Source organism: Neoarius graeffei, chromosome 18, assembly GCF_027579695.1.
Source record: "Neoarius graeffei isolate fNeoGra1 chromosome 18, fNeoGra1.pri, whole genome shotgun sequence".
Classification (NCBI taxonomy): Eukaryota; Metazoa; Chordata; class Actinopteri; order Siluriformes; family Ariidae; genus Neoarius; species Neoarius graeffei.
This window is the reverse complement of record NC_083586.1, coordinates 14,172,927-14,245,015: the sequence shown is the minus strand read 5'-3', so window position 1 is coordinate 14,245,015 and position 72,089 is coordinate 14,172,927. Positions and strand designations below refer to the sequence as shown.

At 42.9% G+C, this 72,089-nt stretch overlaps 1 protein-coding gene across 1 annotated transcript; it reads right to left on the bottom strand.

Annotated features, from left to right (window-relative positions):
- Window positions 1-46,596: 46,596 nt before the first annotated feature.
- On the bottom strand, window positions 46,597-67,844 carry LOC132865712 (uncharacterized). The gene is made up of 6 exons (XM_060898245.1): window positions 67,802-67,844; window positions 66,221-66,247; window positions 63,821-64,025; window positions 63,628-63,733; window positions 63,425-63,522; window positions 46,597-46,865 (listed from the first exon to the last, which is right to left on the bottom strand). Exons 3-6 carry the CDS (start codon window positions 64,023-64,025, stop codon window positions 46,597-46,599), a joined length of 678 nt encoding a protein of 225 aa, XP_060754228.1. The 5' UTR covers window positions 66,221-66,247; window positions 67,802-67,844.
- Window positions 67,845-72,089: the final 4,245 nt, after the last annotated feature.

The following is a 72,089-nucleotide window of genomic DNA, read 5'->3' as shown; positions in this document are numbered from 1 at the left end:
GCAGTCCCTAATCTGTAAACACCACACACACACACCTGTCCTTTATTCAAATAAGTTCCATCTAAAATATATATTTAGAAAACCCTTTTGTTACCTTTTATTTCTTGGAAATAATGACTACAGGGCGGCATGGTGGTGTAGTGGTTAGCGCTGTTGCCTCACAGCAAGAAGGTCTGGGTTCGAGCCCCGTGGCCGGCGAGGGCCTTTCTGTGTGGAGTTTGCATGTTCTCCCCGTGTCCGCGTGGGTTTCCTCCGGGTGCTCCGGTTTCCCCCACATCCAAAGACATGCAGGTTAGGTTAACTGGTGACTCTAAATTGACCGTAGGTGTGAATGTGAGTGTGAATGGTTCGTTGTCTGTGTCTATGTGTCAGCCCTGCGATGACTTGGCAACTTGTCCAGGGTGTACCCCACCTTTCGCCCATAGTCAGCTGGGATAGGCTCCAGCTTGCCTGCGACCTTGTAGAACAGGATAAAGCAGTTAGAGATAATGAGATGAGATAATGATTACATCACTGCCAAAGCACAACTCTGACAAACAGCAGATACGGAGATAATATCTGTTTCTAGGGAAATATGCAAAGGGCTAACACAGAATAGAATGTTTTTATAGGAGGCTGTCTCCCAAAAAATGTATAAGGGAGACTTTAAAGTGCATATGAAGTGATTTTTTTTCCATTTTTATCTACTCTGCAATAAGCAAATAAACACTTTACAGAGAAAATCTGAAAAAAAAGAAAACTCTATTAAACCATAGTCACAAATCCCAGCTATATCTAAACAAATGTGTCTGGAGGACTAGGCTGGGTTTTATGTGGGACACACTTTGATGACCTCACATTGTTTGCTCAGTGCTTGTTTTTCATGAAGTTTTGTTTACGGTAGTCTGTAGAATGTACACTCTCAACCTTTTAATAACTATTAAAAAGATGTCTTGTGATTCTGGGTGGAGTGACTCACCAGTCTCTAGCACTCAAGGTAGGTCACCAAATGAAGCAGACTGCAACACTTAACAGCCAGTGTTGGGATGATGATTTTCCATTTCAGAAAATTGCCAATTCCATTTTGTGATTTTGCCAATTCTGTTTTTTTTCTTGTTTTCTGGAAGAAGAGATGGGAAAAGTTTCCATATACAGACGATACAGTTTTGGAGTTCTGAAATCCTTAAAAACAAAATTTGAGCAATAATTTTTTATTCAGTTTCTATATAATTATAGATTTTAAGGTTAAAATTGGGAGAGAGAGAGAGAAAGAAAAGTTGAAGAAATGTACGGAATCACCTCCGCTGAAAGACATCAAAATGAAATAAAAGACATCATGTCAGGGCTCGACATTCACTTTTTAATCCATTTGTCCAGTCGGACAAGCAGCAAGATTTTTCACTTGTCCTGACTATAACCTTGATATTACAATGGATTTATGAGTTCAGTGAAAGGAAAGTGATGAACAAAGTTTATCAAAAAGCAGGTATAGTTATGATAATTATGCTTTATTGATTAATAATTTTTCAATAAAACTCAAACTTTAACTGTAGCAATAAACAGAAACTATCCAAAGCTCCATGATGGTGTGTGTGTGTTGTTATAACCCATTACCTGATCTGCAGTTTTAAGAGTCAGATGCATCCAAATGCAAAGCTTCTGGAGGAAATAAAGTTAAAACTTGATTAATCCAGGAAAACTTGATGGATAAATTAATTTAAAGAAATGAATGAAAAAGGAAATGAGTTGGACATGATAAGGGGAACAGAATCACGCTGTGAATGAAAACAAACTGTGAGTTCAGCACTGTCGTAAAATTCCCCCAAAATATTTTACAACATTTCTGATGATCAATGTGAACCATACAAAAGAAAAATACAGTGAATATTGAAATGAAATGAAGATTCCCCACAGATATTTTTTATTGAGGTCTTTGATTCCCATTTCTCTGATTTTGATAAACTCAAAGTTTAATAATCTATAATTTGATGTTAGGATGTAGCTGTTTTTACACACACACCTGCTGTAATGTCGAACCCTGCATGTGCATGATGAAATGTCACCATAAATTCACAAAAGACTCAAGTGACAGAAATAGCAATGAACATGAACTGATAACTGATGAAGAAACAGACGGGAGACCACTTCAGCAGGATTCACCCAAACCGAGCCTCAATACCACCACTGAACATCAGTATTGTGAGCCGCTTTGTATTTTCCGTGTCATTTACAACATGGTTGATAGTTTGCTGACAACCTAGTTTACACCAAAATTCAATTTCTTTTTGCCAAAAAACCCCCAAAACCTCACCGTATAGCTGCGTGGATCAAATTCCTCAGGTTTTGAAATGGGATGCTGACAAAAACCCATTTTCTGTTTCAGAATGGCTGTTCCATTTCAGACGAGGGATTCTGCGATTTCCATGTTTTTTCTGTAATTGTGGAAAATCATCATCCCTACCAGTACACACCATACTAAGGTGAACCACTCGTGATGAGCAAGACCAACACAACAATATGGATGAACAAGCTGATATTGATGGTCTTAGTCTAACAGTATTAGAAGCACATTATGAAAAAATGGGAGTAATTGAGGCTTGGTAAGTTTTAAACTACATTATTTGCATAAAATGATTCCTTGAAGAAAAGGAAAACGACCCTCTCATTCACTGGGGAGAACTCTGATGTTAGCGTGCCAAACTGGGGGGCTACCAATAGCCCCACCCCTGCCCGGCACTGCTCACCCTTGGCAACTCCAGCATAGAAGAGAGTCCAACCCCTCTCCAGGAAATTGGTTCCAGAGCCCAAGCTATGCATTGAGGTGAGCCCAACTATATCTAGTCGGTACCGCTCAACCTCACACACAAGCTCAGGCTCCTTTCCCACCAGAGAGGTGACATTCCATGTCCCAAAAGCCAGTTTTGTCAGCCGGGGATCAGTACACCAGGGCCTCCGCCTTTGGCTGCCACCTGATCCACAGTGCACCGGACCCTTACAGCACCTCCTGTGGGTGGTGGGTCCGCAGGAGAGTGGTTCCATGTTGCTCATTTGGGCTGGACCCGGCCAGGCCCCACAGATATAGGCCTGACCACCAGGCGTTCACCGATGAGCCCCTCCCCCAGGCCTGGCTCCAGGGTGGGGCCCCAGTATCCCTGGTTCGGGCGAGGGTACTCGGATACCTGTTTTTTCCTTCATAAGGGTCCTTTTTGAACCGTTCTTCATCTGACCTCTCATCTAGGACCTGATGCCTTGGGAGACCCTACCAGGGGCATTTGCCCCGACAACATAGCTCACAGAGGACTTCCGGTGGTGCCATGTTGTAGACGGCAGCGGGAAAAGTAGCTCTACAGAAAACCAATTAAAACTAGCTATTAACTAAAGCAAAAATGGCAGTAAGTATGGAAATCTGGAAAATATGTCGACAAACAAAGTTGATGGAAAAAATTATGGTTAAGATGGGGAAGACTGGACAGGGGGACGGTGCAAAGGGAAGTTGTACCGAGTCTGCAGAGGGAGTGAGTCCAGAGATGGAGCGGCTAGGGTCAGCTAGCAGTGAACATGATGCGGTCATATTAATTGAGCTACGCAAATTAAGACAGGAGCATGCCGAAGCAGCAAGTGACAACAAGAGAGCAATGGCTAGACTTGAAACGAACATGAAAGAGCTTATGGAAAGAATGGCATCTCTCAAGCAAAGATCGGGGCACATGGAGGAACGAATTGGAAATACAGAGGACAGGGCGACGTGACTGGAGCGCTCCGCGGCCTTCTTACTGCAGCAAACGGCCAAACTATCTGTTAAGTGCGATGACTTGGAGTCAAGAATGAAACGCAACAATATACGGATACACGGCATCCCAGAGGGCGCAGGGAAGAATGATACCATAGACTTCATTACGGGACTTATTAAGTCCAAAATCCAAATCACAGGTGACATGGAAATGCGCATTGAGAGGGCGCACCGGTCACTGGTGGCTAAACCCAGGGGCGGTGCGGCCCCACCGAGAGCAATCATTGTGCGCTTTTTGGATTACAAAGTTAAGGAATATGTGATACGGCAAGCCTGGAAACAGGAGACAACATACGAGGGACAAACCATCTACTTTAATCAAGACTACACGACGGAGGTTTAAAAGAAGAGGAAACAGGTGAGGGATGTCATCAGAAAGTTGAAGGAGAAAAATGTGAAGGCACAGTCCCCCTACCCAGCCCAGCTTAAAGTGTTTTTGGACTCCCAGACAAAGACATTTGCCACACTAATGGAAGCGGCACCTATGTTAAAAGACATGGGGATTATTGTGGACGAAGACAGGATGGAGAGGCTGCAGAGAGTGATGATGCAGAGCAGCTGGAACACAGCGACAGGACAGAGAGGGAGGCAGAGACAGCCCCACATCACAGAAGCAGACGTACAGGCCCTCATGGAGTAAACTCAACACCTCTACTGATATAGTAAGGACAAAAAAAAAGTGAAGTGTAATAAGGATGTAGAAGTCAGAGTGGGTGGGTGGAGCACAGAAGTACGGCAGGCCAGAACTGAGTTCCAAAAACTCTTTTATTTTAGCTTTTCAGCTTTGACTTTTCACACACTCCCAGTCACACACGCACGCACACACACAAGTCATCTGGTGCGGGAGAGAGCTCCCTTCCTCTGCCCTCTCTCTCCTTATATAGGGCGTGGTTGCTGGGAAGACACACAAACACAGGTTAATTCACATCAGGTGTAGTGATTCTGCCACTTACCTTCCCTGACTCTGCCCTCCGGTCACAGACCGACGCTTGGCCACGCCCCCACTGCCACAAAGGAATAGTTAAAAATAGAAAATTATTTTTATATTTGCCTTCAGGACAAGGACTGGTGAAATACGAGAGAAGCTAGTTTAGGCAATACTTGTTAAACTGACAGAAATATTGGTTTTATTAAGAGTGAATTTAAAACTTTGAGTTTTTAACAACCTTAGAGAATAGGTTGTGGATGCACATAGTGCTTTTTCCCCAGAGAGAAAACGCCACGACTCTCTGATGATGGGATTTTTGGAAGACATACGTTCATGTTCCTGTTATACATTTTGTTCTGATGAAGATGTACATTTTTTGTTTTCTTTATTGTGCAAGGTTTTATGCAATTTCTTACTTTTGTGTGAGGTGTAGAGCTTGTGGGTCTCATTTGAAAATAATATGAAGCTTAATCTTGTCATACAATGTACATGGTCTGAATCATTCCATTAAGAGGAAGAAGATACTGAGCCAACTGAAAAAATTACAATGTTCAATAGCTTTACTACAAGAGACACATTTAGCCTAGGTCACAATCGGAAGTATGATTTTTTTGGTCGTGCGATTTTTGGCGTTTCCCAAATCGCTGCGGTTTTTTTTTTTTTTTTTTTTGTTCGTGGAGAAAGATGCACGTTGGCCGTAAGTTTGTCTTGCAACCTGAAAAAAACGTAAGCGCCCATAGAGTTTGTTAGACATGACAAAGAACCTCTGCGGCCGGTCTGCAGCCAGTCTACGGCTCGAAAATCAGCACGTCACACATGCGCCCTCCGTGCGTTTCACGCGCGCCCTCCATGCGTTTCTTGCGTTTTTTGCATGTAGACCGGCTGTAGGAGCACGTACGGCCGGTTGTGACCGAGGCTTTAGATGGACACTGAACATAGAAAATTAAAAAGGGAATGGGTGAATCAGGTATTTTATGCCTCATATGGCAAAAGGAGAGGGGTAGCTATTTTAATTGGTAAAGGTACACCAATTAAGGTTGAAAAGGAGATTAAGGATAACGCTGGACGATATGTAATGATTGTGGGATCTATAGGAGACATGATTGTTTCAGTACTAAATGTGTATGCCCCAAATGAGGAGAAAGAGACATTCTTTAAACAGATAGTTAAAGTAATATCCAGTGAAGCAAATGGGGATGGTACTGATGGGGGAAGATTTTAACATATAATACAAAATGGCAGATTAGACAGGTTTTCTCCAGACCAGGGACTAAGCACAAAAAAATCTACAGTATTGAATAACATGACTAAACAGCTCGGTCTTACTGATCCATGGAGGGATAACAGTCCAAAGAGGAGAGATTATACATTTTATTCAAACCCGCATAGTAGCTATTCAAGAATCGATTTTTTTCAATGTATCACAACAACATATACACAAAGTATTGAACTGTGGAATAGAAAATATAACTATAAGTGACCATGCACCCATTACCCTAACCATAGACCTAGGTAATGAGCCCCTTTTCAGATATTGGAGAGGATGAATGTATCTATTTTGTCGAGTGAAAGTGTAGTAAAAGAAATAAAGCAGAATTTAAAGGAATACTTCCAAATAAATGATAATGGTGAGGTAACACCATCAGTATTATGGGAAGGAGGGAAAGCAGTGATACGACGGAAAATAATAGAAATATCATCTCGACTGAAGAAAGCTCGACTAAAAAAAACAAAGAGAATTGGAGAACAGAATTAAAGAATTGGAGACGGAACATAAAAGAACATCAGATAAATCCATTTTTTGTGATTTAAAAACAATCAGAGGCAAATTAGATGATCTCTTAACATTTAAAGCAGAAGGGTCCCTACGTTTTACAAGCCAGAGATACTACGAAATGGGTAATAGAGCCAGTCGCTTATTAGCACTTCAACTTAGAAAGGCCCAAACAAATAGAATAATATCAAAAATAAAACACCCCACATCTAAACAAACTATATTAAAACCTAAAGAAATTGCAGAGGCTTTTGCGGAGTATTATAAAGGCTTATATGATGACTCTGAATCTGACAAGCCTTTAAACATAATAATAATAAATTTACCAACCCTGTCAAGGGAAGATGCATCCGAAATGATTTGGCCAGTTTCTACACAGGAAATATTGGATACTATAAAAACTCTCAAAAATAATAAATCACATGGGACTGATGGGTTCCCAGGAGAGTTTTACAAAAGTTTTAGAGAGGAGATAACACCTGTGCTATATGAAGTATTTAATTATGCTCTATCATCTGGGGACCCACCCAAGTCATGGTCAGAAGCCATCATATCAGTCCTACATAAAGAAGGAAAAGATCCAACTCTATATGAAGGATACAGACCTGTGAGTCTACTCTGCAATGACTTAAAGATTCTTACAAGCATAATGGCAAAATGAATGCAAAAATGCATAACTAAATTAATTAACATAGATCAAACTGGATTCATTCCCGGTAGGCAGGGAGCAAACAACATTAGGAGAATAATAAATATTATTTCAAGTTCAAAATACAAATCTCGGGCTTCAATGATGCTTAGTCTTGATGCCCAGAAGGCTTTTGATAGGGTGAAATGGAGCTTCTTGTACCAGACATTATCAGCTTTTGGATTCCCCCAGAATTATATAGAATGGGTAAAAATAATCTACAAAGACCCCAAATCACGGATCAGAACTAACGGATGTTGCTCAGATTTCTTCTGCCTCAAAAGAGGAGTCAGACAAGGTGATTGTTTGAGTCCACTGTTGTTCGCTATAAGTATTGAACCATTGGCCGAATCAATAAGACAAAACAATCAAATATTGGGAATAAGGGATGAAGGTGGGGTGGAACATAAAATATCACTGTTTGCAGATGATTTGCTTATACTTTTAAATGACCCATCCCTATCGATACCAGCCCTGTGGAGAATCTTAGAGAATACAGGAAAATTTCAGGGTATCTGACCAATGAAAGCAAATCAATTGCTATGATGATCTCAGGTAAATGTCCAGCAGAGTTAAAAGAAAAGGTTGGGTTTAAATGGACCAACAAAGGGTTTAGATATCTGGGTGTTATTATTACTCCTAATGTTTCACAGTTATATGATGCGAATTATGGAAAATTGATAAAGGAAATTAAAAAAGACTTGGATAGATGGACGATTTTACCTCTGACTCTCATTGGGAGGGTAGAAACTATGAGAATGAATATCTTGCCAAGACTATTGTTCCTGTTTCAATCACTTCCAGTTATGGTTTCTGGTTCCACCTTTAAAATGCTGGACAAAAGTCTGTCAAGATTTTTATGGCAAAACAAAAAAGCAAGAATTAAATATAAGACACTTTTAGCCCCCCAAAATAAGGGAGGGCTAGCTAAATTTGCCAAATCTAAGGAACTATTACTGGGCTGCTCAACTTAGAGCTCTTATATTATGGATAACAAAAGACAAAGATGCAATCTGGGTGGAGATGGAGCAAAGGGCCTGCCCTACTATGTCTTTGGAGTCACTCCCATTTGTAACCAGGCCGGTGCAAAGGAAGCTTAAAATTTAAAATTATCTGATGATAGAAACAATTAAAATATGGTCGACAATACAAAAGAAATTAAATATACCAAGCTCTGTAAGTAAAGCTACAAAAATAGCCAAAAACCCAGACTTTGTACCATGTACTATGGATGCAGGATTTGAGAAATGGACTAATAAAGGGTTAATATATATCTCATCTCATTATCTCTAGCTGCTTTATCCTGCTCTACAGGGTCACAGGCCAGCTGGAGCCTATCCCAGCTGACTACGGGTGAAAGGCGGGGTACACCTGTTAATATATACACACAGATTTTTACAGGGCAAATTTTGAAATCATTTGAACAACTCAAACAGGAATTTAATTTACCAAATAATGATTTTTATAAATATTTGCAATTGAGACACTACCTCCAGAAACACAATGAATGGGAAAGAATAAGCAAAGAACCAATCAAGGTCAAAGAGCTGCTCATGTAATTTACAGAAGAACAGTAAAAAAAAAAAAGGGGCTGATTTCAAAAATGTATAAAGCACTACAATATAATAATATGGATGTTAAAGAAAGAGATGGGAATTGGAAGCAAATGTAATAATAACAAATGATGATTGGAAAGAAACATTCAGATCTGGACATAAATTAACTAACAGTCCAACATGGAAGGAGTTTGAATGGAAAGTAAAGATGCGTTACTTTAACACCCCATCTGCCACCGCAAAATATAGTAAAACATCAGATTTATGTTGGAGGAACTGTGGCATGGTGGGTGACTTCACTCATATATTTTGGGATTGTCCAAAGATCATAGATTTTTGGAAATGTGTGAAAACAAAAATAAAAAGAATTCTGGGTCTTGACCTGCATCTTGACTCAACCCAGTATATACTTGGAATACTACCTGAGGATCTGATGGACAGAGATTGCAGCTACTTATTAGGGCCCGAGCCCTATGGGCGAAGGCCCTATTGTTCTTGTAAGAGTTCACTATTATTAGGGCCCGAGCCCTATGGGCGAAGGCCCTATTGTTCTTGTAAGAGTTCACTATTATTATTCTTCCGTCTTCTTCTTCTTCTTCTTCTTCCGTCTTCTTCTTCTTCTTTATTTTTCTCCGCTGTTGGGCCATTTTCGGGGCGCTTGCCATGGGCGAAAACGCACGAAATTTGGCACCAGTTCCGAGAATTGCCACCGCTACTCAGAACCAGAAGCCCAAACTTGGCCGGGGCTCAGGGCCTCCATAGCGCCCCCTAAGTCGTTGTGATTTTGGCCTCCCGCATTAAGGTGCCTGGTTGCCTTATAGTTTGTAGTATTGGCATGCAATTTGGTACGCATATGTATCTCACTAAGCCGGACAAAAATGTAATGCCAATGCATTAGCCACGCCCAACAGGAAGTGAGGTAATTTCACTTTTGTGTGAAATGCATGGCCACGAAGATGGCGCAACTCCTCCTAGACCGTTCATAGGAATGTCACCAAAATTGATACACATCATCTACAGACATGGCTGACAAAAGTTACTAAATACGTTTCACGTACGATTAACCGTTCAGAAGTTATACGTCAATCAATTTTCGATGCAAAATTTTACATGCTTAAAAATTCATAACAAATCTTCTGATTGCTCAAAACTGCTCATACTTCACATGCAAATCACTCATTGGGCTTCTGACATGTTACCCAGTTTCTGTGATATTTCGCCACTGGGGGCGCTATTTTTGGGCAAAAATTCCAATCTTTCCTCAATTTTGGTCAAACTTCACGGCCACCCTCTTACTACCTCCCATGTCATGTATACCACGTTTTGGAAATTTTCGTCCATGGGGGGCGCTCTTTTTGGCCGACGCAATTGCTCCAAAACGGGTTTTTGGTAAATAATTCCATAATGCTTTTCCTTCACACCACTTCCTTGTGATAGTACGTTGCTGTTGTAGACACTTATTTTTCCAACTCATAATCGCTCATGTACAGCATAGCGCCACCTACTGACATGGGAAAAACCAAAAAATTTATTCTTCAAAAATCTATATCTCATCTTCTATTTAATCAATTGTCATCAAACTTCATACGCAAACTCTTCATAGCTCACCTGACATCTACGCCAAATTTTGTGCACTTTCGCCCCTGGGGGTGCTGGTTATGGCAAAAATGATATTGCTGCTTCTGATTTGTCAAACTTGGCAAGCAAACTCTTTACAAGACCCTTATTGGGGCGCTTGCCATGGTCGACAACACACGAAATTTGGCTCCTTTTTCTTAGACTGCCACCGCTACTGAGAACCAGAAGCCCAGATCCAGGCGGGCCTCAGGGCCTCTATAGCGCCCCCTAACTCGTTGTGATTTTGGCCTCCCGCATTAAGGTGCCTGGTTGCCATGTAGTTTGTACTAGTGGCATGCAATTTGGTACGCATATGTATCTCACTAAGCCGGACAAAAATGTACTGCCAATGCATTAGCCACGCCCAACAGGAAGTGAGGTAATTTCACTTTTGTGCGAAATGCATGGCCACGAAGGCGGCGCAACTCCTCCTAGACCGTTCATAGGAATGTCACCAAAATTGATACACATCATCTACAGACATGGCTGACAAAAGTTACTACATAGGTTTCACGTAGCATAAACTGTTCAGAAGTTTTACGTCAATCAATTTTCAATGCAACATTTTACATGCTTAAAAATTCATAACAAATCTTCTACTTGCTCAAAACTGCTCATACTTCACACGCAGATCACTCATTGGGCTTCTGACATGTTACCCACTTTCTGTGATATTTCGCCACTGGGGGCGCTATTTTTGGGCAAAAATTCCAGTCTTTCCTCAAATTTGGTCAAACTTCACGGCCACCCTCTTCCTACCTCCCATGTCATGTATACCACATTTTGGGAATTTTCGTCCTTGGGGGGCGCTGTTTTTGGCCGATGCAATTGCTCCAAAACGGGTTTTTGGTAAATAATTCCATAATGCTTTTCCTTCACACCACTACCTTGTGATAGTGCGTTGCTGTTGTAGACACTTATTTTGCCAACTCATAATCGCTCATGTACAGCATAGCGCCACCTACTGACATGGGAAAAACCAAAAATTTTATTCTTCAAAAATCTATATCTCATCTTCTATTTACTCAATTGTCATCAAACTTCATACGCAAACTCTTCATAGCTCACCTGACATGTACGCCTAATTTTGTGCACTTTCGCCCCTGGGGGTGCTGGTTATGGCAAAAATGATATTGCAGCTTCTGATTTGTCAAACTTGGCTAGCAAACTCTTTACAAGACCCTTATTCGGGCGCTATTATTATTAGGGCCCGAGCACCGTACAGTGCGAGACCCTATCGTTGCCATGTGTCCAATTCTGTTCTTTGTCGCCATTGCGGGAGTAATGTCTCTTGCCGAAGAAGCTGTGGAAGGTATTTCGCGGGGACGCATGCCCCCGCCCCCCTTGGCCGCTGGCGCGAGGGCCCGTCGAGGCTGCTTGCGGCTTTAATTATTATTCTTCTTCCGTCTTCTTCTTCTTCTTCTTCTTCTTCCGTCTTCTTCTTCTTCTTTATTTTTCTCCGCTGTTGGGCCATTTTCGGGGCGCTTGCCATGGGCGAAAACGCGCGAAATTTGGCACCAGTTCCGAGAATTGCCACCGCTACTCAGAACCAGAAGCCCAAACTTGGCCGGGGCTCCGGGCCTCTATAGCGCCCCCTAAGTCGTTGTGATTTTGGCCTCCCGCATTAAGGTGCCTGGGTGCCATGTAGTTTGTAGTAGTGGCATGCCATTTGGTACGCATATGTATCTCACTAAGCCAGACAAAAATGTAATGCCATTGCATTAGCCACGCCCAACAGGAAGTGAGGTAATTTCACTTTTTTGCGAAATGCATGGCCACGAAGACGGCGCAACTCCTCCTAGACCGTTCATAGGAATGTCACCAAAATTGATACACATCATCTACAGACATGGCTGACAAAAGTTACTAAATACATTTCACATAGGATAAACCGTTCAGAAGTTATACGTCAATCAATTTTCGATGCAAAATTTTACATGCTTAAAAATTCATAACAAATCTTCTGATTGCTCAAAACTGCTCATACTTCACACGCAAATCAGTCATTGGGCTTCTGACATGTTACCCAATTTCTGTGATATTTCGCCACTGGGGGCGCTATTTTTGGGCAAAAAATCCAATCTTTCCTCAAATTTGGTCAAACTTCACGGCCACCCTCTTTCTACCTCCCATGTCATGTATACCACATTTTGGAAATTTTCGTCCATGGGGGGCACTGTTTTTGGCCGACGCAATTGCTCCAAAACGGGTTTTTGGTAAATAATTCCATAATGCTTTTCCTTCACACCACTACCTTGTGATAGTACGTTGCTGTTGTAGACACTTATTTTTCCAACTCATAATCGCTCATGTACAGCATAGCGCCACCTACTGACATGGGAAAAACCAAAAAATTTATTCTTCAAAAATCTATATCTCATCTATTTACTCAATTGTCATCAAACTTCATACGCAAACTCTTCATAGCTCATCTGACATCTACACCAAATTTTGTGCACTTTCGCCCCTGGGGGTGCTGGTTATGGCAAAAATGATATTGCAGCTTCTGATCTGTCAAACTTGCCAAGCAAACTCTTTACAGGACCCTTATTGGGGCGCTTGCCATGGTCGACAATGCACGAAATTTGGCGCCTTTTTCTTAGACTGCCACCGCTACTGAGAACCAGAAGCCCAGATCCAGGCGGGCCTCAGGGCCTCTATAGCGCCCCCTCACTCGTTGTGATTTTGGCCTCCCGCATTAAGGTGCCTGGTTGCCATGTAGTTTGTAGTAGTGGCATGCCATTTGGTACGCATATGTATCTCACTAAGCCAGACAAAAATGTAATGCCAATGCATTAGCCACGCCCAACAGGAAGTGAGGTAATTTCACTTTTGTGCGAAATGCATGGCCACGAACACGGCGCAACTCCTCCTAGACCGTTCAGAGGAATGTCACCAAAATTGATACACATGATCTACAGACATGGCTGACAAAAGTTTCTAAATACGTTTCACGTAGCATAAACCGTTCAGAAGTTATACGTCAATCAATTTTCACTGCAAAATTTTACATCCTTAAAAATTCATAACAATTCTTCTAATTGCTCAAAACTGCTCATACTTCACAGGCAAATCACTCATTGGGCTTCTGACATGTTACCCAATTTCTGTGATATTTCGCCACTGGGGGCACTATTTTTGGGCAAAAAATCCAGTCTTTCCTCAAATTTGGTCAAACTTCACGGCCACCCTCTTACTACCTCCCATGTCATGTATACCACATTTTGGGAATTTTCGTCCATGGGGGGCGCTGTTTTTGGCCGACGCAATTGCTCCAACACGGGTTTTTGGTAAATAATTCCATAATGCTTTTCCTTCACACCACTACCTTGTGGTAATGTCTCTTGCCGAAGAAGCTGTGGAAGGTATTTCGCGGGGACGCATGCCCCCGCCCCCCTTGGCCGCTGGCGCGAGGGCCCGTCGAGGCCGCTTGCGGCTTTAATTGAAAGTCCTGCTTTTGATAGCAAAGAAAATGATCACAATCAGTTGGTTGAAGCCACATCCCCCCAACATAATGCAATGGACAGACAAAGTAAAAAAGGTTTTTATAATGGAAAAAACTACGGGAAGATTACAAATGAAACTAGAAAAATTTGAGAGAAGATGGAAACCAATCATTCAAGTGATACAAGAGCTCTAAATACCTCTTCTTTTTTATTTTTATTACTATTTATTTATTTATTTATTTATTTATTTATTTTATTTATTTTTTGCTCAGTAGTACCTGTTTAGGTTTTGCAAATACACTTATCTGTACTGGTGGAATACTAGAAGTCAGAATTAAAGAGTGTGGTAGGTGACTCATATTTGACTTGACGATGATGATGATGACAGTTTATTTTGAACATGTAAACAAACAATGAATAAATAAGCGGATAACAAGAAAAGCGGGCGGCACAGTGGTGTAGTGGTTAGCGCTGTCACCTCACAGCAAGAAGGTCTGGGTTCGAGCCCCGTGGCCAGCGAGGGCCTTTCTGTGCGGAGTTTGCATGTTCTCCCTGTGTCCGCGTGGGTTTCCTCCGGGTGCTCCGGTTTCCCCCACAGTCCAAAGACATGCAGGTTAGGTTAACTGGTGACTCTAAATTGAGCGTAGGTGTGAATGTGAGTGTGAATGGTTGTCTGTGTCTATGTGTCAGCCCTGTGATGACCTGGCGACTTGTCCAGGGTGTACCCTGCCTTTCGCCCGTAGTCAGCTGGGATAGGCTCCAGCTTGCCTGCGACCCTGTAGAACAGGATAAAGCGGCTAGAGATGATGAGATGAGATGAGACAAGAAAAGCAAAACAGCATTTGCAACAAGAACACGTAAAAAGCCACTAAATTAGAAAATAAACCTTAAATAATATAAGTAATAATAATATATCAAAATCAAAACAGGGGCGGCACGGTGGTGTAGTGGTTAGCGCTGTCGCCTCACAGCAAGAAGGTCCTGGGTTCGAGCCCCGGGGCCGGCGAGGGCCTTTCTGTGTGGAGTTTGCATGTTCTCCCCGTGTCCGCGTGGGTTTCCTCCGGGTGCTCCGGTTTCCCCCACAATCCAAAGACATGCAGGTTAGGTTAACTGGTGGCTCTAAATTGACCGTAGGTGTGAATGTGAGTGTGAATGGTTGTCTGTGTCTATGTGTCAGCCCTGTGATGACCTGGCGACTTGTCCAGGGTGTACCCCGCCTTTCGCCCACAGTCAGCTGGGATAGGCTCCAGCTTGCCTGCGACCCTGTAGAAGGATAAAGGGGCTAGAGATGATGAGAATGGGATGAAATGAGAAAATCAAAACAAAAGAAAACAAGACAAAAATACAAACAAGGACACACTAAGCAGTTTTGAGTTTACATGTCCGAAAAGGAGTGGGCTGAAGTAAAAACTTATTTAATCCCACCCCTCTACTTTAGTCAATATAAATCGATTATCTAGCTTCCTTATATATATATATATATATATATATATATATATATATAATCATCTCTAGCCACTTTATCCTGTTTTACAGGGTCGCAGGCAAGCTAGAGCCTATCCCAGCTGACTACGGGTGAAAGGCGGGGTACACCCTGGACAAGTCGCCAGGTCATCACAGGGCTGACACATAGACACAGACAACCATTCACACCTACGGTCAATTTAGAGTCACCAGTTAACCTAACCTGCATGTCTTTGGACTGTGGGGGAAACCGGAGCACCTGGAGGAAACCCACGCGGACAACATGCAAACTCCACACAGAAAGGCCCTCGTCGGCCATGGGGCTCGAACCCAGGACCTTCTTGCTGTGAGGCGACAGTGCTAACCACTACACCACCGTGTCGCCTCCTTATTTATATATATATATATATATATATATATATTACTTATTACTTCAACTATTCAGATACCAATTCTCTACTGTATGACGATATCATATAATTAATTAATTATATATGTATATCTATATGTCTACACAAGTTTACAACAAATACCACGCTCACAATGGAGAACAAATAAAAGCAAAACAAATAGACGAAGACTCAAAAAAGAAAAAATACACAATAAACAGCCTAGTTATGATTAATACCCTTCATCCTTATACCTTGTGAAAATCAAATTTTTGTACATCTTTTTAAACCGCTTCATGTCTGGACATCCCTTGAGCTCCTCATTTAAACTGTTCCACCGCTTTACCTCACAAACAGAAATACAAAAACTTTTCTTGGTTGTGTGCACCCTATAATTTTTAAGTTTAAATAAACCCCTTAGATTATAACTCCCATCTCTTTCAGTGAACAGTTTTTGAATATTATGTGGTAGTTGATTATTGTTTGCTTTGAATAATATTTGTGCTGTTTGATAGTCCACCAGATCTGCAAATGTCAGTATTTCTAACTGTAAGAATAATGTATTCGTATGATCCCGATAACCAGCCTTGTGTATAATCCTTATTGCTCTTTTTTGGAGAAGGAATAATGAATGTATTGTATTTTTGTAATTATTGCCCCATACCTCTGCACAGTAACTTAAATAAGGTGAAACCAGGGAGCAGTAAAGAATCCGGAGTGAATTGTGATCTAGAAACTGTTTGACTTTGTTTAATATTGCAATACTTCTTGATACTTTGGATTGTATGTTTTTTATACATATGTGGTTTCCAAATGAGTTCTTCATCAATAGTTGTTCCAAGAAATTTGATTTCCTTAACTCTTTCTATAATAACCCCATCTATTTGAATATTTGTGTGTTTTTGTTATTACCAAATAATATTACTTTGGATTTGTTCAAGTTTAATGATGTTATTGTTGAACCATGTTATTAATTTACTTATTTCTCTTGTGATCTCCTGCAATAGTTCCATTAAATTATCACCAGAAAAGAGGATATTTGTATCGTCAGCAAACAAGACAAGCTTCATTACTTTAGATACACTACATATGTCGTTGATATATAGTATAAAAAAACTTTGGTCCTAACACTGGCCCCTGGGGAACACCACAAGTTATGTCCAAACATGAGGAAGAACAATCTCCCAGCTTCACAAACTGTCTCCTGTTACTTAAGTAGCTTTTAACCCAGTTTAAAACCATACCCCTGATGCCATATCGTTCCAGTTTTTTTATTAATATGTCATGATTTATTGCATCAAATGCTTTCTTTAAATCAATGAATATTCCAACTGCATGTTTTTTCTGCTCTATGGAATAGATTTCTTCAACTAATTCTATTAAAGCCAGTGATGTTGATTTATATGCTCTAAATCCATATTGACTGTCACTAAGTAGTTTGTTTGTCAATAAATTTATCCAATCGGTTATTGAAAAGTTTTTCGAGAATTTTGGAGAATTGCGGAAGTAGTGAGACAGGTCTGTAGTTTGTGAAGTGGTGTTTGCTCCCAGTTTTGTACAGAGGAATGACTTTTGCTATTTTCATTCTGTTTGGAAATCTACCAGTTAGAAATGACAAATTGCATATATATGTGAATGGTTTGGATATTCCATCAATAACATTTTTCAATATCATCATGTCAATGTCATCACAGTCGTTAGATATTTTGTTCATACATTTCCCAACAATATCAATAATTTCTTTTTCTTCCACTGCTGTAAGGAACATTGAAAAAGAATTATTATCTATTAAATTGCCCAGATTTTCAACAGATGTTCCTGGATCCGGGATTTGTTCTGCTAAGATTGGTCCTACATTTACAAAGTAATGGTGGAAACTATTAACTACCACATCCATATTATATTCATCTTTGTCATTATTAAGAAAATACCTTGGATAATTTATATATCTTGACCCATTTTTTTATAATACTGTTCAAAGTGCTCCAAATTACTTGGATACTATTTCTGTTATTATTTAATAATTTCTTATAATATTCTTTCTTAGCAGCCCTTATAATATTAGTTTATTTTTATATTTTTTATATCTATCCTCTGCCTCTTTAGTTTTTTGCTTTATGAACTCTCTATACAATGTATTTTTCTTTTTACAGGCTGTGGCAGCGGGGGCGTGGTCAAGCGTCGGTCTGTGACCGGAGGGCAGAGTCAGGGAAGGTAAGTGGCAGAATCACTGCACCTGATGCCAGTTAACCTGTGTTTGTGTGTATTCCCCAGTGACCGGGCCCTATAGAAGGAGAGAGAGAGCAGAGGAAGGGAGCTCTCTCCCCAACCAGACGACTGATGTGTGTGCGCGTGTCTGTGTGGCTGGGAGATTGTGATAGCACTGAAAAGTGTCAAAATAAAGAGTTTTGGAAACTCAGTTCTGGCCTGCCGTACTTCTGTGCTCCACCCACCCGCTCAAAGCGTTACAGTGGTGCCGAAACCCGGGAAGGAGCACAGAGAAGAACAGCCCCATGGAGTCCTCCCCCTTCGTGGACCTGATCCACGCCCTCGCCACGGCCCAACAGAGCCAGCACCAGGCGCTGGTCGCCCTCCGAAAGGAGCAAGAGCAAAGGTTCGAGACCCTGGTGCTGGCGCAACAGGAAGATCGTCAGGAGTTCCGGCACCTCCTCGCGTCGGTGGGGTCCACCACCTCCGCTGCGGGCCCTCCCCACCTCACCCTAACGAAGATGGGCCCGCATGATGACCCCGAGGCCTTCCTAGCGCTCTTTGAGCAAGCAGCAGAGGCCTGGCGCTGGCCGGTGGAACAGCGCACGGTGCACCTCCTCCCCCTGCTAACGGGCGAGGCACAGCTGGCCGCGCTACAGCTCCCCGCCGACAGCTGGCTGGTCTACGCAGACCTGCGCCGGACCATCCTCCAGCGTGTGGGGCGCACCCCAGAACAACAATGCCAGCGCTTCCGCGCTCTACGACTAGAGGAGGTCGGCCGGCCGTTTGCGTTTGGCCAGCAACTCCGGGTCACATGCCGGCGGTGGCTGAGGGCTGACAACCACGATGCAGACGGAATCGTCGATCTGGTGATACTGGAGCAGTTCATCGCCCGACTGCCCGAAGGGACCGCGAAGTGGGTCCAGTGCCATCGCCCGGCATCGCTGGATCAGGCCATTGAGCTGGCGGAGGACCATTTGGCAGCTGTTCTAACGGCAGGACAGCATATCTCCTCTTCTCCTCTCCTCTCTCTCTCCCCCTCCCCTTCTGTTCCTCGTCCTCACCCCATTCCCCCACCGCGCAGGCGGGGGCCAGCTCCACCCCAGCTGGCCCGCTGCACCTGCGGTGCCTTCCCATTTCCCACTTCCGTGTCTGCCCCCCAGGTGAGTGAGCCCCAGAGCGCCGGTGCAAAGAGAGAGCCCGGGCCGGTTTGCTGGCACTGTGGGGAGCCGGGGCACCTCCAGCATCAGTGCTCGGCAATGGAGGTGGGCACGGTGGTCTGGATCCCCGAAGTGCCAGGAACCGCCCTCGATCGGGCCGGAGCGTATCGCATACTGGTGAGTGTCCAAGGGGATACGTATCAGGCTTTGGTGGACTCCGGCTGTAATCAGACCTCAATCCACCAAAGCCTGGTGCAAGATGAGGCATTGGGGGGAGCACAATTGGTGAAGGTGTTGTGTGTGCACGGGGATGTTCATAACTACCCTTTAGTGTCGGTTCACATTCTATTTCAAGGGGAGAAATCTAGTGTAAAGGCAGCAGGTAATCCTCGCCTTACCCACTCGATAATTTTGGGGACTGATTGGCCCGGATTTCGGGAGTTAATGACTCATTTAGTGAAGAGTGGGTCCTGACGCAGTTCAGCAGGGGGAGGTCCCGGTGTGGCATTGGCGGGAGCAGCTGTCACAGAGCCGTCTACATCATCACCGCGTCAGAGTGAGGAGCAGCAGGCTCCTCCTCCCTCTCTCGGGGAATCCCTCGTGGATTTCCCGTTAGAGCAGTCATGAGACGAGACTCTGTGGCATGCGTTTGACCAAGTGAGAGTAATCAATGGTCAAACACTCCAGCCAAATGCCACCCCATCCTTCCCCTATATCTCCATTATGAAGGATAGATTATACCGAGTGATGCAGGACACTCAGACTAAGGAGCTGATTACACAACTTTTGATCCCAAAGAGCCTCCGGGAATTGGTATTCCAGGCGGCTCACTTTAATCCCAGGGCTGGACACTTGGGGCAGGATAAGACACTAGCCCGAATAATGGCCCGGTTCTATTGGCCAGGGATTCGCGGCGATGTCTGTAGGTGGTTTACGGCATGTCGCGAATGCCAGTTAGTAAATCCAGCAGCCATTCCAAAAGCGCCTTTGCGCCCTCTATCATTAATTGAGACCCTGTTTGAAAAAGTTGGGATGAATCTCGTCGGGCCATTAGATCGGTCAACATGAGGGTATCGCTTTATTTTAGTTCTGGTGGACTATGCAACGCGATACCCGGAAGCAGTGCCTCTGTACAATATCTCAGCACGTGGTATTGCGGAAGCACTCTTCCACATCATCTCCCGAGTCGGAATCCCCAAAGAGATTCTGACTGATCAAGGCACTTTGTTTATGTCACGCACACTGCGCGAACTGTATGGGTTACTGGGAATTCAACCGATCCGCACCAGCGTTTATCACCCACAAACGGACGGTTTAGTCAAATGGTTCAATCGCACCCTCAAGAATATAATTAAAAAGTTTGTACGCAAGGACGCATGCAATTGGGATAAATGGCTCGAACCCCTGTTATTCGCAGTGCGAGAGGTCCCACAAGCCTCCACGGGGTTCTCCCCGTTCGAATTATTATATGGGCGTAAGCCACATGGCATCCTAGATGTACTGTGGGAAAATTGGGAGGAGGGACCTTCATCAAGCAAAAATGAAATTCAATACGTTATCGACCTGCGCGCAAAACTCCACACACACACCTAACCCAGGAGAATTTGCAGCAGGCCTAAGAATGGCAAATCCGCCTGTACGACAGGGGTGTGTGCCTTAGGGAGTTTGAACCGGGAGATAAAGTACTCGTACTGTTGCCTACGTCGAGCTCCAAATTGATCACCAAGTGGCAAGGACCCTTTGAGGTCACACGGCGAGTCGAGGACATTGACTATGAGGTGAGGTGAATGGACAGGGGTGGGGTGCTACAGATTTACCACCTAAATCTGCTCAAACTCTGGAACGAGGAGGTCCCCATGGCATTGGTGTCGTTGGTTCCAGAGAAGGTGGAGCTGGGGCCGGAGGTTCAAAAGGGAACATTGACATCGCTTACCTCTCTGGTCCCCTGTGGAGACCACCTCTCCCCAACCCAACTCATGGAGGTTGCCCAGTTGCAGACCGAATTTTCGGATGTGTTCTCGCCCCTGCCCGGCTGCACCCGCCTCATAGAACACCACATTGAGACTCCCCCGGGGGTGGTAGTGTGCAGCTGCCCTTAGAGGCTGCCCGAACACAAGAAAAAGGTGGTTTGGGAAGAACTCAAGGCCATGCTCGAAATGGGCATCGTCGAGGAGTCCCACAGTGACTGGAGCAGCCCGGTGGTCTTGGTTCCCAAGGCTGACAGGTCGGTCCGGTTCTGTGTGGACTATAGAAAAGTCAACGCGGTGTCTAAATTCGATGCATACCCAATGCTTTCTATTGATGAGTTGCTGGATCGACTAGGCACGGCTCGCTTTTATTCGACACTGGATTCGACAAAGGGTTATTGGCAGATCCCCTTGACTCCACTATCCCGAGAAAAAGACAGCCTTTTCCACACTGTTTGGCTTACACCAATTTGTCTCACTTCCTTTTGGGCTGTTTGGGGCACCCACTACATTCCAGCGGCTTATGGACAGGGTCCTCTGCCCCCACGCCACCTATGCGGCCGCATACTTAGACGACATAATCTATAGTAACGACTGGCCGCGGCATCTGCAACACCTGAGGGCCGTCTTTGGGTCACTGAGGCGAGCGGGTTTCACAGCCAACCCAAAGAAGTGTACGATTGGGCGGGTGGAAATACAGTATCTGGGCTTCCACTTGGGCAATGGGCAGGTGCATCCCCAAATTAATAAGACAGCAGCGATTGCGGCCTGCCCAAGACCAAAAAGGGGGTGAGACAGTTCCTGGGGCTGGTTGGCTACTATCGTAGGTTTATATCTAATTATTCGGACGTTACCAGCCCGCTGACTGATCTCACTAAAAAGGGGGCACCAGATCCGGTCCAGTGGACGGAGCAATGCCAGCGGGCTTTCTCTGAGGTGAAGGCTGCACTGTGTGGGGGGGCCCACTGTTACACTCCCCTGACTTTTCTCTCCCCTTTATGTTGTAGACGGACATGTCGGACAGAGGGCTGGGGGCTGTTCTGTCCCTGGAGGGGGAGGATCGCCCCGTGCTGTACATCAGCAGAAAGCTGTCGGTGCATGAGGGGTGCTACAGCACAATAGAGAAGGAGTGCCTAGCCATCAAGTGGGCGGTCCTCGCCCTCCGCTACTACCTGCTGGGGCACCCTTTCACCCTCTGTTCAGACCACGCGCCCCTCCAGTGGCTCCACCGCATGAAGGATGCCAATGCGCGGATCACCCATTGGTATCTGGCACTCCAGCCCTTTAACTTCAAGGTGGTCCACAGGCCGGGGGTGCAGATGGTCGTGGCGGACTTCCTCTCCTGTCAAGGGGGGTGGGGGTGGGGAGGAGTCGGCTGCAGGCCGGACAGCTGCCCGGCCTGAGTCGGGCGGTGGGGGTATGTGGCAGCGGGGGCGTGCTCAAGCGTCGGTCTGTGACCAGAGGGCGGAGTCAGGGAAGGTAAGTGGCAGAATCACTGCACCTGATGTCAGTTAACCTGTTTGTGTGTATTCCCCAGTGACCGCCCCTATATAAGGAGAGAGAGAGCAGAGGAAGGGAGCTCTCTCCCCAACCAGACGACTGATGTGTGTGCGCATGTCTGTGTGGCTGGGAGATTGTGATAGCACTGAAAAGTGTCAAAATAAAGAGTTTTGGAAACTCAGTTCTGGCCTGCCGTACTTCTGTGCTCCACCCACCCGCTCAAAGCGTTACACAGGCATTTTGTAAACCCCTTGTAATCCATGGACATGCTGCATATTTGACTGTTTTACTGTATTGAACAACTGGGCAATTTTTATTATACAGGGTGACCATAAAGTCTCTTTCCAATTAAAAAAAAATATTACAAAGGCAGTTGTTGAGATATTGTAACTAGATTTATTTTATTTTAATCAGTGTTTATTTTTTTTTTTTTAACTGCAGTTAATAGAACTCTATATGGGCACCATTAGTTGCACGAAGCACATCAAGACGGTATACTCAAACCAGGATACACATTGTGCCTTTTCTTGAGGAGTAGCCATTTTATAGGGGTTCGGTTTCCATCAACACAGTATCTGAAACACAAAATTGTAATTTGAATAACAACTTTAATCAACACTGATTAAAATAAAATAAATCTAGTTACAATATCTCAACAACTGCCTTTGTAATAATTTTAAATTGTCAAGAGACTTTATGGACACCCTGTATATAATGATATAAATATCCTCAAGAATTCCTCATATGCTTTATTTATGTCTTTTAGTCGGTATATTTCATCCCAATTTTGTGCCAGCAAGTCATTTCTAAAAGTGTTCATTGATTCCTCTGATCTAAGTCGTCTGAAAAGTTTTGTGTTTTCTGGTTTATTATTCCCAAATTTTGTTTCATAAATTGAGAAAACTGGTAAATGATCAATGATATCATTTATCAATAGTCCACTTACTAAATTGCCATTAAAACTGTTAGTGAATATATTGTCTATGAGGGTGGCTCCGTGTGAGGTGATTCTGCTGGGTCTAGTAATTTTCGGGAAAAAGGCCATACTGTACATTGTGTTGATGAAATTGTCTGTCATTTTGTGTTTATTTGGATTGAGCAGGTCAATATTGAAGTCTCCGCATATGAAGACTGTTTTGTGACTCACTTTTGAAAACATTTCCTCTTTCCAGTTATTGAAGACCTCAATACTAGAATCTGGAGCTCTATATATACAACTAACAATTACATTTTTATGTTTCCCTCTGAAAATTTCAACTGTTATGCATTCCAGTGTGTTGTCAATTACTGTTGATATATTTTCAATAACATTGAATTTCAAGTCCCTATCCACAAATATGGCCACTCCCCCTCCACTCTTGTTTTGTCTATTTATGTAGTTGAATTCATAGCCCTCCAGCTCAAAGTCTGTGCCTTTGACGTTATGTATCCAAGTTTCAGATATTGCTATGATGCTGAACGGATGCGAAAACTGATGTAGATATTCCTTGATGAGATTGAAATTTTCATACATGCTTCTGCTGTTGAAGTGGATAATTGAGAGTTTGCCATCTGCTTTAATGCTCTGATTGAACTGTTCTTCAGTGTAATAACAGCAGTTGTTGTTAATGGCAGAGAAGAAATTATTGTCCGGGTCTATGTCATATTCCAAATCCTGTGATTTGTAATCAGTGTACTCAAACGATTTTAGTTCCAGTAAATCCTGTTCCGTAATCCTCTGAGATGTGTGGCTTATGGTCCCGCTCATGATGGTCACTGATACTTTTCCAGGTCCTTGATGTTTTTAACAGCCAATACTTTGGCCTCCTCAGGTGTACCGTTTAGCTTAATAAACACCTTACAGTTTGTAGTCCAAGTGTTCTGAATTTTCCTCTGTTTCTTTAAGGCGCATGCACTCCTGGCTATATCCGCATTGCGTTTGGTCAGATGCTCGTTTATGTAGACGCTGGATCTCTTGAGCTTGTACCCCTGCTTTAATAGTGCGGTCTTATGTTTCCTGTTGACAAACCTCATGATGATGGTCTGCTTGTTGCTGGTGTTCCTCCTTGGTAGCGGGTGGCAAGCCTCGATGTTATCGCAGTCCAGGCAAATTCCCTTGGACTGCAGGAAAGCAGCTACCTGTTGCTCCGTGGAGCTCACATCCAGCTCCCCGGGCTCCCCCCCGCTCTGAGCGTATGACTGAGGTTTTACCTGGAGCCCAGTGATGACAACGTCATTCATTCTGGAGTATTGCTCCTGGTCGGCCACTCAGCTTTCCAGGTCGGCAATCCGCTTGTCTTTCTCCATATTCTGGATCCGCAGCGTTTTCACTTCCTCCACCAAGTCCAGTATGCTCTTCTGCTGCAGCCTGACAGCAGAAACTTCTTCAGTTATGAAGTCAAGTGACTTTATGTCATCGACTTCCTCAGCAGTGGGGATCTTCTTTGGGCCCATATAGCCCGGCAGCAAGTTGCTGGGACAACCAGCTTTCGCCGTCAGCTGTTAGCACAGCCAGCTGTTCGCCTCACTGCCTTTCTGAATTTTCCCCCCAGAGGAAGACTCTACATGGGTAGAAAGGCTCGGTAATGCATACTTAACATAGTGTAATACTTTTTTCACTTGTATGGAAAGGAGATATTGTATGTATTTACGAGTGAAGGTACAGTGCCTTGAAAAAGTAATTCATACCCCTTGAACTTTTTCACATTTTTCCACCTTACAACCACGAACTTAAAAGTTTTTTATTGAGATTCTATGTGATAGACCAACACAGAGTAGCATATAATTATGAAGTGAAACAAAAATAATAAATGGTCTTCAAAATTTTAAACAAATAAAAATCTGAAAAATGTGGTGTGCATTAGTATTCAGCCCCCTGTACTCTGATACCTCTAAATACAATCCAGTGCAATCAGTTGCTTTCAGAAGTTATCTAATTAGTTAAGAGTCCTACTGCGTGTAATTTACTCTCAGCATAAATACACTTGTTCTGTGAAGGCCTCAGTGGTTTGTAAGAGAACACTGAAGAACAAACAGCATCATGAAGACCAAAGAACTCACCAGACAGGTCAGGGATAAAGTTCTGGAGAAGTTTAAAGCAGGGTTAGGTTATAAAAAAAATATCCCAAGCTCTGAATGTCTCAAGAAGCACTGTTCAATCCATCATTCAAAAATGGAAAAAGTATGGCACAACTGCAAACCTACCAAGACATGGCCGTCCACCTAAACTGACAGAGCGAGCAAGGAGAGCACTGGTCAGAGAAGCGGCCAAGAGGCCCATGATCACTCTGGAGGAGCTGCAGAAATCCACAGCTCAGGTGGGAGAATCTGTGCACAGGACAACTATAAATCATACACTCCACAAATCTGGCCTTTTTGGAAGAGTGGCAAGAAGAAAGCCATTGTTGAAAGACAGGCATAAGAAGTCCCATTTGCAGTTTGCCAGAAGCCATGTAGGGGACACAGCAAACATGTGGAAGAAGGTGCTTTGGTCAGATGAGACCAAAGTTGAACTTTTTGGCCTAAATGCAAAGCGCTAAGTGTGGCGGAAAAATAACACTGCTCATCACCCTGCACACACCATCCCCACTGTGAAACATGGTGGTGGCAGCATCATACTATGGGGATGCTTTTCTTCAGCAGGGACAGGGAAGCTGGTCAGAGTTGATGGGAAGATGGATGGAGCTAAATACAGGGCAATCCTGGAAGAAAACCTGTTGGAGGCTGCAAAAGACTTGAGACTGGGAAGGAGATTCACCTTCCAGCAAGACAATGACCCTAAACATACAGCCAGAGCTACAATGGAATGGTTTAGATCAAAGAATATTCATGTGTTAGAATGGCCCAGTCAAAGTCCAGACCTAAATCCCATTGAACATCTGTGGGAAGACTTGAAAATTGCTGTTCACAGACGTAATCTGTGGTTGGTTGAAGATTCTTGAAAACGTTTCGCCTCTCATCCTAAAAGCTTCCTCAGTTCTGTCTTACTAATAGGGAGTGTCCAATATTTATCCTCTCATGGATCATCATAGAATCCGAATCGGACTGCTGATGGCTGCATTGTAGGTGGCTGATAAAAGATGTCATAGACAACCACCTCTGTTCAATGATGGTCATTCCAGGTTGACAAAAATGAATGATCCTCTCTGGCTAAGATGTCTGCCAGAACCTGGAATGACCATCATTGAACAGAAGTGGGTGTCTATGACATCTTTTATCAGCCACCTACAATGCAGCCATCAGCATTCTGATTCGGATTCTATGATGATCCATGAAAGGATAAATACTGGATACTCCCTATTAGTCAGACAGAACTGAGGAAGCCTTTAGGATGAGAGGCGAAACGTTTTCAAGAATCTTCAAGCAAGTCCAGTTGCTCTCTTCAACCAACCACAGATTACTATGTACCTGGATGACTGAGATTCTTCAGAGATATGTTCACAGACGCTCTCCATCCAATCTGGCTGAGCTTGAGCTATTTTTCAAAGAAGAATGGGCAAAAATTTCAGTGTCTAGATGTGCAAAGGTGGTAGAAACGTACCACAAAAGACTTGCAGCTGTAATTGCAGCAAAAGGTGGTGTAGCGTGAATCGCGTGTGGGTGGAGCACAGAGGACGGCAGGACAGAGATCAGGTTTGTTAACCGGCTTTATTGCCACACTTTTCAGAGTTGCAAACACTGTTTTCACTAGCGCGAGAGACACACACACACACAGCGTCTCGTCCGGTTCTCCCTCTGCTCTCGCTCTCCCTCCTTAAATAGGGCGGTTTACTGGGGAGAACACACAAAACACAGGTTAATGACACTCAGGTGAAGCGATTCTGCCACTTACCTTCCCCAACTCCGCCCTCCTGTCACAGACCGGTGCTTGACCACGCCCCCGCTGCCACATACCCCCACCGCCCGACTCAGGCCGGGCGCCCGTCCGGCCCGCAGCCGACTCCCCCCCCCCTTGACGGGAGAGGAAGTCCGCCACGACCATCTGCGCCCCCAGCCTGTGGACCACCTTGAAGTTGAAAGGTTGGAGCGCCAGATACCAACGGGTGATCCGCGCGTTGGCATCCTTCATGCGGTGGAGCCACTGGAGGGGCGCGTGGTCCGAACAGAGGGTGAAAGAGCGCCCCAGCAGGTAGTAACGGAGGGCGAGGACCGCCCACTTGATGGCCAGGCACTCCTTCTCGATAGTGCTGTAGCGCCCCTCACGCACTGACAGCTTCCGGCTGATGTACAACACTGGGCGGTCCTCTCCCCCCACCTGCTGGGACAAAACGGCCCCCAGCCCTCTGTCCGACGCATCCGTCTGCAACAAAAAGGGGAGAGAGAAGTCAGGGGAGTGCAAAAGTGGCCCCCCACACAGTGCAGCCTTTACCTCAGAGAAAGCCCGCTGGCACTGCTCCGTCCACTGGACCGGATCTGGCGCCCCCTTTTTAGTGAGGTCAGTCAGCGGGCTGGTGACGTCCGAATAATTAGGTATGAACCTACGATAATAGCCAGCCAGCCCCAGGAACTGTCTCACCCCCTTTTTGGTCTTGGGTCTCGGGCAGGCCGCAATCGCTGCTGTCTTATTAATTTGGGGACGCACCTGCCCGTTACCCAAGTGGAAGCCCAGATACCGTACTTCCACCCGCCCAATCGCACACTTCTTCGGGTTGGCAGTGAGCCCCGCCTGCCTCAGCGACCTAAGGACGGCCCTCAGGTGTTGCAGGTGCTGCTGCCAGTCATTACTATAAATGATTATGTCGTCCAAATAAGCGGCCGCATAGGTGGCGTGGGGCCGGAGGATCCGGTCCATCAGCCGCTGAAACGTAGCGGGCGCCCCAAACAGCCCAAACGGAAGTGTGACGAACTGGTGTAAGCCGAACGGTGTGGAAAAGGCCGTTTTTTCCCGGGATAATGGAGTCAAGGGGATCTGCCAATATCCCTTCGTCAAATCCAGTGTCGAGTAAAAGCGAGACGTGCCTAGTCGATCAAGCAGCTCATCAATACGAGGCATTGGGTACGCGTCGAATTTAGACACCGCATTGACTTTTCTATAGTCCACGCAGAACCGGACCGAGCCGTCGGCCTTGGGAACCAAGACCACCGGGCTGCTCCAGTCACTGTGGGACTCCTCGACGATGCCCATTTCGAGCATGGCCTGAAGTTCTTCCCGAACCACCTTTTTTTTGTGTTCGGGTAATCTATAAGGTCGGCTACGCACTACCACCCCCGGGGGCGTCTCTATGTGGTGTTCTATGAGGTTGGTGCGTCCGGGCCGGGGCGAGAACACATCCGAAAACTCGGCCTGCAACTGGGCGACCTCCGTGAGTTGGGTCGGGGAGAGGTGGTCTCCACAGGGGACCGGAGAGGTGCGAGATGCCAATGACCCTTTTTGGATCTCCGGCCCCAGCTCCGCCTTCTCCGGAACTACCGACACCAACGCCACGGGGACCTCCTCATTCCAGAGCTTCAGCAGATTGAGGTGGTAGATCTGTAGCGCCCCCTCCCTGTCCGTTCGCCTAACCTCATAGTCGACATCCCCGACTCGCCGTGTGACCTCGAAGGGCCCTTGCCACTTGGCGATTAATTTGGAGCTCGACGTGGGCAACAGGACGAGTACCTTATCTCCCGGAGTGAACTCTCTAAGGCGCGTGCCCTTGTTGTACAGGCGGGTTTGCCGTTCCTGGGCCTGCCGCAAATTCTCCTGAGTTAAGTGGGTGAGCGTGTGGAGTTTTGTGCGCAGATCCATAACGTATTGAATTTCATTTTTGCTCTGCGAAGGTCCCTCCTCCCAATTTTCCCGCAGTACATCTAAGATGCCGCGCGGCTTACGCCCATACAGTAATTCAAAGGGGGAGAACCCCGTGGAGGCTTGGGGGACCTCTCGCACTGCAAACAACAAGGGTTCGAGCCACTTATCCCAGTTATGTGCGTCCTCACTTACGAATTTTTTGATAATATTCTTGAGGGTGCGGTTGAACCGTTCGACTAAACCGTCCGTTTGTGGGTGATACACGCTGGTGCGGATCGGCTTAATACCCAGTAGCCCATACAGTTCGGCCAGTGTTCGTGACATAAACGAGGTGCCTTGATCAGTCAGAATCTCTTTCGGGATTCCGACCCGGGAGATGACGTGGAAGAGAGCCTCTGCAATACTACGTGCGGAGATATTGCGAAGAGGCACCGCTTCCGGGTATCGCGTTGCATAGTCCACCAGAACCAATATAAAGCGGTACCCTCGTGTTGACCGATCTAATGGCCCGACGAGATCCATCCCAATTCGTTCAAACGGGGTCTCGATTAATGGTAGGGGGCGCAAGGGCGCTTTTGGAATGGCCGCTGGGTTTACTAACTGACATTCGCGGCACGCCGTACACCACTTACGGACGTCGCCGCGAATCCCCGGCCAATAGAATCGGGCCATTATCCGGGCGAGTGTTTTATCCTGCCCGAGGTGTCCCGCCATGGGATTAAAGTGAGCCGCCTGGAATACCAATTCCCGACGGCTCTTTGGAATTAACAACTGGGTGACACGCTCCTTCGTCTGAGTGTCCTGCGTCACTCGGTATAACGTATCTTTTAAAATGGAAAAATAGGGGAAGGTCGGGGTGGCATTCGGCTGGAGCGTTTGACCATCGATTACTCTCACTTGGTCAAACGCGTGTCGCAGAGTTTCGTCTCGCGATTGTTCCAGTGGGAAATCCGCGAGGGATTCCCCAATAGAAAGAGGAGGAGCCGGGGGCCCCTCACTCTGTCGCGGAGATGACGTAGACGGCCCTGCGACCGCAGCTCCAGCCAAAACGACACCGGGACCCCCCCCCGGCTAACCGGCAGGACCCACTCTTTACTAGGTGTGCCATCAACCCCCGGAATCCCGGCCAATCAGTCCCCAAGATTAAAGAGTGGGTAAGGCGAGGATTAACCGCCGCCTTCACTATAGATTTGTCCCCTCTGAAATGTATGTGGACCGACACCAACGGGTAGCAGTGAACATCCCCGTGCACACACAACACCTTCACCCCTTGTGCTCCCCCCAATGCCTCGTCTTGCACCAGGCTTTGGCGGATCGAGGTCTGGTTGCAACCCGAATCCACCAACGCCTGATAGGTCGCCCCTTGTACACTTACCGGTATGCGATATGCTCCGGCCTGATCGAGGGCAGCCTCTGGCGCGTCGGGGATCCGCACCACCGCCCCCACCTCCATCGCGGCACACTGTTGCTGCAGGTGGCCCGGTTCCCCGCAGCGCCAGCAAACCGGCCCGGGCCTCCCCTCTGCAGCTGTGGACTGGGGGTCACTCACCTGAGGGGGGGGAGAGACAGACATAGAAGGGAGAAACGGGAGGGCACCACGGGTGCGGCGGGCCGGCTGGGGTGGGGCCGGCCCCCGCCTCCGTGGTGGGGGAATGGGGCGAGGACGGGACACGGGAGGAGGGGGAAGAGAGAGAGAGAGAGAAGAGGAGAGAGAAGACATCCGTTGTCCTGCCGCCGGGACAGCCGCCAGATGATCCTCCGCCAGTCCTACGGCCTGATCCAGTGACGCCGGGCGGTGGCACTGGACCCACTCCGCGGTTCCGGCGGGTAGGCGGGCGATGAACTGCTCCAGCGCCACCTGGTCGATGATCCCCTCGGCGTCGCGATCTTCGGCCCTCAGCCACCGCCAGCAGGCGTCCCGGAGCTGCTGGCCGAACGCAAACGGGCTGCCGACTTCCTCCATTCGCAGCGCGCGGAAGCGCTGGCGCTGCTGCTCCGGCGTGCGCCCCACGCGCTGGAGGACAGCCCGGCGAAGGTCGGCGTAGGCCAGCCGGTGGTCGGCGGGGAGCTGTAGTGCGGCTAACTGCGCCTCTCCCGTCAGGAGGGGGAGGAGGCGCGCCGCGCGCTGTTCCATCGGCCACCCCGAGGCTTCGGCGACCTGTTCGAATAATGCGATGAACGCCTCGGGGTCGTCCTGCGGGCCCATCTTAGTCAAGGTGATGGGAGATGGGCCCGCGGCCGGGGCGCTGGTGGACCCCGCCGACGCGAGGAGGCGCCGGAACGCCTCGCGGTCTTCCTGTTGAGCCAGTACCAGGGCTTCGAAGCGGCGCTCCTGCTCCTTCCGGAGTGTGACGAGCGCCTGGTGCTGGCTCTGCTGGGCCGTGGCGAGGGCGTGGACCAAGTCCGCGAACGGGGAGGATTCCATGGGGCTGCAGGACAGGTGCTCCACGGTCCCGGGTTTCGGCACCACTGTAGCGTGAATCGCGTGTGGGTGGAGCACAGAGGACGGCAGGACAGAGATCAGGTTTGTTAACCGGCTTTATTGCCACACTTTTCAGAGTTGCAAACACTGTTTTCACTAGCGCGAGAGACACACACACACACAGCGTCTCGTCCGGTTCTCCCTCTGCTCTCGCTCTCCCTCCTTAAATAGGGCGGTTTACTGGGGAGAACACACAAAACACAGGTTAATGACACTCAGGTGAAGCGATTCTGCCACTTACCTTCCCCAACTCCGCCCTCCTGTCACAGACCGGTGCTTGACCACGCCCCCGCTGCCACAGGTGGCTCTACACAGTATTGACGCAGGGGGGCTGAATACTAATGCACATCACATTTTTCAGATTTTTATTTGTTTAAAATTTTGAAGACCATTTATCATTTTTGTTTCACTTCACAATTATGTGCTACTCTGTGTTGGTCTATCGCATAAAATCTCAATAAAAAACTTTTAAGTTCGTGGTTGTAAGGTGGAAAAATGTGAAAAAGCTCAAGGGGTATGAATACTTTTTTAAGGCACTGTAATATGATGTGGACTGAGCGAATTGTAAACTGTACATCTTCGTGTGTTTTACCGATGTGAATAAATAAAAAGTTCTAAAAAAAAACATAGCTCCCAGAATCCCTGAGGCACTCAAACCCCTCCACCACATTAAAGGTGGCAATTCAAGGAGGGGGCATTGCAAGTACATTGAGTTAATTATTAAATAAATATACGAAAGACATTATGCGTATATTTCAGTATGTTATGGAATGATGCATGGATATTGTAATCAATACAGTGGAAGCTCTTTATAACAAGGTCCTTGCAGAGGTGAGAATTTTCCACGGATTTGTGGATTCGACATCCAAACAGGTCATTCTTGAGATCAATGCAAATCCGGTGAGAATTTATTTTTTTCTTGAGGGATTGGCAGGACCTCTCATACTTCAGGCAAGCTCACCAGCTGTGACCAGAGAGTTGTTTGTTTATGGAAATCACAGTGAACGATTTTGTAAGGGGCATTTTGATTGGCTGTCTCCCTCACTTCCGCTTGAATCAGCCAATCACAGTCCGTGTACAATGAAGTTGAAATTTTACAAGCCATATTTGTGAAGACCGGGATGATGCTTATACAGTGGTGCTTGAAAGTTTGTGAACCCTTTAGAATTTTCTACATTTCTGCATAAATATGACCTAAAACATCATCAGATTTTCACACAAGTCCTAAAAGTAGATAAAGAGAACCCAGTTAAACAAATGAGACAAAAATATTATACTTGCTCATTTGTTTATTGAGGAAAATGATCCCATATTACATATCAGTGAGTGGCAAAAGTATGTGAACCTCTCGGATTAGCAGTTAATTTGAAGGTGAAATTAGAGTCAGGTGTTTTCAATCAATGGGATGACAATCAGGTGTGAGTGGGCACCCTGTTTTATTTAAAGAACAGGGATCTATCAAAGTCTGATCTTCACAACACATGTTTGTGGAAGTGCATCATGGCACGGACAAAGGAGATTTCTGAGGACCTCAGAAAAAGCATTGTTGATGCTCATCAGGCTGGAAAAGGTTACAAAACCATCTCTAAAGAGTTTGGACTCCACCAATCCACAGTCAGACAAATTGTGTACAAACAGAGGAAATTCAAGACCACTGTTACCCTCCCCAGGAGTGGTCAATCAACAAAGATCACTCCAAGAGCAAGGCGTGTAATAGTCGGCGAAGTCACAAAGGACCCCAGGGTAACTTCTAAGCAACTGAAGGCCTCTCTCACATTGGCTAATGTTCATGAGTCCACCATCAGGAGAACACTGAACAACAATGGTGTCCATGGCAGGGTTGCAAGGAGAAAGACACTGCTCTCCAAAAAGAACATTGCTGCTCATCTGCAGTTTGCTAAAGATCACATGGACAAGCCAGAAGCCTACTGGAAAAATGTTTTGTGGATGGATGAGACCAAAATAGAACTTTTTGGTTTAAATGAGAATGAGTTATGTTTGGAGAAAGGAAAACACTGCATTTCAGCTTAAGAACATTATCCCATCTGTGAAACATGGTGGTGGAAGTATCATGGTTTGGGCCCGTTTTGCTGCATCTGGGCCAGGACAGCTTGCCATCATTGATGGAACAAGGAATTCTGAATTATACCAGCAAATTCTAAAGGAAAATGTCAGGACATCTGTCCATGAACTGAATTTCAAGAGAAGGTGGGTCATGCAGCAAGACAATGACCCTAAGCAGACAAGTTGTTCTACCAACTGTTAAATGGTTAAAGGAGAATAAAGTTAATGTTTTGGAATAGCCAAGTCAAAGTCCTGACCTTAATCCAATCAAAATGTTGTGGAAGGACCTGAAGCGAGTAGTTCATGTGAGGAAACCCATCAACATCCCAGAGTTGAAGCTGTTCTGTATGGAGGAATGGGCTAAAATTCCTCCAAGCCGGTGTGCAGGACTGATCAACAGTTACCGGAAACGTTTAGTTGCAGTTATTTCTGCACAAGGGGGTCACACCAGATACTGAAAGCAAAGGTTCACATACTTTTGCCACTCACAAATATGTAATATTGGATCATTTTCCTGAATAAATAAATGGCCAGGTATCATAGTTTTGTCTCATTTGTTTAACTGGGTTCTCTTTATCTGCTTTTAGGACTTGTGTGAAAATCTGATGATGTTTTAGGTCATATTTATGCAGAAATATAGAAAATTCTAAAGGGTTCACAAACTTTCAAGCACCACTGTAGGTGAGTAAAATCCACTCTTTCTAAACTTATTTGACAGCATAGACGAAAAGCATGCTTATAAACAGCATTCAAGATAGCCAGTATCACATTGCAAAATACGACCCAATTTTGAAGACTTGCTAATCAAGTTCCCCAGTGTATCACACAGAAATGCGAAGCAAAAAGTTGGCCAACTGCAAGCTTCCCTGGGCGAGTTATGAATTTTTAAAGTCCGCCTGGAGCTGTGGCTCGCATTCAAGTGCATGGTGGGGAGCGGAGCTCACACGGTGGCGAATAACATGCTGAGTTGCGGTCCTAGCATGCCATGCCCATGCTGGTTCATAGGGGATCGTGTAGAGGGAGGTGCACACAAAATGTGGCTTTGCTGGGACCTCCGGTGGCCGAGTTATGAATTTTTAAAGGACGGCTGGATCAGTGAATCATATGAAAACTTAAGGCGCGGGGGTGAGCTCGCGCCAGGGCAAATAACGTCCTGAGGTGCGGTCCTACCGGGCGGTGCTCATGCTGGTTCATGAGGGCATGGGGAGAGGGAGGTGCACGAAATTATTCATGAAATTTAGAAGTACACCAAAACCTTTTTTTTAACATTACTCAGAACTCTTGATCACAAAATTAGCTTTAAAACGAGGGCTCAAATAGATGACATTCCTAGCTGGATGTGAATAATGTGTAATGACCAAAAATGGGTCTTAAAGCTTGCTGTAGTAGTTGTACCGTTACATTTGCATATTAGGATAATGATGTCAAGGCTCACTGCAATAAAACATTGCTGTAAACTTGTCATAAGACTCATGTCTTTATTTTCTGTTACTCGCACATTTATTACTGAATATACAGTGGGTCAAAAAAGTATTGTCAGTCACCAATTGTGCAAGTTCTCCCACTTAAAAAGATGAGAGAGGCCTGTAATTTTCATCATAGGTACACTTCAACTATGAGAGACAGAATGGGGGGGAAAGAATCCAGGAAATCACATTGTAGGATTTTTAATTAATTAATTGGTAAATTCCTCAGTAAAATAAGTATTTGGTCACCTACAAACAAGCAAGATTTCTGGCTCTCACAGACCTGTAACTTCTTCCTTAAGAGGCTCCTCTGTCCTCCACTTGTTACCTGTATTAATGGCACCTGTTTGAACTCACTATCAGTATAAAAGACACCTGTCCACAACCTCAAACAGTCACACTCCAAACTCCACTATGGCCAAGACCAAAGAGCTGTCAAAGGACACCAGAAACAAAATTGTAGACCTGCACCAGGCTGGGAAGACTGAATCTGCAATAGGTAAGCAGCTTGGTGTGAAGAAATCAACTGTGGGAGCAATTATTAGAAAATGGAAGACATACAAGACCACTGATAATCTCCCTCGATCTGGGGCTCCACGCAAGATCTCACCCCGTGGGGTCAAAATGATCACAAGAACGGTGATCAAAAATCCCAGAACCACACAGGAGGACCTAGTGAATGACCTGCAGAGAGCTGGGACCAAAGTAACAAAGGCTACCATCAGGAACACACTACGCCGCCAGGGACTCAAATCCTGCAGTGCCAGACGTGTCCCCCTGCTTAAGCCAGTACATGTCCAGGCCCATCTGAAGTTTGCTAGAGAGCATTTGGATAATCCAGAAGAGGATTGGGAGAATGTCATATGGTCAGATGAAACCAAAATAGAAATTTTTGGTAAAAACTCAACTTGTTGTGTTTGGAGGAGAAAGAATGCTGAGTTGCATCCAAAGAACACCATACCTACTGTGAAGCATGGGGGTGGAAACATCATGCTTTTTGACGCGAGGGGGGGGGTACTCATGAAATTGTAAAATTGTACTCATAAAATTTTTTCAAGGTTAGCAGGTATGCTGTTATGAAGAAAGAAGAGAGGCACTTCGCTGATACTGTTGCTGAGCACTTTATGAAAGTAGCCAGAGAGTGGAACATCGAAAAAAAAGTTGTCTCACTGACCACAGATAGTGCATGCAATATGATGGCAGTGGCCAGAGAGCTCCCCTTTGAACACATGCCATGCGTCGTACACAGTGTGCACCGTGCAATCACGGTTTCTCTGCATAACAGCCCATTCGATAGTGCATTAGCAAAATGCCGAAAACTTGTGGGACACTTCAAGCACAGCCCAGCGAATGCCCTGGAGCTCGAGCAGCAACAAATTGCACACAAGCAGAAAAAAGAAGCGCTCACGCAGGAGGTGGCAACAAGATGGAATAGTACCCTTGAAATGATTAAGCGTGTCAACCGGAATGTTGAACCTCTGAGAGAGGCACTGGCCTTAAACTCAACCAAAGTCACCATGCCAACAGCAACTGAGCTGGAGAAAACAAAGAAGCTCGAAGCTGCGTTGGAGCATTGCAGGTAATTAATTCTATATGTCTCAGTATGACCTCTCTCCCTTCTACTGCTGCAAATGTAGGCTATCTGTCTGGTGTGTGTGTCCCACACACTATTGTAAATGTAGGGTGTATGTGTGTGATCCCTCTTCTGTCCCCCTCTATCACTGTAACTGATTCTGGTGCCTGTATGTGAGTGACAGAGAGAATTATGACATTAAAAAGCTTTTGTACATTGTTGCAGATATGTGTCTGATCTTCTGGGAGGAGAGAAGTTTGTTTCTTGCTCAGTGGTGCTGCCAGCATTATGTCACCTGTCCCGAGTGATGGACGTCACCAAGGACGACCCAGCGTACATGATCAAGTTCAAGGAAACCTTTTCAGCAGATATGGGAGGTCGCAAGGAGAAGTTAAACATCACATGGCTCAGGGTTGCGACAGCACTCGACCCAAGGTAAGATATCCATGCTACATTCTTCTCAGTATTTTGTTTGTCTTAAATACCACTTTGTTTTGTGGGTTGGCTTCTCTTTAATTTTTGGTTTTGAATCTGGAATAGAGATTAATAGGTTAATGTTTTGTTTTACCTGTGCCTTTGCTTGTATGACAATAAAGTTGATATTTTATGTCATTTCATTTCAAGGTTTAAGGACCTCAAGTGTCTGAGCAAACCTGACCGGGTTCTTGTGTGGGATTCCATCCACGCCTTGCTCCAGGAGCTGGGGAAGGGGAGTCAAGCAGAACGGGATAACAAAAGCACACCGGAGCCAGAGAAGAAGAAGCCAGCTCTCATGTTAACACAATAATCTTCCTCGGATGAAGAGGAGGACCATGTGGACCGGTGTATTGAGCGCTACAAGTCAGAACCTATGATTGGCATTGAGGACTCTCCCCAGGAATGGTGGTCCACACATGAAGCATCACACAGTGAGATGGCCTCCCTTGCACGCAAGTACTTAGTAACGCCTACCACTTCAGTACCATGTGAACGATTGTTTTCACTGTCTGGACATGTTGTTCAGAAAAAACGAGCTTCCCTGTTGTCAGAAAATGTCAACAGGCTTGTCTGTTTGAGTAACTGGCTGAAAGACAAAAAGTAGGCCATTAGTTGGCTCACCTGTAATATACCTGTTACATGATGTTCATGTTCAAGATTCAAGAGGCTGGGTTGGTAAGCCTTTGTTGAAAAATTGCAGCAGTAGGGCTGTACTGCTCCACTCAAAGGACACTTTTCATTTTGTATCAGCCTTTTTAAGGGGCTGCTTTTGTGCCTACATATTTTTTATTTTTGTTATCTGTTTTTTTTCTTCTTTTATGGCAAATACTTCTCTTCAAAAGAAACTAATGAAGAGTAAAATAAAACATTTTTATTTTCACAGTGATATGCACTTTATTTTTCATCCCTTGGTTTTCTCATCTAATATGGAAGTTATGGATGTCAGTGGCTGTGACAAGACGTGTTATGCTCTGCAATAAAAAAAAAAAAACATTGGTACAAAGCAAGCCCATTCACTTTTTTATGCTGATAAGAGAATTACAATGGTTTTTCATGTGACACAAATGTGCGATTAAATTGCGATTAATCGCGAGTTCACTATGAGTCGCGACATTAATCGTGATTAAATATTTTAATCGCTTGACAGCAGTAATGTATGTATGTATGTATATATACACACACACAGTATGTGTGTAAATATGTGTGTGTCTGTGTATGTGTATCTACACACACATACACACATACTGTGTGTGTACGTGTGTGTACTATATATATATATATATATATATATATATATACACACATACATACAGTATACACACATACAGTATATATATATATATGTGTGTGTGTGTATATATACACACACACACATTATATATATATATATATATATATATATATATATATATATATATATATATATAAATGAATAGGGTAATCCTTAGAAACAAGGGTCCTCAAACTAGGAGCAATAATACAACAAAATAAAGAGAGAAAATACTTCAATTTGTACGCATGGTTTTATTGCGCACGACAAGCCTGTTTCGAGAGCGACTTGCTCTCTCATCAGGTGCAGCAAGAATATCAGTACACGGCTACTTTTGAGTATAAAAGTAGCTGTGTACTGATATTCTTGCTGCACCTGATGAGAGAGCAAGTCGCTCTCGAAACAGGCTTGTCGTGCGCAATAAAACCATGCGTACAAATTGAAGTATTTTCTCTCTTTATTTTGTTGTGTTATATGTGTATATATGTATGTGTGTGTATATATATATATATATATATATATATATATATATATATATATATATGTGTGTATGTATGTGTGTGGATGTGTATATATATGTGAGTGGATGTAGCGGAGGATACTAATCAGACTGCTCTGAACTCGCGGGGGTGCTTGCTTGGAGAATATCAACAGATGCTTGCCGACCTCAACACTCAGATGACACAACTCGCAACTGTGATGTTGCAGGCCCTCCTAGCATGTCTCGAGTCTCCTCCTAGCCCTGCGCTACAACTCCCCATGCTGGAGAAGTTCTCCAGAGACGCCATTGCATGTAAAGGTTTTTTTACTTCTATGTATTTCGCCATCATGCCAAATCTGTCTGACAAGCACAAAATCGCTAAGTTTCTATCATTTCTCACTGGCAAAGTGCTCCGCTAGGCACCTGCCATTTGGAACAATGTCGGTGAGCAAACTAAGTCATATGAGCAGTTCCTCTCCCTATTCAAGAGAGTTTTTGACCATGAACCAGAGGGGATTGAGGTTGGGGAGAGTCTACTCACCAGCTCTCAAGGTTCTCGAAGTGTTGCTGAATATGCCCTGGATTTCAGGACACTAGCAGCTGCCAGTGGATGGAACGATCCGGCCCTGAAAGCAGTTTTGGGAGAATTTATGGAGTTTTTATTTATTATTTTTTTAATGCAAAATTTAGCTGGGCCTGGATGTTTTTCTTTGACCCTACCCCATAGTTCAGACATATGGAGAATACAGGAGATTGTTGTGGGCGGCACGGTGGTGTAGTGGTTAGCGCTGTCGCCTCACAGCAAGAAGGTCCGGTTTCGAGCCCCGTGGCCGGTGAGGGCCTTTCTGTGTGGAGTTTGCATGTTCTCCCCGTGTCTGCGTGGGTTTCCTCTGGGTGCTCCTGTTTCCCCCACAGTCCAAAGACATACAGGTTAGGTTAACTGGTGACTCTAAATTGACCGTAGGTGTGAATGTGAGTGTGAATGGTTGTCTGTGTCTGTGTCAGCCCTGTGATGATCTGGCGACTTATCCAGGGTGTACCCCGCCTTTTGCCTGTAGTCAGCTGGGATAGGCTCCAGCTTGCCTGCAACCCTGTAGAACAGGATAAAGCGGCTAGAGATAATGAGATGAGATGAGGAGATTGTTGTCACATGTAGTACACAATCAGTACTTGCCAGAAATTCCTGCAGCTCCTTCAGTGTTGCTCTAGGCCTCTTGGCAGCCTCCCTGACCAGTTTTCGTCTTGTCTTTTCATCAATTTTGGAGGGATGTCCAGTTCTCAATAATGTCACTGTTGTCCCATATTTTCTCCACTTCTTGATGACTGTCTTCACTGCGCTCCATGGTATATCTACAGTGGTATGCAAGGCAAGTTTATTTATATAGCAGATTTCATACACAATGGCAGTTCAATGTGCTTTACAGAACCAAAAACAAAAACAGTAAACAATAGAGAAATAAAATTACATAAAATAATTTTATTTTTAATCTAAAACAATTAATTAAAAGAATTAAAAGAAAATAATAAGAATTAAACAATAGTAGAAATAAAATAATAAAATGCCAAAAAGAAAAAAGGAGAAAAAGAAAAAGAAACCAGCGGAATAAAATAGAATAAAATTAAAGTAAATTTAAAACATGCAGAGAAAGTAAAGATTATAAAAAATGTAAAAATATTAATTATTTAACAGAAAGCATCTGAAAACAGCTTGGTCTTTAACCTTGATTTGAAGCTGCCAACAGCAGGAGCATTTTTAATGTCCTCTGGGAGTTGGTTCCATAGCTGTACTGCATAGTAGCTAAAAGCTGCTTCACCACACTTTGTTTTAACAACTGGTTTTAATAGTAAATTTTTCTGTTGCAGTCTGGTAGATCTGATTGGGTTAGGCTGCTGCAACATATCAGAGAGGTAATTGGGCCCTGTACCATTTAGAGATTTGTACACCAGCAGCAATGCTTTAAAGTCAATTCTGTAGCTTACTGGAAGCCAGTGAAGGGACCTTAGAATTGGGGTAATGTGCTCTGTTCTTTTTGTTCGTGTGAGAACCCTCGCCGCTGCATTTTGAACCAGCTGAAGTCGTTTGATGGTCTTTTTTGGCAAGCCTGTGAAAAGGCCATTGCAGTAATCAACCCTACTAGAGATGAAGGCATGTATTAGTTTTTCCAGATCATTTTTTGACATAAGTCCTCTTAGTTTGGAAATGTTTTTTAGGTGATAAAATGCCGTTTTAGTGATTGCTTTCATGTGACTGTCAAAGTTTAGCTCGCTGTCAATGAAAACACCAAGATTTTTAACCATTTCTTTAGTTTTAATCCCTTTTGTGTCAAGAATAGTGGTAATCCTGAGTCTTTCGTCTTTTTTTCCAAATAAAATTACTTCTGTTTTATCTGTGTTCAGCTGAAGAAAATTTTGTGACATCCAGCTATTGATTTGATCGATACACTGGTAGAGACATTCAAGGGGGGCATAGTCATTAGGTGATAGAGCAAAATAAATTTGGGTATCATCTGCATAGCAGTGATACAAAATTGAATTTTTATTTGATAATTTGCCCAAGTGGGAGCATATAAAGGTTGAAAAGTAATGGTCCAAGAATCGACCCCTGGGGGACACCACAGGTCAAGGGCATTGACGTTGAGGAACAATTTCCCAGGGTAACAAAGAAGCTTCTATCTTTTAAGTATGATTTTAACCAATTGATAACTTTACCAGTCAACCCAACCCAGTGTTCAAGTCGATATAGCAGTATGTTGTGATCAACAGTATCAAAAGCTGCACTGAGGTCCAGTAACACCAGGACCGATGTTTTGCCTGCATCAGTATTAAGACGTATGTCATTTATAACTTTAATCAGCGCTGTTTCAGTGCTATGATTGGCACGAAATCCTGACTGAAAATTATCAAAACGGCTGTTTGATATCAAGAAGGCAGTTAATTGATTGAAGACAATTTTTCCAGGATTTTCCTGATGAATGGTAGATTTGATATTGGCCTGTAGTTATTTAACACTGAAGGATCCAGATTATTTTTTTTAAGAAGGGGCTTTACAACAGCTTTTTTTAGGGACACAGGAACAACGCCAGTCTCCAAGGATGTATTTATAATTTGAAGCACATCTGTAATTATAAGATGAAGAACAGACTTAAAGTTGGTGGGCAGAATGTCCAGTTCAGATGTTGAAGAACTGAGATTTTGTACAGTTTTTTTTCAAGAGTCTCATAATCAATTAAACAAAATTCTGACATTGTGTTAAAGTTATCTATCTGTGTCATTGGTGATTGCAGTTTTTCAATTTTTTGCAACTGAGATATATTATGAGAAATATTCTGCCTTATTTTATCAATTTTACCTTTGAAAAAAGATGCAAACTCATTGCATTTATTAACTGATAGAAGTTCAGGTGCTAATTGTGGTGGGGCATTAGTTAGCTTCTCTACTGTTGAAAATAGCACACGGGCATTGTTCATATTCCTGCTGATGATGTTGGAGAAGAAAGACTGTCTTGCTTTACGAATTTCATAGTTATAATTACAAAGCATCTCTTTATGGATTTGATAATGGATGTGAAGTTTAGATTTGCGCCATTTTCTTTCAGTCTTTCTACATTCTCTCTTTAGCAGTTTAACAGCCGGGTACTGCTTCCATGGTGCTTTCTGCTTATCATTGACTCTTTTTATTTTGAATGGAGCAATATCATCCATAATTTAGGTCATATTTAAATTAAAAAATTCCAGTAAATCATCTACAGAGTCTGACATTTTGGTTGAGTTCTGTGAGAGAGCTTGCTCAAAAAGAACACGTGTTGTCGTTTATGACTCTCCTACCTATAGTCGTTGAGCTATTCTGAATGTGAGGAGACATAGAAACTTCAAAGAAAACACAGAAATGATCAGATAAGGCCAGGTCAACAACAGTATAAGAAACAGTAAGACCCTTTGTGATGACGAGGTCAAGAGTATGACCACGAGAGTGGGTCGGTCCCTGTACATGTTGTACCAGGTTAAAGTTATCAATAATTGCAAATAGTTCTTTGGCATAAATGTTATCAGTATTATCTACATGCAAGTTAAAATCCCCAGATATAATAAGACAATCAAACTCTAAGCAAATGACTGATAACAGTTCACCAAACTCTTCAAGAAAGACTTTGGCTGAATGTCTCGGAGGCCTATAAATAGTTAATAATAATATGTTAGGACAGCATGTAACAAGTGCACATAAGTGTTCAAAGGACGTAAAATCACCAAGTGAGGATTGTTTACATTGAAAAGAGACTTTGAATATATTTGCGATCCCTCCACCTTTCCCTTGTCAGGTAACATTCAAAAAATTAAAATTTGGGGGAGCTGCTTCGATAAGGGTGGTAGCACTATTTGCTTGATCCAGCCAGGTTTCAGTTAGAAGCAAAAAATCAAGATTGTGTTTACAAATAAGATCATTAATTAAAAATGACTTGTTTAAAAGTGATCTAATGTTCAGAAGAGCTAGCTTTACAGAATTTCTAGAAGCAATATTTGGTGGTGCATTCTGATGCTGTTTTAAAACAGGAAGGAGATTAGATTGGTTCACCCCTAGGGTTAAATGTGCTCTATGTTTTCTGTTTCTTATCAACACAGGAATAGTGTCAATGGGTCCCAGCTTTTTTTCAACATTACATCCATTTGCAGGGACCCAGACTATATCAAACAAGACTTTCTAAATGTTCCATTTGGTTTGAGGGTGAAAGGACTGGAGATGACATGTATCTTTTGCATGGTGAAAAAGATTTGTAGCCAGCTGAAAGTCCTGGACGAACACAATTTTGATGTATACTGGATACACTGCTTGTCGTGACAGATTTGGGCTGGAAAAGGAAAGTGTAGCCATTGGGAGCAATTTTTTCATGCTATTTGGGAAATCCATCCGAGGAGAAGTGGAGTCGTCTGTCCTTGAATGTTAGGAGGCCTGCAAGTCAGATGTTTGTGTGTCCTTGATGACGACTTGCAAAGATGATTGTTTAGGCTTTGTAACTATGTCAGTCTGCGACATCTTATCAACTGTTTTCCTCGGTGCTGGCTGAGAAAAGATTGCAAGTTTGTAGTGGTCTGCTAAGACTTTGGCTCCAATCCAGCTGAGTTCAGTGCTATTTGGCTTGTAAAATTCTTTGCGATTCCAAAAAAGGTTAAAATTGTCTATGAAATTCATACCAAATGAAGAACAAGTTTTTCCAAGCCAGGTGTTAAGACTGAAGAGTCGAGAAAAAGCAAAACTTCCTCTCGCTGGGAGTGGGCCACTGATAAAAGATTGAATTCCAGTCTTATAGAGCTCAGAAAAAAGTTTTCTGAAATCATCTTGGACAAACAGCTGTTCTCTGAAAACATCATTTGCTCCCACATGCACAACGATACGTTTTATAGTTTTATGCTCGGACATGAGTTTCAAAATGCTGTCTTTGGTGTCAGAGATGGATGCATTTGGAAGACAACAAATAATCATCTCATAACCTTTTAATTGTCTTACAGTGGAATCACCAAGAACAAGGGTTGTGGGATCAGGTGGTGTTACGAGCTGCTTTTTGCCTCTTCTCACAGCTCTTCGATCTTGGTGTGATCTCTTTTTACTATGTGTTTGTCCGCTTGACAAATCCTCTTCCACATCCCTGAGGCATTCAAATTTGTTCTGAAGCCTTATAGGCTGTGGATTTTCCATAGGATTGTAGATCCTATTGTAATTTGTAGAACGAGCTGGTGTTGAAGTAATTACTCTTCTGTTTTTGTTTTTTTGGCTTAGCACTCATCATTTGCCAGTTTTCAGTACTTACAGGTTGAGTTATGAATTCTTCCACTTGGTCTGCAATGTCCTCAGTCTGTCGGAGCGCAATCTCTGCATTCTCAGCCACTGTTTCAGTACTCCTTTCCTGAGATATCGCTTTTAATTCGTCCGTCTTTGGCAGAGCATTAATCTTTGATTCCAGAATAGAAATCCTCTGTTCTAATTCCATGCATTTTCTGTAGGATTTTTTGCTTCCTGGCATTTAAAAAAAAAAAAATAGTGGAAAATAAATTAAAATTAAATTAAAAGCTTATAAAGATAAAAAATAAATAAAATAAAATAGTGGAAATTCAATGAGAAAGTAAAGTATAGAAATAAAGATTAAGAAAGCAGGAGCAAAGCAAAGAAGCGTCCTACTCGCTTGAGTAGGAGGAGCAAAAAAAAACAAAGGTTTTGGTTATGCAAAGGTTTTGGTACCCCTGGTCTGCCACCACTCCAGGGTCTGCTAAATCTTTCTGAAGGTCTTTTGCAATCAAACAGAGGTTTTTATTTGCCTTTCTAGCAATCCAATGAGCTGTTCTTTCAGAAAGTTTTCATCTTCCAGACCTCACCTTGATCTCCACTGTTCCTGTTAACTGCCACTTCTTAATAACATTACAATCTGAGGAAACAGTGACCTTAAAACACTGCTATGTTCTTGTAGCATTCTCCTGCTTTGTGAGCATCAATTATTTTATAATTCAGAATGCAAGGGAGTTGCTTAGAGAAGCCCATGGCTGTTGATTTTAGGGACAAGTTTGAGGAGTCAGAGAATTTATACAGTTTTGAAATCTGCATCATCTGACCTTTCCTAACGAAGAATTTGAACAAGCCACAGCTCAATAAGCTAATTAAGGTCTGGAACCTTGGTAAAAGTTACCTGAGAACTCAAATGTATTGGGGTGCCCAAACTTTCGCATGGTGTTCCTTTTCTTTTTTCAGTCTCCAATTGTACAAAACAAAAATAATACACAAATATTGCAGAAAACGCTGAAAAGAAATGTGTCGTCTTTATCTTTATGCCTTTTGGTGATCAGTTCATCTTCTGCTCACTTAACTATTCACAGTAACAGACATTTTCAGTAAGGGTGCCCAAACTTTTGCATGCCACTGTAATGCCATGGAATTTTTTTTGTACCCTTCTCCTGACTGATACCTTTCAACAGTGAGATCCTGTTGATGCTTTGTAAGCTCTCTGCGAGCCACGGCTTTTGCTGGAGGATGCAACTGAGCAAATGTCTGAACTTTATCTGGGGTTAATCAGAGTCCTTTTAATTGATGGCAGGTGTGTACCCAAAAAGACTGAATGCTGTAATTAAATCAAAAGGTGCTTCAACAAATTATTAGTTTAAGGGTGTGCACACTTGTGCAACCAGCTTATTGTACATTTTTCATTTTTTTATGTTCCCCCCCCCCAACAGATTTGTTTGTTTTTCAATTGAATTGTACAGGTTATAGGTCACATTAGAGGTGAGAAAAGTTTTGAAATTATGTGTCATGGTCTCATTCGTCAGAAGTGTGGAACATGCCGCAGCCAAAAGTATCCACAAGCCCAGACATGGTATCCTGAGCATGGCAAAAGACTGGGAGATGAAGGTCGACCTTGGAAAGAAGCTGGTGTTCCCACCAATAGTAGGAACAACACTCTGACCAGATGTTTTGCTTTTGTCAGAGAACACAAAGAAGTTGCTCATTATAGATTTAACAGTACCATGGGAGACCCAATGCCAAGAGGCCCAGGAGAGGAAGCTGGTGAAGTATACCGTAACAAATTAGTAGAAGACTGCAGACATCAAGGCTGGCAATCATGGAACTTCCCTATCGAGGTAGGAGCATGTGGATTTCCAGCGGTGTCATGCTGGAAGATGTTAGCAGCCCTAGGAGTGCAAGGAGGAAATAGGAAAAGAGCCATGAATGCCATTGCTCAGGCAGCAGAGAGAGCGTCCAGTTGGCTTTGGCTGCAAAGGAATGATAGTAGCTGGAAGCCTGATCAACTTCTGCTGTCCCACCATCCTGAGGATGTTCCAAGTTAAGGGATGAAACATCTGCAGGCGGATGGACTCTGCTGATGACCAAGAAGAAGAAACCTTTATTTGTCACATGCACACTTCAAGCACAGTGAAATTCATCCTCTGCATTTAACCCATCTGAAGCAGTGAATGCGTGCGCGCGCACACACCCAGAGCAGTGGGCAGCCACACTAGAGCGCCTGGGGAGCAGTTAGGGGTTAAGTACCTTGCTCAAGGGCACTTCAGCCCAAGGCCACCCCACGTTAACCTAACTGCATGTCTTTGGACTGTGGGGGGAAATCCAAGCACCCGGAGAAAACCCACCCAGACACTGGGAGAACATGCAAACTCCACACAGAAAGGCCCTCGCCGGCCGCTAAGTTCAAACCCAGAACCTTCTTGCTGTGAGGCGACCATGCTAACCACTACACCACCGTGCTACACCACCGTGCTACACCACTTGACGGCCTAGCAGCAGTATCATCTAAGCTGTTGGTAATTACTTCCATTGAATTGTACAGATTATAGGTCATGTTAAAGGTGGGAAAAGTTTTGAAATTATTTATCATGGTCTCAGGTTTTTCTGATGTAAAAAAAAATATTTTATCAGGGTGTGTACACTTTTTTTTATATCCACTGTGTGTGTGTGTGCATGCACACGTGTGTGCATACACTTACAAAATCTTTGCATATGGTGTCTACAAAGCATAAGAAATATATAGAAAATTACATGTTTCCAATTTCAGACACAAGAAAGCGCTTCATAAAATAAAATATACCCAATTAATGTGTGGGTGGCACAGTGGTGTAGTGGTTAGCACTGTCACCTCACAGCAAGGTTCTGGGTTTGAGCCCAGTGGCCGACAGGGCCTTTCTGTGTGGAGTTTGCATGTTCTCTCTGTATCTGTATGGGTTCCCTCTGGGTGCTCCGGTTTCCCCCACAGTCCAAGGACATGCAGCTTAGGCTAATTGGTGGCTCTAAATTGACCGTATGTGTGAATGTGAATGGTTGTTTGTCTCTTTGTGTCAGCCCTGTGATGATCTGTCAACTTGTCCAGGTTGTACCCTGCCTCTCGCCCATAGTCAGCTGGGATAGGCTCCAGCTTGCCCACAACCCTGCACAGGATAAGTGGCTACATATAATGGATGGATGGAAGTATGAAAAAAAAAATTCTGTTTGATTATTAGATAGGTTTGTTCAGTCAGTGTGTAGTTTCACACTGTGAGGCGTAACATGGAAATATAGAAATGTCAGGTGATGTATCCATACTGTTTTCTCACAGAAAAGCAATGTTTACCTTTTTGCATACTTTTGCTGTTTCGAGTGGCCCTCGAAGCTGATTTATTCACAGCTGACACTGGCATTTGTGCTGTTTCCGAAACTCATCTGAAAAAGTTGTACCAGATTCCGTTGTTAGTATATCAAACTATACCCTTTACAGGAGAGAGCAGAACCAGTTTGACAATGACAAGTGAGAAAAGGAAGGGATAGCAATGTATGCTAGAAACGACATCAATGTTAAGCGTGTGTTCGACTCACAGAGCTCGGATCATATCAGTTTGAAAATAGGATTACCATCAGGTCATCATATGTTGATGTGTGGAATTTATCATCCTCCCAAACCAAGATATTCAGAAGACGATTTAATAGAATATGTGACTGATTGTATGGATGTGTTCCTTGAACACCACCCTGATGGATTAGTGGTATGTGGCAGAGACCTCAATTGACTTAATCTACAAAAATGATCAACTTTGTCAGGTTTAAAGGTCCTGGTTGATTTTCCAACTCGAGGCAATTCAGTTTTAAATAACTGTTTACCAAACAATGAAGGCCTTTTCTGTAAGTGCTACCCTTTTGTTGCACAAATGAAAACAGATAATAAAGGCTTCATTTTACCTGCTGGTTTAAAATTAAAACCCTTAAGACTGATGCCATGTACACACGTAGCCGGGTATTTTTAAAACCGAACATCCCCCCCCCGTTTATAAAAATGTTTTATCCACACCACCTCGTCTTCGAAAAAAATCCCTTCCACACATAACCGAACATCTGCGTTTTCAATCACATTCATAAGCATTCCAAACCTGTAGATGGCATTATTTCCCCAAATCCTACCCCCTAATCACATCGCCTGTGCTCTTGGAGCAGTAGTTGGGCTTCTAAAATTAAATATGTAAATAGCACCTGCACAATAATTAACACTTTCAAGGCACTACTCTGATCCATTACTCTTTAGCTAGCCGCACACTACGCCGATTTTCAGCGTACCGAGCCAACTGAAGTTGCGAGTCAGGCGTAAAGACTAGTTTTCGATGGTACCGACTCATCTCACAGCCGATTCGAAAAACTAATCGGGAGCCAGACTGATCGGCGAGAGTCGCTAGCAATAGCCAATCATATCTTTCGCATATAACACGTGACCTCATTAAACACAATTTCTAGCGCGAGAAATACGTGTTGGTAGCACCTAATGCAGGTATATACTGTAATTCCATAGGCTGAAGCTTTATCCATAGACACAGTGGGCTGGAAAGCCACTCTGCTCAAGTTGTGTGGCTGAATTCCAAATCGCTTTAAGTCCCCTATATAAGTGCACTATTTAAGGTTGGGAATAATAGCTCATGCAGCCTAGATAGTGCGCTACATATTCCGTGTTGTGTCATTTGTAATTCAGCCTGTAGCATCTTCAAGTGTTGGATTTAACAGTAACTATATCCAATAGCCAATCACAAAGCTATTAAGTTGTCACGTGTCGCCTCAATCGCGACTGCACTCGTCAACAGTCGGGGGATATGTGCGTGCCCTGTCGGGAGTCGGCTCTGAAATGGGTCGGTTCGGTACCGCGTGGATCGCCGTGGTGTGCGGCTAGCTTAAGTCCATGCTTAATCTGGCTTCTGCAGTAAACAAAGGTCGCACGTTTGACGTCAGGGCAGATTTGTTGTCATTTTTTTGGCGCAAATTGTGACGTTCTAAAACGCAAACCTCCGGTTATCTCTGTCTACACGAAAAGGCATACACGGAGTTTTCAAAAATCTTCACTTTGCCCGGAGTTTTTTTAAATATTCGTTTTTGATGTGTTTTCATGTGGATGACAGGCCAAAACGTAGAAAAATATCTTCAATTTAGCAGATACCCGGCTACGTGTGGACGGGGTCTGAAATATACGATGTGTGATTAAAGGGAACACTGTAAAATTACATTCCATCGGAACCTTCTTGAACAAATCTGGCATCATGCTGTCCGTAGTACTGATTTGGAAACTGTGGTGGACTTTCTGCATTCGACCATCAAATGTTTAATGGAGTAATGTTTTCCCAGTAAAACTGTGCAGATGTCTTCGAGAGATCCCCTATGGATGAGTCCTTTGGTGAAATTGTTTTAAAGAAAAAAGCTAGATCACAAATGAAGAAACGTGAATGATTTGTCAGGGAAGACTGGATGAATTATTGCTGAGAATCACTGAGCTTTGGCATGTGGGAAGCTTGGCTCATGGGTCTGGTGCAGAAGAACCAATCTACTGATGCTAAGGAAAGATGAGAAAAACTCCAATCTAGATCAGGAATTTAAATGTGGTTTGAACGAATACTTTGGAGAACTTTGTTTTGATCAAGACTACGTCGAGCCCACACTGGCAGAGATTAATGATAAACCAAACATGTTTTAGAAAAGAAGAGAAAAACACATCCACTTTCAGAGCCACTTCACAGTAATGAGTAACAAGGACCTTGATAGAAATGGAGTGGAGTGAAAAGTACAATATTTGGCTTTCAAATGTAGTGAAGTTAAAGTCATACAGTGGTGCTTGAAAGTTTGTGAACCCTTTAGAATTTTCTATATTTCTGCATAAATATGACTTAAAACATCCTCAGATTTTCACACAAGTCCTAAAAGTAGATAAAGAGAACCCACTTAAACAAATGAGACAAAAAATATTATACTTGGTCATTTATTTATTGAGGACAATGATCCAATATTACATGTGTCAGTGGCAAAAGTATGTGAAACTCGAGGATTAGCAGTTAATTTGAAGGTGAAATTAGAGTCAGGTGTTTTCATTCAATGGGATGACAATCAGGTGTGAGTGGGCACCCTGTTTTATTTAAAGAATGGATCTATCAAAGTCTGATCTTCACAACATGTTTGTGGAAGTGTATCATGGCATGAACAAAGAAGATTTCTGAGGACCTCAGAAAAAGCACTATTGATGCTCATCAGGCTGGAAAAGGTTACAAAACCATCTCTAAAGAGTTTGGACTCCACCAATCCACAGTCAGACAGATTGTGTACAAATGGAGGAAATGAAAGACCATTGTTACCCTCCCCAGGAGTGGTCGATCAACAAAGATCACTCCAAAAGCAAGGTGCGTAATAGTCTGTGAGGTCACAAAGGACCCCAGGGTAACTTAAGTTGCCAGGTCATCGCATGTATTCATATATAAATGTATATGAGTACATTTAATTATAAATACCTTTGGAGTTGCATGTCAAGTCAAGTTTATTTCTATAGCACTTTTAACAATAAACATTGTCGCAAAGCAGCTTTACAGAATTTGAACGACTTAAAATATGAGCTAATTTTATCCGTAATCTATCCCCAACGAGCACGCCTGTGGTGACGATGGCAAGGAAAAACTCCCTCAGATGACATGAGGAAGAAACCTTGAGAGGAACCAGACTTAAAAGGGAACCCATCCCCATCCGAGCAACAACAGACAACATGACTATAACAATAACAGTCCTAACAAAGTCAGCTTTGTTGATGCTATAAACCCCCCACCGATGGAAACCCAAGCGCAAAAACGTTCACGACAACCGCAGTCCCAAAGTCAGCAAGTCAACTGCAGTCCCCAGCCACAAAAGCACCACTGCAAGAGTCCAGAGCATCCTCCAGGCGCGACCCCCAACTGTCCACATGGGACCGCCCTCCACAGGAGCAATGCGATGAGACTCCAACCAAACACAGGGCACCAGGATGGATCAGGCAGGTCTGAGGAGCAGAAGAGGTCAGCATCTCGATCCCAGGACAAACATGTAACTCAGAGGGACAGATTTGGGGGTGGGTGGGGAAGAGAGAGAAAACACAGGTTGTTCATACCGAACAACCTGTGTTTTCTCTCTCTTCCCTGCCCCCGCCCAATGTCACCTGAATAAGTAGGAACAGTATACATATTGCACTGAGTACAAGTAGGGGCTCCGGCAACTAACTATGACAGTATAACTAAAAGGGGAGAGCCAGAAGGTAACACAGGCATGAGAGAGCCCCGGGACATAAAGCAGCCAGCCACTACACAGTCAACAAACTCGAGTGAGCAAGCGAGTGGGGACTGACAGCATCCATACATCCCAGTTTACCAAAACACTCTGTCGGAGGACCCTCCAGATCTACACCTTTACCTCATAAACACCATTAACAAAAAGCTTGACTAAACAGATATGTTTTCAGCCTAGACTTAAACACTGAGACTGTGTCTGATTCCTGGACACTACTTGGAAGGCTGTTCCATAACTGTGGGGCTTTGGAAGAAAAGGCTCTGCCCCCTGATGTAGCCTTCACTATACGAGGTACCAGCAGATAGCCTGCACCTTTTGATCTAAGTAGGCGTGGCGGGTCATAGAGGAGCAGAAGTTCACTCAGGTACTGTGGTGTGAGACCATTCAATGCTTTAAAGGTCAATAAGAGTACTTTATAATCAATACGAAATTTGATTGGGAGCCAATGCAGTGTGGATAAGACAGGGGCGATGTGGTCATATTTTCTAGTTCTAGTAAGGACTCTTGCTGCTGCATTTTGAACTAACTGGAGCTTGTTTATGCACTTATTGGAACATCCAGACAGCAAGGCATTACAATAATCCAACCTGGAGGTAATGAAAGCATGTGAGGACTTTAGTATTAGGTGGACCCTCAAAGATGCCAATCTTGTCCTGGATTTCATGTAGACAAAGCCGGAAGAACTCCTTGACTAAGAACTTCCTTGGTGGTCTAATAACTTGCATGTTCTTGCACAGGGCATGATTTAAATGTGTAAAAAATAGAGACAATCATGTAGTATCAATCTAATAATCATTCTCAGGAAAAACTTTAAATAAGACCCATTGTTATGAAAGCTAGACCATGAAAATACTGTTTGAAAAGAGACAAAAAAAAAGTACAAAAGATGAACCTGTAGGATGTGCTGGATGAATTATTGCCAGATGCACTGGGTTGGGTGGAACCATGGGACATAGCAGAGAAGCAATGTGTGTCATCTCCAGCATTGACACAGCAACCAGCTCACAAGCTATGGGTGTTGCCACTGGAGATGGCAGAAGTTCCACTGGACAAACTGATTTTATCACCAGTAGTGATAACAGCAGCATTAGTGGACATGGTGAGGGTGTGAGCTGAGAAGCTGAGCTGGCATCTGTGCAAATACCTTGGATGGCAATGTACAAAGTAACATCACCACTGGTGACAGGAGTATTACTAGAGAGGGACTGGCCCTCTATAGTGGAGATGGCTGAGACAACTTCTTTCAAAATGTCAGGGACACTTCCAATGACTAAGAACATGGTAAAGTAGTAGCTTATCATTTAACTGTTGAGTGACACTTAAATTATATGCGAATTAACATCAGTTAGAATTTTTTAAAAACTCATTTGTATTTTTTCTGCACAAAATATTACTTAAAAAAAACAGAACCAGTATCATTCAAGTTTCTTTGTACTGTAGAGGCATGGAGATAAAATTACTGAGCACATTTGTTGGTGTCTAATATTTCTGCGAAATCACAGCTGTTTGTATGGCTACTGTATTCATCAGAACATGACTGTTGAAGTTGATAAACACAACAAATTGTGGATCCACTGTACTACACTGACAACAATTGGTATTAGATCAGAGTAAACTACAAGTAACAGTGTTTAAACGCATAGTATTGCAATTGTCACTGCCAGACATTTCGTGAAATCTTCATGACTTACAGATTTTTTTTTTGTCCTCAGTTAAAATGACCTTGTCAGGCCTGACATAAATGGACTTCTGATGGAACAGTTTTTTTCACAAGGTCTCCACTCAACGTCTGTTTGGAGGTAAGGGATGGCTCAGCTAATTTGTTGTGGCATGGCAGCAAGATTTGTAGCCTGAGAGAATGAATAACACATTGTATATGAAACTTCTGTTAAAGTAAAAGGACTGCACTACAGTACATGGAAAGGTTTTAGTTTCAGTACATCATGTGTGTGCACTAGAGGTCTGCGCGGGTCGGATTTTTCAGTCCCGCCCGCGCCCGCATTGTGCAGTCCCACTCCCGCCCGCGCCCGCAAAGAATTATGATTTTCAGTCCCGCTCCCGCCCGCGCCTGCCATATTTTGTCCCGCTCCCGCCCGCAAATCCCGCATGATGCAGACGTTCGCGTTATTTCTCAGGAAAGTTCTTGTCTTGACACAGCGTGATGGTGCCCCGCCCCCTACTTTGAGTGGATTTGAGCATAAATATCTACAGCTCACGTTCACGTTTGTTATTATTTACCTTGTTTCTGAATTCAGCATGTAGTGTCTCTAATAATAATAATTAGTGCTGTCAAGCGATTAAAATATTTAATAGCAAATCGCACATTTTTGTCACATGAGAAACCACTGTAGTTCTCTGATCAGCATAAAAAAGTGAATGGGCTTGCTTTGTACCAATGTTTTTTTTTTTTTTATTGCAAAGCAGAGCTAGCAAGAGAACCATGAGTGAACAACTCTAATCAGAGAGACAGGTTACACAGTGACGGTAGGCTTGACTCAATGCTATCCCAGAAATCCTTCCTGTAATATGCAAATTTGGCTGCCTCCGATTGGACAGCCAAATTTGCATATTACAGGAAGGATTTCTGGGATAGCATTGAGTCAAGCCTACCGTCACTGTGTAACCTGTCTCTCTGATTAGAGTTGTAGACTAACTCAAGCAGTAAATCACTTCACTCATGGTTCTCTTGCTAGCTGGGTGTTAATGGCAAGTCATTAGAGTCATCAAAGGATTTCCTCACGCAATCTGACTCTCTCTGCAAATTTAGGCATCTTAAAATGTTTTTATTAATGCCAAATAAAATATTCAGCACAAATTATATGTGATAGACATAAATTAATAATTTATAAATTTTATTTTAAACACGTTTTTAGTTAGCGGGACTGCAGCTTATCATCGCTCCCGCCCGCGCCGCATATGTGCACTTCTGGTCCCGCTCGCGCCCGCAATGAGCTTTCAAAATTTGTTCCGCGCTGCACTGCTTTGCGGCGGGTCCCGCGGGACTCCCGCGGGAGTGCAGGGCTCAAGTGTGCACACAAAAATTTACATTCCGTCAGTTTTTCAGTTAGTTAAACTAACTCCATTTAGTTGAATATAAATTTAAAAGGACTAGTCATGAGATATTTACAACCATTATGTCCTCTCAAGACTACTCATCACTCAGCTCTGTCCTCCCTCTCTTCTGCCAGCCTAGTTTTACTATTGGTCGTTCTTCTTCAGACAAAGACATCTCAATGCTGTCTCAGCCCGCCCAGACATCTCCAGGTGGGCTGAGACAGCATCTAGATGGCTTTGTCTGAAGAGGAACGACCAGTGGCACAACCAGGCTGGCAGAAGAGAGGGAGGACAGAGCTGAGTGATGAGTAGGCGAAAGGGAATTTCAAAAATATTTCAATTCAAAATAAACACTCAAAATTAACCTTTCATAGTATATCATGTTGTTTTTGCAAAAACACAAAGCACACACAACCAGGTAAATGTGACAAAACAGATCAAACGCTTACCTGCATCTCTCCACAATTGGATGGAAGGCTGCTGTTATTTCCTGCATTACTCTGTTGGAGTCCCAATCACAGCCAAATTCCAAGGCAGATTTTATGTGTCCATTTTCAAAAAGCCAAGCTTTCTTGGCACGTCTTGGCACATGCGCAGATGTATGGTCTGGCAGGAGAATGACCTGTTTGATGAAAGTCTGAGCCACAGGACGTGAACAGTTTAACTGTGCCTGAAACCTGAGTAACATTCAAGAAAATCAAACTATATTCACTTACATTAAATATTCATGCATGTGCTGTATATTTATTTATCTTTTCTGTTTACAAACAGCCACCTGTGGAAACTGAATTTATTTTTTGAACTATTTATTTATTTATTTATTTATTTATTTATTTTTGTGGTTAACAGTCAACATTTGCCTTACCATGGTATACTATTACTGTGTTAGAGTACATCATGATTTACTGCAATGTTATTAAAAAAAAATTTTTTTAAAGTTCACAGTTCCAGGATTAACCTGATGCACTTTGAGCACCGATCAGCTGAACTGAAAGTGTGCAGTGGATGTGCTGGTTGCTGTGCGCACCGCTACAGTCAGCGTGTGTGTGTGTGTGAGAGAGAGAGAGAGAAAGTGAGAGAGACAAAAGAGTGGGGAAGGGGTGGTGGGTTATTACACACAATGTGTCTGTAAGTTATTAATAACTTACTGAGAACACTGCTTTGATGATTAACCCAAACCCCGGATATTTTCTGGGTAGACCCGGACATCATAACATGGAGTCTATGGGACTCAAAATTTTAAATAATCTACATAGCCTATTAAACATGATAACTGTTGTGTCTTTGCCAGTATAGTCTTCACAATCAGCCACAGTAATATCTCTCTGATATTTCTGGGTTTGCTGGGATGAGTTCATGACAATTAATTCATACCCGCAGTCGAAATGCATCTAATTTTACCTCTTGGGTCTTGGGCCCTTTCGAGTGAATGGGTGAAGATTATAGATCAGGGCTGTTGAGGAGGGCTCCTGTGAGGTGGGAGGCATGTTTCTCTCTGGAGTAAGAACTGGCTGGCCTGTGAGGTTCACTGCACTCTGTCTCCCGCAATGAAACAATGAAAACATTTCTTCATCGGTAGAACGGTATTGAGCACGCTTACCAGTATCATTTTGGCCCGTGCATGCACTGGCCAAGGTGTTGATGTCTTCATTATTTAGTATTGCAGCACCTAAATCTCTTGCTGACTCACTCATACTGCCTTCTTGCAGCAACATCCATAAGAAATGCGGTAGGCTGCGCATCATAAAATCAAGATGGTGCAAGTTCCTTGACAACGTCAGATTCAATTTCATTCCACATATTCAGACTTAACTTCATATACATCACGTTTCCTTTTTATATATTTATAAATATATTTGAATAAAAACTGAAACTGAATAAAACATTTATTGCTCAAGTTTTGTTTTTATGGATTTCAGAACTCCAAAACTGTATCATTTGTACATGGAAATTCTCATCTCTTATTCCAGAAAATGTGTGTGTGTGGGGGGACTACTGTTAAAAACTTAGTAGTCTGCTTCATCTGGTGACCTACCTTGAGTGCTAGTTACCTGAGAACTCAAATGTATTGGGGTGCCCAAACTTTCGCATGGTGTTCCTTTTCTTTTTTCACTCTCCAATTGTACAAAACAAAAATAATACGCAAATCTTGCAGAAAATGCTGAAAAGAAATGTGTCGTCTTTACCTTTATGCCTTTTGGTGATCAGTTCATCTTCTGCCCACTTAACTATTCACAGTAACAGACATTTTCAGAAAGGGCACCCAAACTTTTTCATGCCACTGTATATACACACAAAATCCTTGCATATGGTGTCTACAAAGCATAAGAAATATATAGAAAATTACGTTTCCAATTTCAGACACAAGAAAGCGCTTCATCAAAGACAATATAATATACCCAGTTAATGTGTGGCTGGCACAGTGGTTAGCACTGCCACCTCACAGCAAGAAGGTGCTGGGTTCAAGCCCAGTGGCTGACAAGGGCCTTTCTGTGTGGAGTTTGCATGTTCTCTCCATATCTGCATGAGTTTCCTCCGAGTGCTCCGTTTTCCCCCCACAGTCCAAGGACATGCAGGTTAGGTTAATTGGTGGATCTAAATTAACTGTAGGTGTGACTGTCAGCCCTGTGATGATCTGGTGACTTGTCCAGGGTGTACCCCACCTCTTGCCCATAGTCAGATGGGATAGGCACCAGCTTGCCCATGACCCTGCACAGGATAAGTGGTTACAGATAGTGGATGGATGGATGATTAATTGTGCAATTTTTAAATTTGACAATTTTGTGTGCTTATTCACTATATTTTTATCTGCATTTGTGCAAAAATTCAAGTAGTTGCCACCAAGTGGTGACAGAATCAAAAACTAATCTCTTTCTGCTGATCGCATTGTGGTCTATTCACCTACATGTAAAGCTTTGCAATATAAGCTCTTATATTACTGTTATCTACACTATATCGGCTATACATATCATGGATGTATAAATTAATTGTTCAGACTGCTGGAGTTTGATTGTCGATCGCAACACTGTTGACTACAGGAGTGATTTATTTCCAGACTGCATTTTTCTGACTTTCTATGATGCTACTTTTCAGGCTGCCAAATAGAAATGGAGGGGGTTAGACCAAAAAAATTTTTCTACCCCCTCCAAAATATGGAGATGATCTATCCAAGTATGGAAATACCAATATTTGGCCAACTGAAAAATGCTAACCCCCCTGTGCATACCCTCTGAAGTTAATAACCCCTCCAAATAGTCAAAAACTGCCTTTCACTAATATAAGCATTCCTTAATGGAAATAACTCTTAAATATAACATCAAAAAATCACAGTACTAACATTTATTTCTCACAAAAAGAGTTGTTAGAAACCCTCATTTTGTCTCTGTTTATGGGTTTGAATCAGAGTAACAAATTCTCCATAAAGTTTCAAGATATGCTTCTTTATATGTCTGGTGTGGATGGTGTACAAGTTACAAAATAACCAGTGCTCTTGAACAAGTTCTGCCAGCAACTGAGCAGCAGCATCCCTGGATCTCTGTGCTTGACCAGCACGCTTCGGCCGCAGCAGATAGAGCATATTCTGAATGATGTCCTTCCCTGTTGGAAGCATCCCAGAAGGGAACTCAGCCTGCTCTATGTACTCTACTACACCTAGTATCTTCTTAGCTTTTGACCGTGTTGCAACAGAAGCCATTATTTACCTGCAAGAATACAAATAATGACTATTTAATACATTGGGAGATATAATTCAGATATGAATCATTTGTGCATACTGGTTCTTAAAACTAAATTAGTAATCTTAAGTAATGATCCTCTGTGCTTAAAAATAGTTCATATTTGAGGTGTTACTGAAGAGTGTGACATTCATCAATAACTTTAAAACTTGCTGAAAAAGAGCAGAATTACCATAATTTACTTGAATGTAAGGCTACTTACCACTAAGCTTATTACCTTAAAATAATGATCATCTGCACTGAAAATGTTGTAGTCGTACCTAGTGACATACCTGAAGAGGTTCGCATTCATCGATAACTTTAAAACACATAAAAAAAAGCAGCATTCTAATATCAAACAGCACTGTAATGTATTTTGTCATATTGTAAGAATGGAAACTTTCAGAGGGTATGTACAGGGGGGTTAGCAAGGATCAATTTAATAAAATTTGACATTTTCCCCACATAGATGGACCATCTCCATATTTCTAGGGGGGTAAAATATGGAAAAGTCAAAATTCTTAAAACAACAACCCCCCCAATAGAAATAATTCACTCAAATGGGTTTGTGATGTTAGAGTTTCTATTTTGAGGGTGAGAGAAGTTTCTCTTCTTGGCTGTATTACATCTCTCCATATCATAAATTCTTGCGTCATGGCATCTAAACCAAGAATATTTTCAGATATTTTATAAAATTTTATCAACCTGAGGTTTGAGACTGGGATTAAGGTTCACATTAAAAGCAGGACAATGACCCTAAACATACTGCTAAAGCTACACTGGAGTGGTTTAAAGGGAAACATTTAAATGTCTTGGAATGGCCTCGTCAAAGCCCAGACCTCAATCCAATTGACAATCTTTGGCATGACTTGAAGATTGCTGAACACCAACGCAACCCAATTAACTTGAAGGAGTTGGAGCAGTTTTGCCTTGAGGAATGGGCAAAAATCCCAGTGGCTCGATGTGCTAAGCTAATAGAGACACACCCCAAGAGATTTGCAGCTGTAATTGCAGCAAAAGGTAGCTCTACAAAGCATTGACTTTGGGGGGTGAATACCTATGCATACTCCAGATTTGGTTTTTTTTCATCTTAATTATTGTTTGTGTCACAACAAAACAATAATTTTCACCTTTAAAGTGGTAGGCATGTTGTGTAAATCAAATGGTACTAACCTCCCAAAAGTCCATTTTAATTCCAGCTTATACTACAACAAAACAGGACAAACACCAAGGGGGATGAATACTTTTGCAAGACACTGTATGTACTTTTATCTGATGAAATAAAGACAGTTGATAGTTGACTATTAAGATCTTTACATGTTACTAAACTCTAAAGTGAATATTGTACTTCAGTAGTTTTAGTGTCCTTCTACTCAAGTGAATACACAGTGAACCATTTGACTGTACTGTCAGTCACATAGATTCAATCAAGTTGATTCTTTCTTTGCATCATTTCCACAGTGTGGCCTCGAGAAGGAGCAGCTTATGTCTGAAGATTCGGTCAGCCATGCAGCAGACGATGCAACAGAGAAGGTAAATGTTGATGTTAAAGGATTTTAGGACTGGAGGAATAATTTTTTGAGGCAACTGGATGAGTCTGACATCAAAGTGCATATCACAGGTAAATTCAGGAGCAAGATGAATGTAATTCTCCTATTTTATATTAAACTTTGGTTAAATATGTGTCATATTTTGCATTTTGTGCAATTTTTTTACCTTGCACAATGCCAGAAAAATTCAGTTGAAATCAAGCCATTTGAGGCGAATTGGTCCGCCTCTGAAAAAACTTGGCATTTGGATTTCCCGGCAAACATTGATTTTCGTGACGTCGCGTGCAGGATGTCAGCGCTGGTTTGTTTATGAGAAAATGACCTGGTGGTTTTCTACAAATTTCTTCAATGTTATCACATAATTATTAAAATGGTTAACAGATGTATTGTAGGAGGGTATAGCAACACCAATCTTGATGGGATTAGTACTCATCGTTTTCCAAAAGACCGGACAATGAGAGAGAAATGGGAACACTTCATGCGAGGCACCTGGAAGCAGAGCCAAGAAAAAGACCAAGAAAATTGGCAATTCACAAGTTGACTGTTGCCAGGGTAAGAAATAATTCTGACATCTCATTATACTCTTCATCCAAAGGTGCTTCATCCAAATACTCTTCATTCAAACATTGCACTCAGGTGACAATTCCATATTTCAATGCAAAATCACTAGCTGCTAAACTTGGTCTACACAGGCTGTCCACTGAAACCGTGCAAGCTCTTGCAGCCTGCTGGCGGTTCCGCAGGTAACGTCACGAATTTGGCTCCAGACTCCCTTGGGATTTTTCCAGACGTGTTTTGTTATTTTATGTTGGTTTTTTTGTTTGTTTGTTTTTTGCTGTAGACAGATGGCCTTGTGCAAAACTACCTTTCTGGATGAGTGTGTAAAGGGACATACTTTCATATTAAAAAAAAAATGAAATTGGTCCAGGATATGCACTTTTGTGTCCTGTGGAATCAGTCGTGTTAAAGTGGCACAAACTGAGGACAGTGTTTGAAAAATAGACCATGTCAGACCATTGAACTGAACCTAACAGTGGCTGCACTTGTGTACATTATTATAATGAAGGTTTGTACTATCGATATTGATCATGTTTAAATGCTGTACCGGTAAACTTTAAAGAAAAGAAAAAAAAAGTATTTACTTTGAATAGTCTCCTGTTGCTTTCCTGATGAATGTAAGCTTCACTGGAAATGCTCAAACTTTAACTCGGCCATATGTATATTTTCCTCGACACCTGTTTCGAGTTCATGGGGAAAAAAAACCCGCAATCACTAATCTGTGTCACACCTGCATGCTGTGGCGCGTCACACGTGCATCAGATGGACTCTTGGGCACTCTCTGTTAACGATGCTCACCTGCACAGAATTAAGGCGCAGTCAGCGCCACTATATAAACACTATGTAAACACACGCTCACTGCGAAGTATTGCGTTACGTTTTGGATGCTTTACCGAGCCTTCGTTCTTTGTTTGTATTCCCACTTTCCTGATTTCCTTTTTCCTCAATTTTTGATTCTGCCTGTGATATTCTGTTTGTGCCTTACTTGACCTTTTGCACATTTTCTCGTTTCTGATTCTGCCTGCCAATTTGGACTGTTTGCCTGTTGTTTCTTTTATTAATAAAATGCTTTTGCACTTTCATCTGTCTACCAACCCATCTCTTACAGTCTGTAAACACGCACAGCTCACACACACACACCTGTCATTTATTCAAATTAGTTCCAGCTTTTTTTTTTTGTTGTTACCTTGAATTTCCTGGAGATAATGACTGCATCACTGCCAAAACACAACTCTGACAAGGAGCAGATATGGAGATAATATCTGTTCCCAGGGTAATATGCAAAGGAATAACAAAGAACAGAGCGCTGACAGGAGACTGTCTCCCAAAAAATTTATAAGGATGACATTAAGGCGCATATGAAACTTTTTTTTTTCATTTTTACTTACTGTGCAATAAGCAAATAAAACAATTGTAAGTGAAAAATCCATAAAAACAAAAGAAAGCTTTATTAAAAACTAGTGCGGCGGCTCCAATTCTCGACACCATAACGATCTTTTGGCCATTGCAAAAGTAGAAAAGACTTTCAACCTGGAAATTGTGCATGAATAATTATTCAGACTTCCACTCGAAAAAAAAAGTTGATTCCCGATTACTTAGCGTATCAGATCACGTGACACTGTTCCACAATTATCGGCACCTTTGTCCAGGGGCGATGTCTGGGGTGTGTCTTGTCTCCCCATCTCTCTCCTTAGGGCCCTGACCTCTTGCGCCAGCCTTCCTACTTCCCCCTTCAGCTCCCTGTTTTCCTCCCTCAGCTGGCCAAGGAGAGCGATGACTGTGCTGATGCCCATGTCTGTTAAGTAACACCAAACATTAGGACTTTTATTTCATATTGCTGGTCATTTTTGAACAGTGATTACAGTTGATGACTCACCACGCAGCAACTGATTGTTCCCCTGTTGCAATGGCAGAGGTGTGGCTGAAATATCAGAGTACAATTTAGTTCACTTCAAGGTGCGCCTTAATTTAATTTCTGTTCTAAATTCACAATTTTCATGTTGATTGATTGATTTCCTCTTTGACTTACCATGGAAGCGGTGACGTGGCTGGGGTGAATCTGAAAAATTGTATAGTCAGTTGATCAAAACGCATCTACATAGATATTTGTTTGTTGTTTTGTTTTGTTTTTTTAGTCGTTTATGGCATAAATCAAGGCAATGCATAGTTACCATGGGTTAGTGGCTGGCTGTGAAGGAAAGGGCCTGGCGGGGTTTCTGACGACGGTGAATCTGAAAAATAGTAAGCAGTCAGTTGATCAAAACATATCTTCACTTACTCATTGGTATTTTAATTTCTGGCATAAATAAAGGAAATGCATAGTTACCATGAGTTAATGGCTGGCTGTGAAGAAACAGGCCTGGCTGGGTGTCTGAAGACGGAAATGAAAGCATTATTATTTCAGACAACTTCTAGGTCTTTAGTAGAACAACAACAACAAGTGGTACAGATAGTCACCTTCATTAAGGGAGGAGAATTGCCACTCGCTGTCCAGCTGAGTGGCGTCAATAGATGGTGGCCTCCTCCCCCTACGGCTTGGTCCTGCCTCCTCCTCGCTGTCCTCCTCCAAATACCTTTTGTTTGGTCTTAAAAACAAACCCAGGACCTTACTGACACAGCTCAAAACACAAACGAAACCGTAATTGAACTTATAACTGCAAGTTGTGATTTAAAAAAGAAAACACTTTTACCGTCTTTTCCTTGGCCCCATCTCACCATCATCCGATTGCAGGTCTGCTGTAAGGTAGCCTTCCTCAAGCGATCGGGTCAGGTAACATCTTGCTTTGGCAAAGGTGCCTGAAAGGGAAGGCAGTCTTAATGAAATTGGCTTAATGCAGTATTGAAGTATTGTCATTGGTTTAATGAAGTAGCTATGCAGCTCACCACAGGTTGCCAGCACCCTTATTTTTTGATGGAATCGCCATCCTTGTCCCAGGGGGGTGCAGTTCATGGCGGCCTTCACAGCTTTGTTTCCGCCAAAGGGTGGCCAGTAGCATCCCACTTCTCCGTCAACATCTACCACCCAGCTGGACGACACAACTGCTGCACTCCGGTCTTGGAATTCCACAACTTTCCAAATCTGTGCCATCTATAATAAAAAAAATAAAATAAAAAGTACTCCATGGAAAGGATAGTTAGTGCCTGCCATCCAGCTGGAGCACTCCAACTGTCCAGATTCCTTCTAATGCATAAGTAAAGATGTGTTTCTTTGTGTGTGTGTGTGGTTTTTTTTTTGTGTGTTTTTTTTTTCTTCCCATATAGGTTTACGAATGGTGATGAAGAGGGATTGCCACAAAGCTCTCTCCATCTGGGAACAACACACATTTGCCCTGGACAACCTCAAGCCAGTCAACGTTAAGGCAGCTGTCTATGCCAAATACTCTGTAGCAGCCAATGCTTGTGGAGGGGCAAGGATAGTGGAAATATGACTCCCTCCTCTTGAATTTCATGTAAACCACAAAGACAGAGTCACCATGTTTAATTATGTTTTTCACCATTACGATTTCATTTTTAATCACTAGGCAATCATCGCCCTGCTTTGAAGAAAAACAGAAATCATTGAAATGCACTTTTTTAAATTGCTGGCCAGAACTTAAGTGTTGGGGTAATGGGCCCTCCTGGTGTGGGTGTAACAACTGTGGTTGTGTAGGTGGTGGTGGAAATAAACAAACTGGCTCCTCTGAAAGGCGTTTGACAACCTGTTGTAAAGGTTGAGATGGCTTGCGTAGCATTTTTTTTAGTTTACCCAAATAATTCTCGTAAGGAAAGGATGAGATGTTGTCTAGGGAACCATACTGGCGGTACTCATGTGTCAGATGTATTGTTTGATGTACGCTAAACACAATCTCGTCTTTACCATACACCTCTCCAAAATGCTTTACAAAAGCCATTAACAATTTTTCGGAAAAACAAACCATACTTTCAGAAATGTTTGGTGTGAGTAGCAAAAACATGGCCACAGAAAACAACATGAAGTTTTCATAGAGATCTTGTGGAAGAATGTCCCTCAGAACTAATGGCCCACTGTAAATCATAAATTGGCGCAGCTCTGCCGCTTTCCACCTATCAGTTTCAGCGAGTTCACGGGGTTTCCGTGCAAATTCAGCTGGAGTATAGGGACGAAGCTGTATTAACTTTTCGGAGATGGCTTTAATGGCTCTTGTAGGCTGCCTTGTAGAGTTTTTCCCCCTCATCCAAAAATGTATCAACTTTTTCATAACGCCAAGGCAACATAAATGCATATAATCTATTGGGAAGGCAGACACCATTTTCACCAGACCCATCAGAGGACTTCTGTTGATGTGGTGGTCCTCATCTACCATATTTTCAAACTCCTCGTCTGACCTTAGCCTAACATCAGTCTCAGGATACGTCATTTTTTTCTGCCAAATACCAGTCTGATGGCATTTATCGCATCCGGAGTACCCATTCTGGCATTTAATTTGTTTTACAAATGCTCGAGCAGGAGCATCACAAATGAAGGATGAAATGGCCACCCTCAGCTTTCTACCTCCAAATGTTACCCCATTGCAAAGCAGATCAGAGAGGTCTTTAACAAACTGCGTCAGATAATCAAACACATTGGAGGGTTTTCCAGGGCCACAAAAGATGCCAACTAAAAACGGTGTTCTGGTGTAATCGCAATCAATCAGTGCCAAAATAGGCCAAAACTGAAGCCTGGTGCTTTTGAAAATAGGGAGACCATCGATGTTAAATTGAACTCTTATTGTTTGAATAACATCTGGTAAATGGATGGTGCTTAATTTGGACAAAATTCCCTTTGCCAAGCCAAAATGGAAGTATTCCCCATTACCTACGGTCTGTAATCGTACTGCAGGCTTAGTGCCCAATAAGGTCCTAGCATCCTTGGGCAGTTCAGGGTGGCTTGTTCTCAAAATGGTCAACAGAGCAGTAATGGCAAAGGCACAGAGAATGATGCAGCCCAGTGTTTTAATTTTTGGTGAAGCCCTGACTCTTCAAAAGAGTCACCATCAATATGACTGTCACTGTCACCCTCTGAAGACATGCTACTGCTGTCAGACTCTGCATCACTGCACCCTCCCAACTCAACAGAATCCCCACCATCCTCATCTAAACCCATTGATGATGCAGGCCTGGGTGATGCAATTGAAGGAGAGACTTGAGCAGCAGGATTACCCAGAGCTGACTCAAAATCGGACAGAATCTGCCTTTCTGACATTTCAGTAGCTGTCACAACACGTCTTCTTTTTGACCAATAAGAAGCCATGTTCTCTCCCCTAAAGAAATAAATGTCTGCAGTACCTTTTGAGGGAATGACGGGGTAGTGGTCTTCAGGTTCCATTGAGGTAAACATGGGGGGAACAAAGACAACAACATTTACGTCATTACATTTGAAATAACCTTACACACACACACACACACACACAGTTCAAACAATTGTTTTATAGAAAGTTCTGTTTTAATACCAACAATGTTTTAACAATGTCTGGAGTCATGTTCTAATGGCTGCGACCCATACTGCCCTACAAAGCCAAAAGACCTTAATATCACTTAAGGTCAACATGAGTTATTGCCATTTTTGGAACAGAGGACATCAGTTGTATCATGTGATGAATTATTTCGAGTCATTTCTGTTTTTTTCTGGTAACAATAAGACGTCGTTTTTACCGTAACTTCCAAAAGCAAAGGGAAAACCAAGGCAGAAGCCTGTAATGAGTCTGATGAGTTAAGGTCTTTTGGCTTTGTAGGGCAGTATAGGCCTACAGCGTTACAAAGCCCAGCCCCCTCAAGCCGGGTATAGCTACCAGTTATAACCACGGCCTATATACTCGATTGAAATGCTTTGTTTTCACTCCATCAAGACCACTACTTTGACTAGTTTTCGACTAAACAATGCATCTGCATGTTTATTGTATTAGTTGAGGGAATATAAGCAATTTCGTTCGTGGTACCTCAAACAAAGTGGTCACTACAGAAGCGTTGGTAGCTGGATAATCTTTAAAGTTCATGGCCGCGAGGCGTGACCCATGGCTACACAAAAGAACAGGTCAGCTCAAAACGACATGCGACCTAGGCCTACATGCTCGATTTAAACGCTAAGTTTTCACTCCAACGCTAAGTTTTCACTCCAACAAGACAACTACTTCGACTTGTTTTTCGATTGAATAATGCATCTGCATGTTTATTGTTTCAAATGGACACACACACGCGCGCGCACACGCACACACACACACAGTTCAAACAATTGTTTTATAGAAAGTTCTGTTTTAATACCAACAATGTTTTAACGATGTCTGGAGTCCTGTTCTAATGGCTGCGACCCATAGCGTTACAAAGCCCAACCCCCTCAAGCCGGGTATAGAGCTACCGGTTATAACCACGGCCTATATACTCGATTGAAATGCTTTGTTTTCACTCCATCAAGACAACTACTTTGACTAGTTTTCGACTAAACAATGCATCTGCATGTTTATTGTATTAGTTGAGGGAATATAAGCAATTTCGTTCGTGGTACCTCAAACAAAGTGGTCACTACAGAAGCGTTGGTAGCTGGATAATCTTTAAAGTTCATGGCCGCGAGGCGTGACCCATGGCTACACAAAAGAACAGGTCAGCTCAAAACGACATGCGACCTAGGCCTACATGCTCGATTTAAACGCTAAGTTTTCACTCCAACGCTAAGTTTTCACTCCAACAAGACAAGTACTTCGACTCGTTTTTCGATTGAATAATGCATCTGCATTGTTGTTGTTTCAAATGGATACTAGTTGAGGGAAATTTCTCCAACGCGTGATATGACTGAAGTTCATCATAACTTCTTAAACTGCTTGAAATTGTATTCGAAATTCCCTTTATTAATAGTGACTGAATAATGGTACGTACCAGATGTCCAGGGATGAATGAAAATGTAGCGTGGTCCAGTGTTTTTCTCAATGTTGTTTCAATGGTCCAAGTGTAACAGCAGGCCGATCCACAAGAGAGTCGCGATCCAACCGAGTGGTGTGGGAGTTTCACGTGCACCCAGGTATATAACGAAAATGACGTCATCCAGTAAACAGCAGTGGTAATCGCACTGCATTATGGGACATTATGAATTAAATAATTATAATTATAAATTATAATTATAATTATAAATTAGAATTAATTCATGATCATCTTGGAAATGTTAAGTTATTTGAAAAAAAACTTTCAAAGATAGGTCAAATCCATTGCTGAGTTAAGAAAGTAAACTGGTTTTTGTTCTTTTTTTTATCATTTACTTATCATTATCACTTATACTTATATCATTTACTCGTATCTATGTGTAAGCAGGATAAGACAAACAGTGGCAATTTATATTCTGAACAATTAGTTGCTCATCCTACCAATGTTGAAAACTGGCCGGCAAAAGTGACGATGGTTCAACATCGTATATTCGACCTTCTCTGACGGGCGACAGATCAACCTTTACCCACGGTGATTCAACAGTGATAAATCGACCTTCTCCGACGGCGGAGAAATCGACGTTTCACGGCGCCGTTTCAGCGTTGATTTTCTGACTTACGACGGAAACCGACCATTCTGACCAAGAATCGGCGCTGTTTCAACGTCCCTCTGCTATCTGGGTAGTTTTTGTAGTTTAACAATAAATGTCAATAGGTAACTGACATTGTAACCACATGTAAATCCAGGTCAAAGGTGCTTTTTTTTAAGTTGAGCTTTTAAATTCACATCTAAAAATATAAAATGTCTACTGATATTGTAATATGTGCTAGATTTTTTTTTGTTTTTAATTACTTCATCTGCTTGAAAAATCTGACAAAGGGCGAGGGGGGGGAGTCTTAGTGTTGATTGATTAGCCAATAATAACTGTTGTAACTGAAACTCACCTTTTGTAAAATTTTTTTTTTATTGGTAAATCTGCAAAGGTGTCGAATTGTAGCCGACACACTCTTGCACTCTATTCTATTTTTGCAATTTTAAGAGTCAGATTCACCCAAATTCAAAGCTGGAGGACATAAAGTGAAATCTTGATTAATCCAGTAAAACTGGAAGTATAAATTAATTTAAAGAAATGAAATCAAAAGAAAATGAGTTGGACATGATAAGGGGGACAGAATGAAAATAAGCCATAAGTGATTTTGGCACTGTCGTAAAATTCCCGTGAAATGTTTTGCAGCAATTCTGATGGTCAACGTGAACCATACAAAAGAAAAATACAATGAATGTCCAAATGAAATTAAGATTCCCCACAGATATTTTATTGATAATCTAATTCGATATTAGGATGTAGTTATTTTTACACACACATACTGTAATGTCGAACCCTGCATGTGCATGATGAAATGTCACCATAAATTCACAAAGGGCTCCAGTCACAGAAATAGGAATGAATATGAACTGATAACTGATGAAGAAACAGACAGGAGACTGCTTCAGCAGGATTCACCCAAACCGAGCCTCAATACCACCACTGTACATCAGCATTGTGAGCCTCTTTGTATTTTCCAGGGTGAGGCGTTCCTGCTTATAATCCACAGATGTCTTTGGATAAAAAAAAAATATAAAAAATCAGTGTACACACTGAACATCAGCCCTTGCATCATTTACAACATGGCAGGAAGTTGATAGTTTGTTAACAACCCAGTTTACATCAAAATTCAATTTCTTTTGGCCAAAAAAAACCTCGCCATATAGCTGTGTGGATCGAATTCCTCAGGTTTTGAAACGGGATGCTGACAAAAACCCATTATCTGTGTCAGAATGGCTGTTCCATTTCAGACAAGGGATTCTGCGATTTCCACAGTTATTCCATAATAATGGAAAATCATCGTCCCTACCGATACAAACCATATGAAGACGAACCACTCGTGATGAGCAAGACCAACATAACAATATGGATGAACAAGCTGATATTGATGGTCTTCCTCAAACAGTAGTCGAAGCACATTATGAAAGAACAGGAGCAGTTGAGGCTTGGTCAGTTTTAAACTACAGTGGTGCTTGAAAGTTTGTGAACCCTTTAGAATTTTCTATATTTCTGCATAAATATGACCTAAAACATCATCAGATTTTCACACAAGTCCTAAAAGTAGATAAAGAGAACCCAGTTAAAGAAATGAGACAAAAATATTATACTTGGTCATTTATTTATTGAGGAAAATGATCCAATATTACATATCTGTGAGTGGCAAAAGTATGTGAACCTTTGCTTTCAATATCTGGTGTGACCCCCTTGTACAGCAATAATTGCAACTACACATTTCTGGTAACTGTTGATCAGTCCTGCACACCGGCGTGGAGGAATTTTAGCCCGTTCCTCCATACAGAACAGCTTCAACTCTGGGATGTTGGTGGGTTTCCTCACATGAACTGCTCGCTTCAGGTCCTTCCACAACATTTCCATTGGATTAAGGTCAGGACTTTGACTTGGCCATTACAAAACATTATCTTTATTCTTCTTTAACCATTTTTGGTAGAATGACTTATGTGCTTAGGGTCATTGTCTTGCTGCATGACCCACCTTTTCTTGAGATTCAGTTCTTGGACAGATGTCCTGACATTTTCCTTTAGAATTTGCTGGTATAATTTAGAATTCATTGTTCCATCAATGATGGCAAGCCGCCCTGGCCCAGATGCAGCAAAACAGGCCCAAACCATGATACTCCCACCACCATGTTTCACAGATGGGATAAGGTTCTTATGTTGGAATGCAATGTTTTCCTTTCTCCAAACATAACACTCCTCATTTAAACCAAAAAGTTCTAGTTTGGTCTCATCCATCCACAAAACATTTTTCCAATAGCCTTCTGGCTTGTCCATGTGATCTTTAGCAAACCAGATGAGCAGCAATGTTCTTTTTTGGAGAGCACTGGATTTCTCCTTGCAACCCTGCCATGCACACCATTGTTGTTCAGTGTCCTCCTGATGGTGGACTCATGAACATTAACATTAGCCAATGTGAGAGTGGCCTTCAGTTGCTTAGAAGTTACCGTGCGGTCCTTTGTGATCTTGCCAACTATTACACGCCTTGCTCTTGGAGTGATCTTTGTTGGTCAACCACTCCTGGGGAGGGTAACAATGGTCTTGAATTTCCTCCATTTGTACACAATCTGTCTGATTGTGGATTGGTGGAGTCCAAACTCTTTTTAGAGATGGTTTTGTAACCTTTTCCAGCCTGATGAGCATCAACAACACTTTTTCTGAGGTCCTCAGAAATCTCTTTTGTTTGTGCCATGATACACTTCCCCAAACATGTGTTGTGAAGCTCAGACTTTGATAGATCTCTGTTCTTTAAATAAAACAAGGATGCCCACTCACACATGATTGTCATCCCATTGATTGAAAACACCTGACTCTAATTTCACCTTCAAATTAACTGCTAATCCTAGAGGTTCACATACTTTTGCCACTCACAGATATGTAATATTGGATCATTTTCCTCAATAAATAAATGACCAAGTATAATATTTTTATCTCATTTGTTTAACTGGGTTCTCTTTATCTACTTTTAGGACTTGTGTGAAAATCTGATGATGTTTTAGGTCATATTTATGCAGAAATATGGAAAATTCTAAAGGGTTCACAAACTTTCAAGCACCACTGTACATTATTTGCATAAAATGATTCCTTGAAGGAAAGGAAAAGCAAAACATAAATTGTGTCATACACAGCATCATTTGTATGACTGTGATGGACTGGGGTGAGTTTCTCAAAAGCCTCTTAAGGCTAAGAGGGTCTTTAATTACCTCCTAAGATCCATCGTCAAGATAACGTGGTTTTCCCGACCAAAAGCATAGCCCAAGTAGTCCTTTAGTTTGCTCTGAATTTACGAGAGACCCAGACCACTCGTTCAAAACAAAGAGCGACTCCTCACAGCCGAATACATATAATGCGTTGCGCCTCCGAGGGACTTCCACAGTTAACGGGGGAAACTGGTGTTGAATCTGCTGCCAGGGTTCAATTATTTTTCTTGTGCATTGCAAGTACATTGAGTTAATTATTAAATATACAGAAAACATTATGAATATCAATGTTATGGAATTACGTATGGATATTGTAACGTCACATTATCACCACATTTTAATTAAATTTAACTCCATTAGGCAAGTGATTATCTCATTTTGTGCCATAAATAGTGCCAGACTACTGAATAGCTTCATCCACCAAGCTGCTAGGATGCTGAACTCTG

What these genes read in the sequence shown, in the direction of transcription:
- LOC132865712 (XM_060898245.1), bottom strand. Translation starts at nt 64,025, where the DNA reads ATGGCACAGATTTGGAAAGTTGTGGAATTCCAAGACCGGAGTGCAGCA. An exon ending in ATGGGGCCAAGGAAAAGACG is followed by an intron (nt 63,523 to 63,627) that starts GTAAAAGTGTTT and finishes TTTGTTTTTAAG; the next exon opens with ACCAAACAAAAGGTATTTGG. An exon ending in TGACGCCACTCAGCTGGACA is followed by an intron (nt 46,866 to 63,424) that starts GCGAGTGGCAAT and finishes TGACAAATAAAG; the next exon opens with GTTTCTTCTTCTTGGTCATC.